Source organism: Malaclemys terrapin, chromosome 7 (genome assembly GCF_027887155.1).
Source record: "Malaclemys terrapin pileata isolate rMalTer1 chromosome 7, rMalTer1.hap1, whole genome shotgun sequence".
In the NCBI taxonomy this organism is placed as follows: Eukaryota; Metazoa; Chordata; order Testudines; family Emydidae; genus Malaclemys; species Malaclemys terrapin.
In genome coordinates this window covers 73,796,645-73,868,733 of record NC_071511.1, presented here as the reverse complement: position 1 = coordinate 73,868,733, position 72,089 = coordinate 73,796,645, and the positions used below count along the sequence as shown (strand labels likewise).

General features: G+C 41.9%; 1 protein-coding gene across 2 annotated transcripts; it reads right to left on the bottom strand.

Annotated features, from left to right (window-relative positions):
* Positions 1-28,251: 28,251 nt before the first annotated feature.
* Positions 28,252-54,829, bottom strand: RGR (retinal G protein coupled receptor). Of its 2 annotated transcripts, none has more exons than XM_054035090.1 (7): positions 54,682-54,829; positions 49,306-49,462; positions 45,942-46,063; positions 32,869-33,022; positions 31,639-31,756; positions 30,049-30,162; positions 28,252-28,831 (listed from the first exon to the last, which is right to left on the bottom strand). In XM_054035090.1, exons 1-7 carry the CDS (start codon positions 54,758-54,760, stop codon positions 28,688-28,690), a joined length of 888 nt encoding a protein of 295 aa, XP_053891065.1. In that variant the 5' UTR covers positions 54,761-54,829; the 3' UTR covers positions 28,252-28,687. The 2 variants fall into 2 exon arrangements, with proteins under 2 accessions (XP_053891065.1, XP_053891066.1); XM_054035091.1 differs by lacking the exon at positions 54,682-54,829 and adding an exon at positions 50,775-50,980.
* Positions 54,830-72,089: the final 17,260 nt, after the last annotated feature.

Sequence of the window (72,089 nt, the reverse complement as noted above, 5' to 3'; positions counted from 1 at the left end):
CTGGACTGGGCCTAAAGAACACTTCAATGTCACACGTTCATTTACAATCTCTAGTAATTGATTCTTGGCTAGGACTTTGTAATGATAGTTTTTGGATTATGTGTCCTAGGGCCACCAGTTGCAAAGTTGGGGAAATAAAGGGAAAGCATTTGAAAGTGCTATTTGGGCATTATTGGCCAAGAGCAGGCTACTGGATGCAGCCTGGTGAGGCTTGCTTCCTGCAGTGAGTACTATCATTACAATAAAGAGTGTGAAACGGGCAGACTGGCTGTCAGAGTCCATGTCATATCTATGTTTAAATGCCCTTTGAAGGTACAAGTCTATACATATGTATCAATGCCATTCATAGCAGTGATACGCCATGATAGGTCTTGTATTGCTGAGAGATTATTGCACTTCTCAGGTGATTTATTTCTTGGTATCTCTGAGGTGGGTGATAATCACCTAGAAGTCCATTGCCTGTTTTATGTCAAAGTGTTTAAATGGATCATAGCATTTTCTTTACTAATTTTGAAAGTTGCAAATATGTGGTCAGGCTCTGGCATGCCATCAAAATGGTGCATTTCAAAATGCTGAGAATGGCATTGGTGTTCTAAGGGGTAGTATGCTCCTGCTTTGGGACTAGTTGTGGTCCCTGATGGGTGAGTCCAGCTTTCATAACGAGTCAGACCTCCCCTATCATGAGCAATCCATTTCCTCCTTCTCCTCAAATTGACATTGTCTGTCAGGCTGAGCGAAAATGATTATTTCCAGGATGAGATTATCCAAAGGTGGTTTGTTTTTACCCTGTTGTGACAGGACGATGACAGCTGACATTTCACTCAGAGTCACACCAACTGTGTCTTTCAACAAAAACGAAAGGCAACTATTATTATGAATGATGTAGTTAATTTTAATTGATTCCATCCTGTCCTATTTTTAATGTATTTATGTTTTGGGTCACTAATTGGCTGCTTAGAGAATACTAATTTTAATGGTATTTACATATTTTATTGATTATATTTTAAAATCAATAACAATGCCCAAAATAGGGATCATGAATGAACTGTGAGGTACGTATTGTAGATACATAGGATCATGCGTTCCCTTCTTTTTCATTGGATGGAGGAAAAGCAGAGATGCAGGTTTTGGCCAAAAGGGTCTAGGAAATCCATTAGAAGGTTAATACTGTAACATGCATTGGTTAATATCCACTAAATCCAGTGGTTACTGTTAGGATTTTCTTAGTTTTTTCCTTTTAACTCAGCTTTTTTGGTAATGCTCTAGCACAATGTGGGCTGAGTGAATATGTCAGGGGGTGATACTGTAGCTTGCTACCTTTCTTCTTTGTGTGACATCTCAGACCCTTCCATGCAGGAGAAGTATGATATGGCCCTCAGAAAGGGAATACATGTTAACATGTGGGCATATATGTATTACTCCTTCTACTATTTACCTATAAGAATCAATTGATATCAAAGTGCTTTATAAAGAAGGTAAGCATTGTTATCCCTATTTTACAGATGGGGAAACTGAGGTGCAAAGGGAGCTCTGCTATGTAATTAGAGAGAATATAAAAGCAGTGAGGCCTATAGCTATACAATAATTTATGATTAGATCCAGGCTTAGCATTTTTGGATTGGCTTTGGAAACTGTTTTTCAGTGTCCAGACTCCACCTGCCCAGCATTATTCTATTTCACTGTGATCATACCACTACACAAAAATCATGGGGGAATTAGCTATATTGCTGTGTTTTCCTGTAATTAAACATATCCCTTTCTCCCCCATGAACAGAGGTCAGTTGGAGAATTCATTTGAGGACCTGTATTTTCTGGTTCGGTCAATCAAACAAATTTTGTAAAATGCTAAGTATTCAGGAGTTGTCTGAGATATCTGGTCACAAAGCATGTGTACACTGCTATTCAGGTGGCCTGTAGAAAAGCTCAATTGTTGGTGCAGTTTTTAAACACTAATGAATGTGCCAGGAATCCATCTGTCACTGTAGAGACTTTTACGTATTGTGGCTAGGACACATAGTTTGGATTCCCTTTCACTGGAGTTTTTGCCACAGTTCACTGTATAATTTTCTTCAGAATGTCCTTCCACAAACTAAAGCTAGATTAAAAATCACATAAGCTGCTTTAGTGGACATTGGTTTTAATACACAGTTTAGATTAAACATTCATATCCCAAAACAATTTCAATAAATGGAGATAGGCAGCTGTCCGTTAGATGGAGCTATGAATTGTCAGGACAAAGGAGTTCTGTCCTGTCAGCAAGGAATTTAGTAATCTTTCTCACAGCACTGCTCAGCATTTGCTAGCCAGAATTTTGCAGATGAAAGAGCCCAAGGAATAGGGAGAAATGACTTCACTCCTGGTGGAAAAGAAGACAATCCCTAGGGGATTTTGTACATATAAATGAACATTTTAGACAACTCGAGACAGAAGGGCAGTTGCAAGGACTTGTTTTCTCTGGGCTAGGTGTGGTTAGATAAAACGCCAATGCTGGATGTTTTCCTCTCATTGTTACAGGTGACTGCAGTGTTGTTGTAGTTGTGTTGGTTCTGGGATATTAGCGAGACAAGTTAATATCTTTTATTGGACCAACTTCTGCTGGTGAAAGAGACAAGCTTTCCAGCTACACAGAGCTCTGTCTCAGGTCTAGGAAACTTATTCAGAATGTCACAACTAAAAACAAGGTGGAACAGATTGTTTAGTATAAGTAGTTAACACATTCTACGAGACACTTCAAGGTGAAGTGGCCCGTTGACACTTCTTCAGTCATAGGAATAAAAAAGTGGGGAAGTTAGTGAGTTACAGATTGTTGTAATAAGCCACAAATCCAGTACTTTTATTAAATCCATGATTTTTAGTGTTTAACAAAGTTATGAATATAACTTTAATATGAATATAATATATTATATAATGATATGATATACTTTAATTAATATAATCTATTATAATATAATATAAATTGTCGTTTGACGGTGTGCAAGTTCCTTTAAGGATGAGGACTGAGAGGTCAGATATGGAGTGATTGTTTTGTGAAAAGGATTTGGTCATTTATCATTTTTGTGTGTGTGTGAGTTTATTCGAGAGTGTAGTGATTGTCTATCTGGTTTTACCCACATATTTGCTATTGGGGCATTTAGTGCACTGGATGAGGTACACAACATATTGTGATTGGCATGTGTAGATCTTGAAAGGTGTGTTGAAGGGGTATTGATCATCATAACAGTGGAATTATGTCTGCAGTTTTGTTGTTTTGGCAGTTTCTGGTGCCACTTTGAGTTGGTGTGTTCTGATTTGTGGGAGCTTGCTTCCGATGATGAACTAGGGGAGGTTGGGAAATTGTTTGAAGGCCAGAAGAGGTGGCTTAAGAAAGATTTCTTTCAGGGTCTGGTCTACATTGAATATGGGTTGTAATTGTTGAATGATTCCCTGTATGCATTCCAGTGTGGGGTAGTAGATTAGGGTTATGAAGACTGACACAGTCTTCTAGTGGTTGCTTTCCAGAGCATTAAATAAGCGCTGAGGGAACTTGGGTGTCTGCACATGTGTGACTTCCTTTCTTTACTTTAAATCATTGAGTGAATTTATCTGCTGGAATTAGGAGCAACCTTTAGAAACAACAGCAACCAAAAAAATGCTGATCACAGCTCTCCCTCAGCAGCTCCAATATTTGGCACAGTGGTGAAGGTAAAGGGTTCTCGTTCTTTTGGCACATGTGGTTAACGGTGCTCAGCAAGTTGTGCTTAATAAAATGATGACACCAGTGGAAGTAGAATGTGGAAACATGTGCATGCACTTCCTATGGAGAGAGCATATAATAATATTTCTGCAGTACCTTACATACATGGGTCTCAGATGCTTTACAAATATTGAGTTAAACCTCATAACACCTGTGAGAGGTAATGGTGTTGTGCAGCTGTTTCCAGATAGGGAAAATGAAGCACAGAGAAGTTCAATTACTTCCTCAAAATCACACACCAAGACAGTGCATAGCTGGCAATAGGGCTGGATCCATCTCCCAGACTTGTGCATTAATCATTAGACTCTGCACCCCATTCTAATTTAGTAAGATAAAAAGCTCTTGGTGGGTCCTTTATTCAGGGGTGAATTTCACTCTTTATGAATAGGTTGGAGTCAGTCGTGTCCCTTGTAATTCACACACAGAGCATCGTGTTAAAATGTGCACTTTCTTCCCTGAGTAGCAAGGATGGGAACACTCCACGTTGCCCTTGAGACAGTTCCTTCTAGTATATGATGTTGATGTTCTCTGACCAAAGGGAAGGAATCTGGGCTGTGGTGCTTTTGGGGAAGGAGAGGAAATGGTGGGACCTGCATTTCAAAGCATGGTATTGCTGCTGGTCTGGTTGTAGTGTTCAGCCCAACCAGATCTGGGTCCTATGCCTAGTCCTGACCTCTTGCTGACAGGGGCTGAGGTGAAGCACAAGGTAGAATGCTTAGGCCCTCCAGTGGGCTCAGTTTCTAGATAGAAATTATTTTGTCAATTATGTTTTCCTTTAACACTTAAGAACAATTGTTTGTTTTAAAATATTTTTGTTAAAAAAACCCAATATGTGATTTCATTTCAGCCCCTCTTCCTGGTTTGGGAAGGGATGGGAGAAAGCTGGTGAAAAAATTGCTTCTCTCATAACATTTCAGTTTTAAAAGAAGCAGCTGGGATCATCTTACTCTAGTTATTTCCAGGTCTCCTGTATATGAGACTCAAGACACAGCACATCTTTGCTTCACTTAGGGAAATGAGAATATTAGCTTTATCAGTGGGAAATGTTTGTGTCATTGGCTTGAGGGAGGGAGAGGCTTAGAATTTTGAAACAGGATGCGAGGTAAAGCTGCAGGCCTTTATATCCTCACATGGCAGCTCAATCCTTCCAGCTAAAGAGGACTGGGTGAGAATTCCTTTAGAGCCCATAAAGGCTACTCCTTAGTTGATGGGAGAGGTCATTGCTACTATATCAGATACATGCTATCTGTGGAGTTTTGCAATTCCTGTGTATAAAAGCCTAGAGGTAGTGTGTGGTTTATTGACACAAGGGATTCACTTTCCCAGGCCACTTTCCTCCGTTTTGCCTCTGCAGTGAAGATATGGTCTGAATTTGTGATGTGATATAGCCATGTTTGTGCAACTGGTTGGCTGTTGTGATTTCACTGCGGGATCAAGCAGAACGAGAATTTGGGTTGCAAGGGAGAAAAGCTTTTAATTGCACACAACTTGTTATTAGTTTGGATTATTTATATTGCTCCTTAAGTGTTTGTGGTGATAGGTGAATTATGCAAAACCAATAACAATTCCTTTCCCCAAAGAGTTTACAATTTAAAATCACCAGGGAATATAATATAATGCAAATACAGAATGAATTGTGCTATTAGAACTCCAGGGAATAGGCAGGCTTATAGGTGATTTTGAAAGTGGAGAGGGAGGCAGTTTAATGTACATTATTTCGGTGGGTGTTCCAAGTATAGACAATACCAGCAGGAACATTGGCAGAAAGGAATGTAAAGTTGGGAATGGGCAAAGGAGAACAAAGAAGTGCTCAGGAGTGAACCTTGGTCAGACCATAGCTAAGAGGTGTAAAAGGGGAAAAGGCCAGAGATAGGCTGGGTAAGAGTCATAGAGAAATTTTAACTTAATGCAGAAGAAGAGAGCAGCTAGTGCAGAGATGCAAGAAGAGAGAAGACCTGGCCAGATTGGTGGGAAAGGAAGAACATTAGCTAAAATCCCAGTAAATTATTGCAAAGGAAATTAAGTCACATACATTTTTTTGGTGGTGGAAACTCAGAAAGGTACTACACATTACTCTTTATTTCTCTATTTAGAGCTGCACATGGTAAGCATGTAATATATAGAGTGTGTGTGTCTTATATATATAATACACACACACACACACACACACACACACACACACACACACACACACAGAGAGCATGAACTTTGCAGGTTTATAAAGGTCTCACAGCAGCTGAAAGACTGTTAGCCTTATTGAGAGTGTCCCTAAGCACATAATAAAATTAGGCTATTTCCTGGGATTAGTCCAAGGTTTTTTTGTTTTTTCTTGTCTTAGATGAAGTGTCCCCTGATGTCATGGATGCAACTTATAGAAACTTGAACTTTAGGATCAAAATACACAAGGTTAGTCTTCAAAATTTAGAGCAAAATTTCTGAACCTCTTGAACCTGTTTAGAATCAGGTGGTATTTAAAACTGTAGCCAGACCCTATAGCGTCACTGAAGAGTATAAGAAGATTAAACTAACCTGTATTTCCTGAGGAAATTGGAGCATAGCTGCTTAACTGGCTAATCTCTTGAAAAGGATCAATAAATATGGTTTAAAAAGAATATTAAGAAATTCTACAGAATGAAAGTAAATGTAAGAACCAGGTGTCTCTGGAATACACTGAATGAAACCTAGATTATTACATTTTCTAAAATGCCCGTTTTAACATTGTTTGCTACTTATAAGAGATTTAGTATGAGACAGCTGATGCTCCAGGGTTTTTGAGCAACAAGACAAGTATTTCAGGGAACAATGTCCAGTCATTTGCTTTCAAGAAATACCACACAGTGAACAGAAAATTGTAATAATACAGGTGATTCTGACCATTTATAAATGATAGCACTGGAATACATTCCCCATTGAACATGGTATTTTTTCACTGTCTATCACAATGGCTCACAATATATTTTAGAACATGCTATAAGCCATAATGTATAATAAGGAGACTAAGCAATGATGACATTGATAAAGTTGCTCTGCATTGCGTATTTGAGAATCCCATAGCTGTAGACCCCTATACTAAATGGATATAGTTATTGATTAAACATAGCAGCACTTTTGGAACAGCCATTAAATAGGAGAGTTAGAAGTCTGATCCTGTTCCCATTGAAGTAAAGTGGAGTTTTGATGTTGGTTTTAAAATTGAGGGTGGGATTAGACCCTTAAGGTTTGATTCATTGCCCATTGAAATCACTGGAAGGATTCTGTCTTTACTCATTTTGTGAAGTGTCCAGTACATCTTTGGATGCTCAGAATAAATTAATAAATAAATGGACTTGGAGATTCTTCCTGATCTTTGCTCTCTCAGTCATTTTCTTACCTCCTTTTCGGTATCTTGCCACGGTCAAAATGTTTTCTTCATGTTCCTCCCATGCTCCTTATTCAGGAAACTTGAAAGAAGTTTATTATCAGATCAATTAAGTTCTAGAAGCAGCCTGAGAGGCTATTGATACCTACCCCTGGAAATGTCTATTACATGCATCCGACAAAGTAGGCATTCACCCACGAAAGCTTATGCTCCAATACATCTGTTAGTCTTAAAGGTGCCACAGGACCCTCTGTTGCTTTTTACAGATCCAGACTAACACAGCTACTCCTCTGATACTGTGTACATCATGAGGAGCTGAGCTTTTTGGTTTACTTGTATAACCAACCTAATTCTACTGATAATTTGGAACTGCAGTTCTAGTGTTTTATTTGTTCATTTATTTATTTTACAAGGACTTTGTGGCTGAAATATCTAGACTGGGGTTCTCAAAAGATTTCAGCTGTATGTATGATAATCTTAATAGAGAGGTTTTCTGATGCATATCCTCACCCAGCCCTAGTTCCCCTCCCATTCACAATTGCATAACATCTCTGTGGCAACTCTCAGAATGGCTTACATGGAAACATAATACTAGGAATGTATTTTAATATAGTTATAGCAGTCTTCAGTGTGATAAGTGCAATATGTTTCTGTGGACTTACACTTCATCTGTGTAGTAAAGAGCAGTAAAAGGAACTTCTCTGGTTGAGAAGCTAATTCTCAATTATTTATAATCTTTATGATTTATATGTTCCAAATGGTAAGACAGAAGTAGAATACTGTTTGCTCAGTGCTCAGTTAACCTGGTTTAAAATGAACTGAATCTGAAGGTCTTCATAAATCAGCACTTGGGAAATATGTCATTAAGCAAAGAGGTGACACAAAGATATGTTCCAGTTTGAGCTGTTGCAGTGTTCATTCTAGTGAAGCCAGTGGGGTTACTCCCAATTCATACCAGTGTAAGTAAAATCTAGCTTGTTGTGAAAGAAATCCACTTGGTACCTTCTTTGTTTTGTTTTATTATGGAGGTGCCTAGAGGCTAACTGAGAACAGGGTCCCATTGTGCTAGGCATTGTAAAAACAAATAAGAGACAATCCCTGCCTCAAAGAGCTAACAATCTAAATAGACAAGACCAAAACAGGGTGGAGGAAAATAGCTATAGATGGAGTATCTGCTTCGTTTGCTCCCTGAAGGGCTTGGAATTAAATACAGAAAAAGGCAAACAGGATCATAGGGCACCAAGACCTTGAAATAAATGGGATTATTCACATGCATCAAGGCCATAGTGAAGAGTTATCCATTACAAATGATAATTTCCTTTGATTAATAAAGCCTGCAGCATGAGAATTAAGCGAATCCTGCAAACATCTGTCTGTGAATATTTGTTTGACTTTTGAAACAAGTGCTACATTTGCCTTCTTGTATTTGTGTTCCACTAATGTTCTAGTGAATTAGTTTACTGGCAAAAATGTTTGTGGAAACAGCAAGTTTTAAAGCAGTTTTTATAGGTGAATTTCAAATTCTTCTTTACACGGGTAGTCCAATATTTAACAGTCTTGCTCATCCAATCAGGGAACTGAAACAGATACTGTAACTTATGTGTCTAATGCAAATGGGTCAAATTCCCAGTATTGAAAATTTGGAAGAAACTCCTTGTGACTGAGTGACACGCTAAGAATTACTATCAGAAATTATTTAGCAAATGGTTTTGTTTGAATAATTAATATATTCGAGACTACAGTCATCAGTGAACTGACAGTTATCAGATTTGTTACTCATTTTTTGCCCAGCCTTAGACAGCAGTAGAATTGTTCCCAACAAGCTGAAATAAAATGGGCAGGCAAACACAATCAAATGTACTTTAATTTGCAGTCTTTGCACAATCTCCTTTCTCTTCCCATTTCTGGGCAAGTGTTTGGAGGTAATCCTCTCTGTGGGGTATAAAAGCTAGGTTTGTCAAGGATAGCTTATTTATGTCTACACAATGCCTACAAAAAGCAAAATAAGATGCAGCCGAACTTGCAGCCTTGTAAGTTCAGTACTAAGCATTCAAGACAAACCTATACATTTCATGAATGTTGCTCCTGATTTTTATTTACATAATTCTGAGTCAAATTCTTTGAGTCCCTTTGTTGTTGTCCCCTCAGAACAGGCACAAAAATGCTGAAAACTCATATTCCAGTTGGTCAGGATGTCTGGATAATTGACTGCACAGCTGTTGGTGCAACAGCAGAGAACACAGGAAAGAGTGCACGTGGATTGAGGTATAGTTGAAACACACAGACTTAATAACACTGGAATGCATCCTCAGTTGCAAATCTGACTGAATACCATGGATTTTGGAGAAATGGGGCAAGATTAATCTCTTGAGTATGGTTATGCTCAGTTCAAGGCCTGAGTTTTAACACTGATTTGCTAATTCATAGGTATCTTTGTGCTCAGACAATCCTTCCATGACTCTAGTATTTTAATGTTGGAAACGTAAGTTTCCCTTGAAGTGATAGTCAAGTACGGAATTTAATTTCAGTTTCTTCACTAAAGTAATTTCTGTGTTTGAAATTTGTCTCTGCAGTGTAGTTACTCTTAATGACCTAGTGATGTTATTTCTGTAGTTTGTCAGTGGTTCTCAGCCTTTTCAGACTACTGTACCCCTTTCAGGAGGCTGATGTGTCTTGCGTACTCCAAGTTTTACCTCACTTAACTACTTGCTTACAAAATCAGACATAAAAATACAAAAGTGTTATAGCACACTATTACTGAAAAATTGCCTTCTCATTGTTACCATATAATTATAAAATAAATCACAGGTTGAGAAACACTGATATAGTATATAGAGCTGTATAAACAAGATATGTCTGTATGAAATTTTAGTTTGTACAGACTTCGCTAGTGCTTTTTATGTAGCCTGTTGTAAAACTAGGCAAATATCTAGATGAGTTGATGTACCCCCGGAAGACCTCTATGTATCCTGAGAGGTATGTGTATCCCTGGTTGAGAACCATTGGTTTAAGTGGTGTGTCAGCCTTCCTTGTAAAGGAATCAAGGAGCATACAAAGAGCTGCCCTGACTAAGCTAGTGGGAGTTCAATTCATACAGAGACTTTGATATGTGTTACATGTTCAATTTTGTATTCATTTACTAGTGCAGAAAATATAAAGAAACAGGATGACCAATCCCAATTTGTTACAGCAGTTTGATCAGGATATGCAAGTGAATAAGGACAGACATGGGAATGGATTAAAGCAGCAGGCCACAACTTTATCCAACGGCGCACCCCAGTGTTATCTTCACTGCACCATACCAGGCATTTAAGTGGGTCCACTGTGGGGTTTATAGGGCTCTCAGCATACTGCCCATAACTCAGGGTAGACTTTCCACTGTCTACCCTCAAATTCAGCTTGCTCTGCTGAATCCTCTTACCCTCCCCTGTGTGAAGGGGACAGAAGATACCAAAGAGGGACCTCAGTCTACAGATGTGCCCTTTCCCCACAGTCTCGAGGTCCACCAGCAAAATCCCAGGTCTCTTTTATTTCTGGGTGCAGGCCCCTTTGGACCACTGGATGCTGGCCACAAGTTGCGATGCACTAACATTTACACAAATTCCAAATATTAAATGTCTAAGTCCTATTCCTATTTAACCTACCTGTGTCTCCATGATGCTTTGAGGAAGGTGAAAAAAACTACCAGGCTGCAGCCAGTTTGGCCCCAAGGGTAAAGATCCCTAAACCAGGTGATTGGTCAGACCCACAGCATGCCTAAAAAAAAAGTTTCTATACTATATAACTTGGGGGGGAGGGTTCAGCTGAAATGGAGCAAGAAGGTCAAAAAAACCCAGGCAATTATAAAAATTAATGCTGATGGTAAACAAAGAGTGAATTAGTTCCCATTTCTCCCTGGCTGACTCAGGGCCAGCTCCAACATTTCTGCCACCCCAAGCAAAAAAAAAAAAAAAAATCGTGATCGGTGGCGGCAATTGGAAAAAAAAAAAAAGCCGCGATCGGCGGCGGCGGCAGTTCAGCGGCAGGTCCTTTGCTCTTAGAGGGAATGAGGGACCTGCCGCCCCCGAATTGCCACAGGTGCCGCCCCAAGCACCTGCTTGTTAAACTGGTGCCTGGAGCCGGCCTTGGGCTGACTAGCGGGCAACAAAGTGCCCAAAGGGAGAAGGGTCCTAACTCTGCATACACTCCCCATTTTATTCTTAAGCCGATCTTTCACCCATTCAACCAAGGGGGTGACATTCTGTTAAGGTTATTTTATAGTGTGACTATTGTAATGGATTTGCTAGTGTCTGTCCCAATACACGGTCCCTTCCACATGGAATCGTCAAGGTTATGTGTGTCATGGGCCCCAAATTGCTAACATATAATGGAGACTTTGATCACAGCTCAAATGGTAGGGGCTTGTCCTGTTTGAGCAGGAAGCTTTGATTTCTCTCCCCACTGTCACAAGAAGATCCAGGTCTCTATAGTGTGCCACATAATAACAGCTAGGAAGTCCTAGGGGGCCCATAAAGTTCTTAAAATATTCAGCACTGCCTGCTGGAGCCTGTTTGTTCATTAAACGAAACAATATAAATGCCATTTTTCCAAATAAAAAGTCTGGAAATCACTTGTGGTTTTCTTAAATGATTATTATGACTGTTCCAACACAGTTAACAAGAGTCACTTGGGTGTTAACATTATATTTAAACTGCACAGTATATTTAGCATTTATGGTGCTAGAAGGATTATATGAAAACAAATACTACATAAGTGGCCATAATCAGATCACTGTTTAGCAAGACCTGAGTGACAGAGAATGGGGTGCCAATCTGAGATTAACATTCTAATTTTAGGGTGCTAACAAGAGAGTCACGCTGCAGCCACCAGGTAATTACCTAGATTTCTCAGACATAGTGTCTCATGTTGTCTCCGGCCCACTCAAAACTTTAGGGTCAAATTGTAGATTATATATTGCCTTGAAATAGTGAATTAAAAAATCTAACTGGAGACTTTGTGTTATGTCTCTAATGTTTCAAGAAGTCAGTTCTTTCTGCTTAAAGGCTACCAAAAGTTGAAGTTTAACAAGCAGGCTACATGACCACTTTGGGTCTATTTTATGATTGCTAGTGGCAGTTCTTCACCAATTATAGCCCTGTTCCTATAAGATAGCAAACATGCTTACAGCAAAAAGAGGTAAAGCTAGAGGTGCTGCTGGCTAACACAAACTTTAGGTTGCCCTTTCCGTGGGTCCTGTGCCCGTCTTAGATTGTTGTAGGGTAACCCTCTCCAAAAAGGACCCTCCAACTTATTTCCTCTTTACCAACTTAAAAAAATTAAGCATATTAACATCAAAGGCTCTCATGAATCACAGTCTTCCCAGTCTGGCAGGAGGCAGGATGACTTCTAAAATAAGGTACAATCAGTTTCTAAACTGGTCAAATCCTCTTGCTGCATTACCAAGTTACTAGCTGCCTCAAATAAACAGGTCAATGTTATTGAATAGGGGTTGGTATATGAAACATAAGGGAATGCTCTGCAGTCTTGATTCCCCACTGCATTACATTTTTGTAGGGTCATTTGCACCTGTGCCAAGGGGGTATAAAATGCACACATTTGGCCCAGGTGCAAATGACTATACAAGGTGCTAGGCAGTGGAGAATCAAGCCATGCAAGGATATTCTATTACTTAGAACAATGGATATTTTTTGGGGAGCAAAAAGGGGCAAAAAACAAAAAGCAAAAGACAGGGAAGTGCTGTGAATGCAACAGTAACCTTGCAAAGGGCCAGTACATGCCGCTGGATCTCCAGAGTTCACTTACAAATGCAGTAGCTGTACCCATTACTGTAGCTTACTTGAGTCTTACTTAATAGCAGGCAATGCTCTTGCATTTCTTATATAACCAAAACTTTTATTGAGCTGGAAGAATGTAAGAAGTCTTCTTAGTCTCCAGAAGAGAAGAATGAGGGGGGATTTGATAGCAGCCTTCAACTACCTGAAGGGGGGTTCCAAAGAGGATGGAGCTCAGCTGTTCTCAGTGGTGGCAGATGACAGAACAAGGAGCAATGGTTTCAAGTTGCAGTGGGGGAGGTCCAGGTTGGATATTAGGAAAAACTATTTCACTAGAAGGCTGGTGAAACACTGGAATGCGTTACCTAGGGAGGTGGTGGAGTCTCCTTCCTTGGAGGTTTTTAAGGCCCGGCTTGACAAAGCCCTGGCTGGGATGATTTAGTTGGGAATTGGCCCTGCTTTGAGCAGGGGGTTGGACTAGATGACCTCTTGAGGTCCCTTCCAACCCTGATATTTTATGATAAGACTGGGCCCAAATGCAAAATGGGCATTTGGAGAATACCTGAAATAAGCCCCTTTTTATTCCTGTTTGACTGTAAGTTTTTAATGAGACTTTAAAATAACAATAAAACCCTCTTAATAGGATATGTATACCCATGTCACGACCCATTTCATCCTAAAATGAATCTTTCAGTTCTGTCACTTGTCTCAGTTTACAGATACTTTTTCCAACAGGAAAAACAAAATGCATCATTTGAAACAGATATGTGAGCACTTGCAGCAGAATGTCATCTTCACATGGGATTATACTTTACCTAGTTCCCAAGGGTGTAACAATGGAAAGTTGATGTAATTTACTCATTTCTTGTTTGGGGGGCATTGGGCCCCTGAGTTGTTGTGAGAAGTATTTAATATAGTGCTTGAAGCCGAAAAGCACTATATGAATACTGAATATTATTAGGTAACAGCATTTTAAATTGCTTTCAGACCATTACAAAAAATCTTTATTTTGTTTACAACACTATTACTCACCCTTGCTCATGAAAACTCTTAAAAAGCAACTGAAAAAAGGAAAAAAAAACTAGTTTTTTCTATTTAGTAAATGTTAGTGTAAGACAGGCTGAATTATTGCTTGTAGTGCTGCTGTTGGTAAACTTTCAATTTCCTGATTGATTTTTTTACTTGTTGATTATTTTTGAGTTAGAAAATGTATACCCAATGCCTATTTATTAAAAAAAAGTGTGGCTAAATATTTATCAATAGCTTGAGAGACAACAATAATTCTTTCTACTGTTGAGAAGTCAAAGGAAAAGGGAGACAACTCCCAACTCCTAAAGCTTTGATATTTCTAGATCTGGCTAAACCAGGAGGCAGAAATACTGGAAATCTCATGAAAAATGTTTTTCTCATGAGATTTCCAGTTACATTTTGTAGACTAAAATAGCAAAATTGCTTTAAATAAACATCCTAAGGTTTGGGTACTTATCTGAGGCAAATCAAATTTCCAAATCTATTGAAATTAAGCCAGTGCTAGTCATACAGGTCTGTGCACTGACAGAGCAGAGCACTGGAGCTGGAAGTGTAATTTCCAGCTTGGTTAGACATACATCACTAGCTTTGATCAAGCTAGCATGCTAAAAATGGCAGCGTAGCCCTGGCAGTGTGGGCTAGCTCCCCGAGTACAATCCTGTCAGAGACCCTAGGTACATACTTCACTTTCAAAAGATTCTATAGAATTAAGGATTCTAATTTAAATAGCTGACTAGCTTTTAATCTTGGAATCGAGAACCATGAGTTTTTTTCTGTATAGTTTCAGGACTAAAATCACAGCTGCTTAATGTGTTGTATTTAGCTGTATAACTTCTATACGCCTTTGATTTTTGTGTATGTCATTTTTAGATCTGTAAGGACACTGCAGTTTGCAAACATAGGAAGACAGACTGAGAGGCAGAGTTACTGCTGACTATTTAGAGGAGACACACACACATACTGTGCTCTCTCATAGAGACGTTACTTTTATTCATTCTCATTATATTGTTTTCTTTGAGTTATATAGATGCTATTCAGACTGAAAAGACAGCTTTGCTCTTTGAAGATGTAAAAATGTTACATCTCTATTAAACTCCTCTAATGTATATGTTAATCCTTCCAGTATCTTTCTGGAAAGTTACAGTTCATTGTTGATCCTTAAACTCCCTTGGGATTCAGACAATTTGTGGCTAAATTCTGTTTTCACGTTACACAACAATTCTGAATCTGTAGAAATGAAAATGTTTAATTTCTCCCCAGCTCCAAAGGAACTCAAAGTCTGTTCAGACGATATAGACCTAGTTATAGTAATAAATCCAGACAGGTATGATCCTTCCTATAACCATACTGGAAAATATACATAACTTACTTGAATGTAAACAATGTAAATCAGAGATGGGTAGGAAGAAGATTCAAGTTACTTGCTGCAGAAACTTAGCATTGTCAACATTGAAGATACTTTGGCACCGATTTAATTTCAGTTTTTCATAGTCGGTTTGTCTCTGCTTCCTCAACAAAGGAGTTGTGGAAAAACATGTCACTCCTTTATTAAACTGTTAAAACTTGAGATGGCCTTTAAGCCCAATTTTCAGCTCCACTGTGGATTCAAACTTTTCCAGAGTTTTAGTGTGTTCAGATTGGGGTTTTGTTTATAAGATAGTTACCAGCTATCAGATTTGTATCAGGTATAGATTTTGTTTATAGCAGATTCTATGGTCAAGAATTTTTTAAAAATTAGGAGCCTAAATTTTGGTCTTCTAAGTAAATGGGTTTATCTTCAAAAGTGCCTAACACCTAGCAACTCCCATTTAGAAGCCAAACTTTTTTTTAAATCTTGGTCCAGTTTGATACCAGCTGTCATCAAAAGCTTAATCCACCAAACCTAGGGTTACTAATGGCCATGCTGCTGGTGCATTTGCTCTCCAGTCCACTAGTAGAGGATTACATTCTATCAAATGAGTGCCTCCAAAGACATAGCATAATGTCAGTGCTGGATACCTTTCTAGAAAGGTAAATCAGAGAGGGTAATGAAGCAGGAATTCATAGAAAAGTAATCATACTGTATTCAGCAATACATAGGGCCAAATTCTGATCTCACTTACACTGCTATAACCTAGGAGTAATAGCATTCATTTAGATAGAATTACTTCCAGTTTACATCAAGTTAACTGAGGTCTGGCTCCCAGAATGCAACTTGTTCCACCTATTGCTCCTGCTCCACTGAACTGTGAAAAGAATCAACTGTGGTGTCTAGAAGATAGCGAGACAGAGAGAACTTGGAGCAGGTGTTGTTAAAAAGTATTAACGGCCACGGCTCCTAGACACAGACCAGACCCTGTGATCTGAGTAATCAGCATCTGAGAAAGTAGAAGAGGAAAACTTGAGCTAGGCACAAGACTTGAGTGCAATCTGTCCTCCCTGAATTTTTGTGCAGGTAGTAGATATCTTCTTTTTTTTTGAATTTTTAAACAAATTTCAGCTGTCCTAAAAGGTGTCATATCAACATCACTGGAAATCCACAGCACAAATAAAGCATGGACAGCAATACTGCAGACTTTGAGCTTTTCTCATGCTGTCCCATCAATGTGACTCAACCCTGGATGACAGGGATCACCTCTGAAGGTAAGTTCTTGGCATCCCAGTAGCTAAACACTGTCATTCTGATCTGGTTCCATTTGCTGCCAATCTGCAATTACTTTACACATATGTAAATGACTGTACAAGATACAAGGGGGTGGAGAATCAGGCCCCACATTTCCAGTTCTATTATTAAGTATTACTGCCTAAGAAATCTTGAACAAAATTCTGTGTAACTAAAAGTTAATCTTTAGGGCCATGATCTACCTGAGTAATTAAGCGGCATGCTTAACTTCCGTTGGCTTCGATCAAACTGCTCATGTACATGAAATTAAATAAACGATTAAATGCTTTGCTTGGATCAGAGTCTAGGTCTCTAAGAACTTAATCTCCAGTGCAACCCACCGGCTAGTATATTTGATATGAAGGCAAATCCAGATCCCAGCCCAGTGCTAGGTGAGTCCTTGGTCTATTATCCACTATAATGTGATGTTGCCTTCTTAATAACAAAGTTCCATATGTACATGGAGTAATTTAATATACTGCCCATTAGAGAAAGCAAGCACCCATAATACTCTCTGTGGCTATCTAAGGGGCTTAAAGTATAGAAAAGATAAAGAAGATGGTATTTGATATTAATCTTTGTGCATGCAGTTTTAATTCTATTTAAGTTTATACTCAACTTCCATCAGTTTTGGGGATTTCTTACACATTTGTGCTTTTAATTTCAGGTGTTCATAGACTTCTGGTTTTCCAATAAACTTTTGTGTGGAAATTCAGTCATGTGAGATAATACACAACTTTAGTATGTGTATGCACACGCATGGTCACCATATATATATATTTTAATTAAAATGCACTTCATTCTGTTTAGAGAGGGAAATGCACATTTTCACAGCAAGCTATACCTCATATTTACCAGGCTACACATATTGGCTTATGTAGAACATAGAATGTTTCTTATGATATATATTCTCTCTAGCTGTGAATTTATATACTCTGTATATATGAATTCCAACATTCATTTTTGCATTGTAATGTCAAAATGCAAGTTTACTATAGAATAGACAAAGGTGTGCATTTTCAGTCAACCATCTTCATAGGTAACACAACATAATAGATGTAAGTGGGATACTATTGACAATAAGATATGAATTTGTGACTAATACCAATGATTTTAAACTAAAATGTTTTTTATAATCCAGGTGGTTGAACCAAACTCATAATTAGATTAAGAGATTATTCATAGATTATAAAGACAAAGGAACCACTGTGATTTTCTAGTCTAACCTCCTGTATAACACAGGCCAATGAATTTCCCTGAATTAATTCCTGTTTGAATTAGAGTATCTGTTACAAAAACATCCAAGCTTGAGTCAAAAATTTCCAGTGACGGTGAATTTACTAAAACCCTTGCAAAATTGTTCCAATGGTTAATTACTCTCACTGTTAAAAATTCCACAGAATGCCTTTTGTTCTCAGGGACATTTCAGAAGGTAGCAAATGATCTAACCCAAGTTTTGAGAACAGAAGACACTCTCATGTACTTACATGACTTCCTCCCATGTTTTATGGAAACAAATGAACATCTGGTAGAAGTGGAAGAATTTTCTTTTTAAGGAGACAGGGTTTAGACTTGCACGAAATAAATGTCAATATGCGAGGAGTCACATTACCTTCCTAGGATGTGTAATCAGTGAGAATGGGTTGGAGTCTCAACCCCAGAAACTTGAATGTTATAAAGGATTGGAAGGTTCCTACAAATCTGGAGGAGGTACAGCAGTTTGCAGATCTCTGTGGATTCTATTGGAGATTTGTAACTAACTAAGAGCAACTTTGTCTGGATGGTAAAACACCAGAGCATTTGAGTCACTGAAGGAAGGACTTCTAAACCATGCCGTGCTTAAATTCCCAGCTGTATCCTGTCCATTCATGGTAACCTGTGATGCATCAAAGGTGTCTGTTGGATTTGCACTTGAGCAAATAGATGAGCTCAGTAGGTGCTGCTGCATGGCTTTTGGAGGTCACAAGTTAAATGAGAGGGAAACCAAGTATTCAGTTACACAGCTGGAGTGTCTGGCTATTGTGGAGGCCTTCAAGGCCTATCATCCCTATTTATTAGGTATGGAATTCACAGTGTACACAGACTACAGTGCCCAGCAGTGGTTCCTTACAAAGCACAACGCAGAAAGACACCTGTGGAGATGGATTCAGAAACTGTCTAAATATACATTCATGGTTCACCATAAACCTGGAAAGCAAAATCTGTTGGCTGCTGCTTTCAGCAGGGGTAAGGGCTATGAGAATAGACTCAGCATGGTCTTGTGAAAACATCTGCAAGTACCATCTAAGGCCTCTAAGTTGTGTTTGGTGTGCCAATAGACCCTACTGAAGGAGACCTAGACTGGGGAAGTTCAATGCAGTTCAGGAATGTTTATCCATTGATCTGGTTATCAGTTTGGTGATATATAATGGTAACAGGTCCATTGTCTTACAGATTTTGGTAGTGGAGCTTACAGATAATGGTACTGGAATGACTTCCTGATAAGGAAGTGACAGGTACCTGGGATGCAAAAAGATACAGAACTATGTATCCAACAGATTTTTTTGGCTGGGCATGGCTGTTGCAGATGTTAAGGACTGGGTGCTTTCCTGTCTTGGAAATGCCAGCAAGAAGAGGCAGAACTGCCACAATCTAGTAAACCTTGGGAGTTCATACAGATTGGCTTGAAATGCCCACTCCAGACACACCAGGTGGAAATCGGTATTTGCTGGCACTGTATGACCTCTTCTCTGAATAGATGTTGTCATACAACCACTGAAGGATAAAATGACTGAGATGGTTATGGATGTATTGATGAAACATGTAATGTTGCAGTTTGGCCCACCAAAGTGCATCTGTAGTGATCAGAGGAAGGAATTTGAATCACAGTTGTTACATAAGGCATGCTGACCACTCCAGATAACCAATGTGAGGACTACTCTGTGAGTAATGGGAGAGTGGGGAGAATAATCCACACTATTGGTTCTATATTTAGAGTCAGTGAAGATAAATGAGACTGGGATACGAAGTTGCCTTTTGTCATCTTTGCATATAACATCAGCAGGCACTTAATTACCTATTACTCTCTTTATTGGATTATTTTTGGACTCTGCAAACCTGTGCTTGCCTGTGACTTGCCAGTTCTTGCTGCCTGAACATCAAGATTTAGAGTTGCCAATCCTCCAGGAATTAAAGATTAATCTTTAAAGATTGTCATGTGATAAAACTTTCAGGAATATGTCCAACCAAAATTGGCAACCTTATCAAGACCCTGCGCACCTAAACAGATGGATGATGGAGCAAAGTCTTTCATCTGTTCCTCCACCTTCTGGAATGCTATCCTTGCGTCACTGATAAGTCAGATGGTGAGTGCCAGGAAAAAGGAAAATAATATACCCGTCCAAGAAAGAAGGTGTGGCCACACAACTGGAAAAAGCAGCCTGGAAAAAATCCCAAACTTAACACTGTTTTGGAGGGGACCTCACATAGGCCTGGTCTCCACTAACCCCCCACTTCGGACTAAGGTACGCAAATTCAGCTACGTTACTAACGTAGCTGAATTCGAAGTACCTTAGTCCGAACTTACCGTGGGTCCAGATGCGGCAAGGAGGCTCCCCCGTCGATGCCGCGTACTCCTCTCGCCGAGCTGGAGTACCAGCGTCGACGGCGAGCACTTCTGGGATCGATCCGGGATTGATTTTTCGTGTCTAAACCAGACGCGTTAAATCGATCCCAGAACATCGATTGCCTGCCGCTGGACCCTCCGGTAAGTGTAGACATACCCTTAGTGAGTAAGAAACTAAACAACTTATCATTGCTGATACAAAAAGCAAGAGCTCGCCCCTTTGTAATGCATTGAGAACTGGTGCACAGATTCATTGATAGAATGGAGAGGGTAAATACTGAGGATGCTCAACAACTATCCCAAGGGATGCAGAAGTGCATTTGGAGGTACCCCAGCAGGTTCCTGTGGCTCATAACAGATCAGTTGTGTTGGAGGAATTGCCAGGATGTTCTCAGGGCTACAACATAGTGCTGTCTTCAACAGACAATCTGTCCGCAACAGATAGAACTGACCTAGAGGACATGAACCCTGCACTCACTGATCATCTGGATCCAACTATGAGTGAGGTATTCATGACTGAATATAGGACTTGAGTGGGCAGATGCCCATGGACAAAGGGGTCGACTTACCTTCTGCCCAGTGGGTGCTCGACCTGTTCCACCCCTATTCCACCCCTTCCCCAAAGTCCCCGCCCCACCCCACCTTTTCCTACCTCAGCCCTGTCCCCTTCCTGCCCCCATTCTACCCCCTTCCCCAAAGTCCCCGCCCCACCCCACCTTTTCCCACCTCAGCCCCGCCCAAGAGCGCTGCCAGCTTTTTTGCCACCCCAGGCGGCAGAAGGTCCTACCCCCGAAATGCCGCTCCCGACAGAGGCGGCGGAAGGTCCCGCCCCCGAAATACCGGTGCGGCCGAAGATCCGGCCGCCGCCCCCCAAATGTTAGTGCCCTAGGCGATCGCCTAGGTCGCCTAATGGGTTGTGCTGGCCCTGGCCCCGCCCCCTTCCTGCCCCCATTCTACCCCTTTCCCCAAGTCCCCACCCCTGCCCTGCCTCTTCTCAGCCTCCTCCCCTGAGCGCACCATGTTCCCACTCCTCCCCACCCCCAGAAAGTCCTAAGTGCCACCAAACAGCTGTTAGGTGGCGGAGGGGAGGGAAGTACTGGGAGGGAGGGGGTAGAGCGGGGACATGGCACACTCGGGGCAGGGAGAAGGAGGGGGAAGATTGGCTGCCGGTGGGTGCGGAGCACCCACTAATTTTTCCCCATGGGTGCTCCTGCCCGAGCATCCACGGACTTGGTGCCTATGTCCACAGAAACCTGTGTGGATGGCAGACTACCTTGATTCTTAGGCGCTACTGTTCAACTTCTTATTTATTTGTTTGTGTATGTGTGTGGGAAGGTTGTGATATTTAGTATATAGACAGCACCTCCATCAGTAAATGATGCTATATCCTTATTTTAGTGTTAAATTGTCTTGTACGTTATGCTGTTGATTTAAGCTAGGGAGCTAGTGGGAAGTTTAGTTCTGCCTGTGTGTACTAGAGTGGGTACTTGCAGTAAATCCCAGTAAATCTCTGATGCTATGAGTATTACAGTATGTACAGACTGTGATCATGTCACCCCGTAACTTTCTCATTGTTAAGCTAAACAGATTGAGCCCTTTGAGTCTGTCACTATAAAGCACTATTAGGACTAACCTTCTTGGCCTTTTTCAGGTCCATATTTACTGAATCCATACCAACCTCTTTCTCCTTTTGGGTGGTGGCACAACCAGGTCACTTATATGTTGCACTGGAGGTGCAGTGTAATATAATGGTGGACAAGAGGATACTGCTAATTCTTTGCCTGACCCTTATCCAGTTCCTAAGTCAGTCTTCCATGTCGTGAGAAAAAATCCTGTATTTCCTAGGGAAAAATGCATAAAGACAAGAGCAATGAAGAAAAACCTTAGAAAATCTGAATCTCTTTTTATCAAAGTGTCAGTTTTTTTGTAGATATAGGTAATGCTGAAAGACGATGTTAGCAAGAGCTTGATTTTCAGACTTCAGTTGGAGTTGTGGATGGTCGGCACTTCTGAAAATCAGAGTGCAAGAGATTAAGTGTTAGAAGTTCATCTGCTGGTAGAAAACCTGAGGAAATTATGTTGTTTTTATCTAGGGATAAGGAGAAGAATTTCCCTCCTTTCTTTCTTTGGAAGTCTATTTTTCATCAACGCATCAGAGAATTATAAAGGTAAATCCCACTGACACTAATGGGAATAATGAGCATAAATACCCTGAGCATTAACAGGGTATCTCTTATTGTTGGCAGAGTTAGAATACTGCATATTCTAAAACATTAATAGAATTATCGGGTGCTGAATCAAGCAATTTAACCTGGAGGAGCTGAACATTTTTCCTTATGTTATGTTAATTCAAGGACAATTGCCAAGCAGTACCCAGCTGAGGGCTGCAACAGGAAATTTACAAGTAGTCCAAGTATTACACCTAATTTGTAAAAATAGAGCAGATTGTAGCCACTCTTTATTAAATCTTTATTAAAGAGGTGCAGAGCAATGAGGCTGCAGTTCCCAGTATCCATTACTCCACTTTAAGCGGAGTGGTCCTGGAACCGCAAATATCCATGGGTTGCACCTCTTTTTTTAAAGACCTGAGTGGATATGGGCTGCACTGTAAAAATGTGTGAGCCCAATTTGGCTCTCAGGCTTCACTTTGTAAGAATATTATAAAAAACTTGTTTCCAGATAACTCCATTTAAATCCATATTGTGTCCTTCAGACTCTACAGTGCATGGAAGCATGTTTTTGCACTCTTGAGTATACTCTACATGAAGTGTATGAGTCTTAGTCTGAAATGATTTATCCACAGAGTAAGAGACAGGTTTTATAATGGAAACATTGCCAGAACCATGACAGTCAGGTCTGATGTAATGCTGTATTAGTGAAGGCATATTGTACTAAGGGTAAATATGGGAACAGTGGTGCAGGCTAGCTTCTTGATACTACACACCTCCATACCTTTTGCTAAGAGGGGAAAAATGAAATATGGTTGTTAATGGATATCAGCAGTCCCTGTTTTATACAATTAGGATGCTATTGGAAAAGGCTGTATCAATTGCAAGGGAACTTTATATTTCAGTGTCAAGTTCCCAGATGTTTTCTGTATGTTTGTCTTGCTTTTTTTCCTTAAAAAAAAAAAAAAAAAGGGGGGGGGGGGGGGGAGAGAATCCAATTTTCTACACCCTGGTAAATTCAAATCTCTCCAGAAGTCACAAGCTGGCTGATTTACTGCTTTCTTCACTAGCAAGTTATCAGCCAATGTGTGATGAAATGGAAAAGTTAGTGAGGACACTCTTCAGTCCAAACAACTAATTTAAATAGACTGTATCAGTTTAAGGTGTGCAAGATGAAAGAGAACAACAACAGGAAAAAATAAATGTTTGATAGAGAAAATCTACAATTTTTTATAGACTTTTCTTTTGTAGGGATATTAAAGAAGGTACTAACAGTGATTCCCCCAAGTGACAGTGACCCCCTCATAATTTGGCCCCCACACTTTAAAATCCAACAGTTTCACCAAGTACAAAAATCTCTTGGGTCTTCTGTTAAAACTTGTAAGCTACTGTCTGTAGAAACCATTAATTATATCTATCCTGTGAAAGATATTTTACTACTATGTAAAACTTACAAACAAGTTAACTGACCTTGTTCTTAAAGTAATTAATACAATGTAAACAAACACTATAAGCTGTTAAGTAACTTTCACTTCATTCAATGGCTCCTAGGACAGACCCCCACCCTTTGTAATTAAAGGGCCGGGAGTCTCAAATAAATTAGCACACACTCTGAAAGTGGTGGAGACAGTAAATTAAAATATGGTTAAGGGATGGAATGTATGCTGATAAATGCTTGATATACATGGATGGTTAGGAAGGTGCCAGCCTAAAAAAGAAGTATCCATCGGCCAAAGAATGTGTCAAGTGAATGACCAGAAACCCCCGGAGGGTAAACTGGGACCCACCCCATCACCTGGAAGGATGAGAAACACAAACTTTGGACAGTGTGAAGCCACCAGGAATGTGCCACTTTGGAAAGGAATGTGCCATCTGCTGACTGAGTCAGCAACAGCAGAATAAAACAGCTCCCATAAACTAACATAGGAACTAATTCCTATAAGAATGGACTCTAAAGACTGATGACTTTGAGTCTCTGGTTCTGCTGCCAGCCTCCAGGAGCATCAGGTGTACCTGACACAGACTCGGCTCCATCCTCATGACCAAGATATCTGGCCAGTAACTTGGCATGAGCAACTTCTAGGCTGGTAACTATAACACCTATACAAAACTTAAATAAATAATTGTGTAAATCTCTCTCTCTCTCTCTCTCTCTCTCTCTCTCTGTATGTGTGTATGTATAAAAAATAAGTAGTCAAACAACGTTGTTTACTTTTATCTTTTGCTTTATCAGTATATTTACAATAAATGTGGCATCTTTGCCTTATCCCTCTTAATAAGATCCTGCTGGTTTTTATTCTATTGGTATAACATTTTGGTGGAGAATTGCGAAAGGGGGAATATTGGTAAAATGCCTCAGTTATTGTGAACATTGGTGTGCACACAGCTGGCTCTATAGAAAGTGGTTCTATTTTTGGTTAACCAAAGCCTACTGACCTCCGGTGGGTAAAGGCTTCATAAAAGAGCTCATAAAAACTTTAAGCTACAATTAATCTTATCCAAAGTGTTCACTGAAAAATCAGGGGTAACAAGAGCCTATAGGGCAAGGTAAAGCTGCTCGCTGAACAAAATCAGGGGTAGCAGGATAAGATAATTTAGGCTGTGTCACTCGCTGCAAGGGTTCAGGGGTGACAAAGAAAACTATACACGTGTTAAAAATGTTTAAGAAAAAACAAGGGAGAACAGTCTCAGAGACAGGAATGGAGTTTGAAGGAGCTCCAACCTCACCTTTTGTAAAAGAAATAACACCCTTTAAACAAATCCTTCAGAGATATGGGCACAGTCCTTGGACTGAACAAGCCCTTGCAGATGCTTGCTCTATTTCAAACCTGGAGGATAGATTGGCCCACTATATCCTCATATGTAAACCCCCAAATGCAGCAAAAAGAGACGCTGCAGGGATCTGGCTGCTGTGGGAGGCTTGTAATAACAGCTACCTCCGCCTAACAGCCTGTACAGAGGAAAACTTACTGTTTCTCGCTCTGATCCTGGGAAGGATTTTTATATTTGGTGGATGAACCCTCGGTGGTAAAAGCCCGAGCAATACAGAGGGAAGCTTAGCGTCTCTCCCTCTGGCCCAAAGTGGGTTAAAATCATAAGATACAAATCTTGTTCTGTTAAACCAAACTCTGAAAAATATAGGAGTTTGGGCAGTGTAGTGTGGTTTATGTTTGTTTGTTTGTTTTGCTTTGTTTTGTTTTTCTTGTGAGTGATATTGTGGTCATTTCACAATATTGAAATAAATGTTTAAAAAAAGGAACCAGGAAGGGTGGGGGCTGGTTAAAAAGCCCACCCTCCTTGCTAAATTGGTAGTGAAACCTAGCTTGTGCCCATGAAAAGAAAAGGTTCATTGGAAAAAGCAGGATCAGGCCCAGACAAGCAGGCAAGCAACAGATAAAGAAATTGGTTGAAAGCCTTAAGGGCATAGTGGCAGGAGTAAGAAAGCAATAAGTGCAAGCATGAATCCCTGGAACAATACTTAAAATGGTAAAATCTAATTGATAAAGGTGTCATTTTGGAAGATAAACAGTAATTTAAGGAAAGACCCTAAAAAGTTAACTCTACAGAGGCTAAACAGAATTAAGCAGTTAAACTTTGTAAAAATGCTAAAAAGTACTATGTTAAAGAGAAAAGAAATTCTTGGTTCCTTTGCAGCCATTCTGAAGGAAAAATGGGCCCTTTTCCAAAGGAATGTCTGTAAATAATCCAGGTATTTGAAATAATTTGACTATAAACAATTTAGTCAAATTTGTTAAAAACATAAGGGAATTCTATTAAAACTTAACTGACCCAAATGTATAAAGAAAATATAATCTATGTACAGCTATGTAAAAACAGCAATGTAAAAAAAATGTTAAAAAAAATGTGTATATATCTATTTGTCTGTAAAAATATGTAAGGTTCTAAGAACCTAAACCAACACATCTGGTAACACTTTGGCTTTTCCCTTCGACTATATAAATATTCAAATCTGCTGGGCAGTTTTTGATTTATAGTCTGCTTTCTTATTGTGACATCTGTGCATGAGGTGAGAGCTTAGGGATAGAGCTTAGATCTGTGTAAAGTGAAATTTTCCCTAGCATGAGTAAAACTTTCCTATGTAAAATTTGTTCAGGTGTAATGGAAAATGTCCAGGTTTGAGGCTCCTAGACATAGTCTTGCTATTTGGCTAGGAGTTGAGAATCTTGAAACACAATAACTTCTGATTTTTCTTGACTCGTGCCTTTTTAGTCAGCATTACAAAAATTATTGATTTCCTCACTCACAAACATTATTAATAACCAATCCCTTTATGACTGGTGTATGTCTCCTCAGCTGTAATGGCACATTGAGGAGAGGAATCCTTGGTTTTTTAGTAGGCCAACCTGCCTTTGAAAAAAGACAACCCTTTCTTTTGCCCATTCCTAGAAATGAATCCACACTAACTTAACATTGACTTATCCAGTCTGTGGAATTTTGAGGAAGTTTACATCTAAATCCAGAACTGGATCAGAATTTATAAGAATGAACAGAATCCTAAATCAGAACAACCATGTGCTTTGCAAAGGTTCAGGTTCACCTCTCAATTTAGGTCTGAATTTTAGGTCTTGGGCCCTTCTGTAATGTGAAAGGTTTGAGTATCTTTATCTGTAGTGCTCCCTCTCCTTTTTGTAAAATGGCCTCTGTATTTTCAGCTGCTAGCTTGGACCAAACTGGAAAGTGCTGAGATATCATGAAAGAGACTTGTGTTTTTCACACTCTTTCTGGCCTGATGTGAAGTTTCATGAATGAAACTGTTCTTGGGAGATTTCAAATCAAATTTTGTAGACTCATGCAGATAATTTGCACAAGCACTCAAAGGTTTGTATTTGTACCCAGCCCTGCATTTACCTAAACTAACTCCAAACCTTTTGAGATTCCACATTACCTCATGCTTTTTCAGATATGGTGTGTGACTCTTAGATTGTTAGCTGCTCAGAGCAGTGATAGCATTTTTCTAGAGGCTTATAGAGCGTTGGTCAACCTTGCACACAATAAATAACAATATTAAGGTTCACCCATCAGAGTTTTCAACAAATACTAAAAAAGGATACATAAAAACTAAACAGAGAGAGGTATAGGTACTGCTGAAACTTGTAACCATGCAGGGAGGTAAAGAACACAAGATGAGTTCTGCCACTTGTTGAATGCCACCCCGCCCCTAAAAGATTATTACAATACACAATATTACTTTTAAAATGCACGGAGAGTCAAATTATGAGGTCTTTACTGAGCCAAGTTCCTTCTGAAGCCAGTGTGAATTTGCCTGAGTATGGGCTAATTAAATGCTGGGTAGACCTTAGAATCTGTCCCTAAGAAAATAAAATAAATCTTTGTTCCAGGATGGAAATACATGTTTCCAAAGAACAAACTCTTGAGGAAAATATACAGCTTTGGCTAATGTTTTATTCTCTAGTAGTGCACCATTCTACCTTTGTGTATTCCACTACTCAACACTCTCTCCCCTCTATTAAATTATGTGTTGGAAATGGCAATTGTGACTGATAAGACTTTTCCTTCCTTAGATTCAAAAACTCTGTTACTTTCAATGTTTGGAAACTAACTATGATTTCTCTCTAAGAATCAATTGGATTTGGGTCTTTATATACACACTATCTCTTTCATTCTAATGTGTCATGAAACCTATTTTTGTAACTAGATCATTCAGAGACACATCTTGTGATAACAAGCACCATCCAACTGCCAGTTCGCAGTTATACAGGCATCATGAACAACATGATGAAATACAGAAGTCTTAAATACACACTACTGATCATTCACTTTAATATGAGCCAGTGTCTGCTCTCAGTATTATAGTGTCTGCTCTCAGTTATATAAGGATGGTAGATTCAGGCCCTAAATTTGCAAACTTCTGTTTTATGTGAAATTAAAAAATGCAGGTGAACAAGTCACTGACACAAACATATGGTATAATTCTGGATATTGCTTTAATCTTTTGGTTACCCAGACATACCATGTGGATAAATAGAGCACAAATTAATACTGGTAGGCCTCACTGGATAACCTAATATCCACAGTTCATTTTCTAAACTTTGATCTTAGTCCAGCAGGAAAAAAATGTTTCACAGCACACAGTTTATTTGCAATGACATATAAAATAAGACTGACAACAACCAAGACAGGTTTAAGGCATCTTGTTTGACAAGCAGCTCATGACAGATTGAAAGAGAAACTCAACAGTTATCCACATGACTTTCTTTCAGTATTTCATTGCTTTTAGACCAGGCAGAACCTTTCCAATGTGGAACCACCTTTAATTAAAGTTAGCGTACGTACATGGTTTCCTCAGCTGGTTTTGCTTTCAGTTATGTGTCTGCATTAATTTAGCTTAAAGCCATACTGTGTTACTTAGTTTTGTTATCGACCTCTGCTTTCTCAATCTTCTGTCCTGTGAGGAACTGCCATATTCCTCCTCTATAGTTTTCATTCCCCAGGGCATAGACAAAAGCATCCACTGTTGGCACTGTCTTGGCAATAATGGCAGGTATCTGTTATAAGATATATACAGACAGAGAACAATTTTAATTTCATGTAAAAAATGTAAGTTTCAGCAGAAGTTGAAGTGATGCTACACAAGCCCATTAGATCCTCACTGCAGTCTAGCTCTGAAGAAATGGTTGGTTTGCCCCTTACCAAACAAGTTCCTGCTGAATTATTTTTTAAAAATGAATTTGCTGCTTGTGATGAGTTTTGAGTCAACTGAAGATAAGTCCTTTACCCACATGACAGGTACAAGACAGACGATGAAACTTCTTCAAATTGCCCAGCCACTCTTCCCTGACTAGGAGGGGACCACCTCCAAAGTGAGAAATCAGTTCAGTGTCTGTACTCTTGGGATTTTTCAGTTGAGACTGAAAACAAATGCACAATTTGTGGTAGTGAATTTTGTGATGTAGGCTATCCAAGGTGAAGTCAACTGAGATCACAAACTCATTTTAGGTGGGATACTGAACAATATATGGGATACTGAACTAATATATGGTAGTAACTTTTAGCTACCTGCAACTTTGGATGGATTTTAACCAGTGAGCTACAGATGAAAGGCTTCATATGTTATTACTGAACCCCTGAGCCAGTCAGTTCCCCAAGATAAATTATTTTGATTTTGAAATAGAATGGTAAAATACTTCATGCACATATGCTAAACTCCCATCCTTTTTATATGCCATTTTAGCATCCCCTTCTCGTTTCCTACAAATGTAGAACAGAGAGAATCTAGAGAAAAGGTTCATTTCCTCCAATTCCAGAACAAGTTTTATTCAGAGAGGAGTCCTCTGGGAAAAGTAAGCATTTTAAGAGTGGTTTTACTAATTAAAGATTCACTTAAGAAATGAATGTTCCACACTGGAAAACAATGGAGCCAAAACCAGCTCTTTAGAGTAATACCACTTGAACTTAGATGAAAACCTGACCAACCGAATAATACTCAGGCTACAGATCCAGATCCAAAATCAACTATTGAAGCAACAAGTGAAGCTTATTAAATTGTTTTCAGTATCTTGTGGCGATCTCACTAATATCATTTTAATTATTGTCATTACTATACTTAGCTGCTTTTCTTTAAAGATAGTAGATGAATAATAAACTATGTAGAAACCATTTACTTATTTATATATCCTGTGTCAAGCTATTGATTGGTGAAATGATATGCTGTAGGAGTAAGTCAGAAAAAAGCAAGGACAATGTGAGGGCTTTTTCAACATACCATTCGGAGTTTTGGAGAGATGAAAGTCACATTTTCAACTGCAGCATAGAAGCATAAAAGGGAGTAGGGGCCCCAGCAAATGACCAGTGTCTTCACTGGTAAACTTGTATTAAACTGAAAAAACAAAACCACACACTCATCTATTACATAGTAATATGAGGCATTAAACAGACAGGACAGACGCAGTAACCTAATATTCTTTGCTCAAAATCAGTGAAGGATTTTTAGATAGAAGACACACATGTTAGAGACTGTCCTCCTTCTGCTCTCAGCTCTTCCATTGATGTTATTTGGATGAAATTGTGTGGAATTGGCTCCCAATGTTTTGGGCTCCCCCTGCTGGGACAGTAGTAGCTATTTGCCTGTGAGTGCTATTCCTAGAGAGCTGATATAGATCATGGGGTGACATAACAAGGTGAAATGTGAAGTGTCCCTTGAAAGCAGCAGGGAAGTTAATTAAGCAGCCATGTTAATTTCATTTCTACAGAAAAGGACAGGGTGTAGGGGGCAACAGGAAACTTGCAAAATGGACAAATCGGTGATGGGATGGGATTTTGTAAGCATCTAAGAGGGTATTACAAATGGGATGAAGCAAATATAACAAATAATACAAAAAATTAAATGAGATCATTGATATCAAGCCAAAACATATAGTGTTGCCATTGTGTCTATATTTTGTAGACTTTTCTGTGGTTCTCATGACCATAGTATTTGAGTACCTCACTATTAATGTGTATGTGTACACATTGAACTGTAGTTTTAATGCCTATACATTTCCTGCGGATTACATAATACCATACACTATTGTACACCATCCTATAATAGGCAAAGACATAAGTTGTCAGACTCTTCCATAAACTCACTGAAAAAAATGTTGATCATTGTTAAAGTAATATATTGCTTGTGTACATACCTTCTATCCTACACACTAGTCTGCTAGGGTAAATCTTTGCCTCAAATTTTAACTCTGTTTCTTTTTTTTTTAAGGATGCCATGAGAATGAATTTGATAACTGAGGGAGCTCTGTGTGTGAATTAGCCAGTCAAGTGTAAAGCTCACTGACTGTACAGTATGTGCCTAAAAAAACAAGTTACATAATCGCCACATTACATCATCATAAACCTAGTGCTCCAGAACATTTCTGAAAAAACAATTCCTTTGTTTCCACCTCATAAAGATTTCTGATTTACCCTAGCCAAGTGTAAACAAGTTACATTTATAAAACCAACCTCCCCTCCTGCCCCCACTTAGAAACTGAGTCCTCCTCATAATGTTTCCTTTGCAGTGTTGTTGGTCTCAGAGAGCTTTGATGTGCTAAGACTTAGTTAAGTAAGTAAGAATGAGCGTTCATGAGCAAAGCTACTCTGGATGATTATCTATATCAAATCAACAAAAACTCCCTCTATTCTGTTTTACCATGCACTTATTTTAGTGTATAATCTGGGAAGGATTCTGTAGGGAGGGGAGGTGAGGGGTTGTTTCAAAATCTTGGTCAATGATACTGAGGCCAGGAGGGAGAGTGTGTTTTCAGGACTTTATATCTCACATAGGTGATCTTGTTTTGGGGGGAACTCGAGGAAGCTTCCTTACCTTGAACTGTCCACTTTTCTTGAATTTCTGCTCTATAGATTGGTACGCTGTCAGCATGATGAAGATAGGGATCACAAAATTGAAAATGGCCATAGCAAAAAGGAATGTGACGAAATTTCTGGTGGGTAGAGGAAAAAGCCCCCATTAATCCTTTTCTGATGTGTTGTTTGTTGTTTATAAAATGCACTAATCAGAGTGTGCTCCAGCACACATGCAATATTTGAAATACTAATTAACAACCATTCTGTATATTACCTTTCTATCAATAAAAGACTGCATAGAAAAGGAAATTTAGACCTCTTGTAATCTTTTCTCAGGCAAAAGCTTCTAAGTATTTATATATTTATATTTGTAAAAATGCAAAGGAAGGATAGATGCTTTAGATGCAGCAGACAGGCTGTGGGGCATGTGCTGAAGCTCAATACAGTTGCACTCTGATAGACCAGGAGTGGAAGTGGATTCTGGTAAGAAGAGCTACTTAGGGAAAACACCCCACCCCCTATTTCCTCCTAGTTTAGCTGTAGGGCCTGTTGGCTCAAGAGTTTCAGCTGATATCAGCAAACAGATGGTATTATATAAAGATAATGGTAAGAATGATAATGTAATTAATTAATTAATATTGTGATAGTGCCTAGAGTCCCCAGTCAAAGATCAGGACTTGTGCTAGGTAGTACACGTGAGTAAAACAAAAAAGTCCCAGTCAGAGTGTTCAGAATCAAAGATCATGACACAATGTATTAGGTGGATAAACAGGAGAGCATGAGGGACATTGTAACACTAGTGGTAGCACAGTCAGTATTTGGCATAGATCACACAGCAGTAGCAGCTGCCTAGGGTGTCGATTTTTGAGGGACGCCTCTGACCCAGCTGCCCTCACACCTGTGAGCTGTACCAATACAGCTTTGGATTCAGCTCTTTTAAAGGTGCCAGAGCCTTTGTGACAGCAGCAGTGAGAGGGATTTGCCATACTAGTGGGTCTCTGGCCCAGCTGCTTCCAGCAGAGGTTTGCTGAGATACTTCACACAGCTGTAACCATGGCTGGGGGCTGAGAGCAACCACACCAGCACATTTCCACCCAATTGCTCTGTCCCAGAAAGATGGGGCATCTAGGGCAGCCGGATGTCTAGTGTCAGCTCTGAAAGATAAGCGTTTGCTATAAAATTCAGCTACTGCTGGTCTTGTCACCCATTTCACAGAAAGCTGAGGGAATAATCTAATGGGCCTCCTCACCTGTCTCCTTTGGTGTAGTCCAATGTGCAGCAAGTTCTTAGTGGCTCATAGTCATATTCACCCCATCCTAACAGTGGCATTGCAGACCAAAATGCAGAGAACACCCACACAAATATCACCATTGAGATAGTTGTGCTCCATTGTAGCTTACTTCCTGCAAAGTATAGAAAAACAGAATCTTAAAGCATGAAAAAGGACTTGTAATTTTCCCTTTTCAGGGATAGATCACATAGCAGCTGACTTGGCAGAAATAAGAAATGTTTTTTCCCATTGAATGCAACTATCCAGCCTTTGCTCTCATTTCTATGAAATTATTGCACCTCCAATGGTTGAACCGCTCAACCTTTGGCCTCTTGCCTAAGGGCTAAATCCAGTCCCTATGCCAAGCTTAAGTACCCAGGCTTGGCAAAAGGCAGATCCAGTGGTGTTGCTGTAAGGAATCCCTCCAGGGCATAGAGGGGCATTGGAACTACTCTGGCTATTACAGTAGTCCTGCAGTAGCTTATTTCACTCCTTCCCCTTCACTTGGCCCACACCTCCAAGACTTGCTGTGCAATGACATGCAAATGGGGTGCAGTACCCCCCTAAAGGATGCTCAAGTTCTATCCCTCTGCTGTGGAGGGATGAGATTTGACCCTCAGAACAGCACTTGATGGGTTAGGTACTGTCTTCAAGTTATGGATACATGAATGTCCCAAAAGCTGTGGCCAGAAGGAAAATTACAAGGTGCAATTTGTTGTGCCTCTGTCCTGGCTCTTGCGAAAATTGTAGATCTTACAATCTCTACTTAGCCCCTTCATGGGTCATTTGCACATTGTGACATGAAAGGTCATAGTGGGTCAAGGACATGGTCTGCTCCAGATGATCTATTCTTGCTTGCCATCAACCTGTCTTTGCCAAGATTACTTTTGTTCCTGGTGTCTGTGTGAGGTTGTGTAGAGCCAGGGTTGTCTAGAATCTGGGTACAAAATCAAAGAAACTCAGGATATGATCCAAGGTGAGTAGTAATTGGTTTCTGCCATATTTTATTGCCTGAAGCATAAGTGTAGGGACATCAGGCTGATTTCAGTGGAATTACACTGTCATAAAACTGGAATATCACAGTGATGCATCGGTTCAGGACTTCGGGAAACCAGGAAACTACTCTCCTTTTTGGCATGGTCTTATCAGATATCTAGTATGTCACTGCTCAACTTTATACAAAACAGGAGGTACATGTGGTCTTGTAGTTGAAATGTTCTTCCTTTTTTTTAAAGAGCTTTTTATGTTTTTTTAAAACAATTTTTAAGAATTTGGTTAGGCTAGATAACTGAAGGAAATAAAGAAGATCCCATACAAATAGAGGGGTCAGGAAGATGAAATGGGATTCAAAAAATGAGTGTTCACCACAAAGTGTTGTTCTGTTCAGAAATGTGACTCAGTAAACAAGTAGCCCAAAAAGTTATTTATAGTGGGTCAATGATTCTAGAGCAAATTTGCTCACTTTACAAATTATATTGTTTTCTAATTGCAGACATAACCTGAAGTCATGGGGGTTTTTTTGGTTTGTGCATCATCGCCTATAATAAAGGTTTCACCAGATAAATTATTCTGCCCTCAGAAAGTATAATTGTTCAGCCAGGACTAGAGATGAGTCATGGGAAAATTGATAGAGGCACTTGCCCTTCATAATTTTATAGTAAAAACTGATTAGTCATGCCTTTATACCCAGTCCCATAAAAATAAGAGGAATAGATTAATAAATTAAATTAATGGTTGGTAAATTTAGACCACTATATAGGAAATATTTCTTCAGAGAAGGCAGGCAGGCTATGGAATTTGCTGCAGTGCAGGTCACTGAGTCAAATACTGTGACTGCATTTAAAAAGGGCTGGATAATTTTCTTACCAAGATTACCATTTATAGTTATACTCATGCTGAGATAAGGATAATCAAATCTCATGCTACAGGGCATAAACTAATCTTTACTGAGACTGGGAAGCAATCTTCTTCTCCCCCTTGAATGAGTAGTGTACAGTTGGCCAGGAACATTATGGGATATTTGCCCCTTTGTTTGAAGAATCAGGAATTGAACACTGCCAAAGGCCTATTACTGGACTTATTATCTCATTTGGTATGGTTAATCTTGAGTTCCTATGTTTTTGTGACACATAGCATTTTGGGAGTGTAAACTGGAGATTGGGGACATTATTAAGAAAAAATATCACAGTAACTTCCAGCAATGCCCCCCAAACCCCACCGTTAGTGCTTTGAACCATTTCTGTAGCATACTGTAGTACTTTATTTCTATCCCTTCTTCTTTTTTTTTTAAAGACATGTATTGGGCAGGAAGCATTAAAACAGAAGTGAGCAAACTATGGCCCGCAGGCTGGATCTGGACCACGAGCCGTTTTAAGCCGGCCCATGAGCTTCCGCTGGGGAGCAGGATCTGGGACTTGCCCCTCTCTGGCGCTCCAGCTGGGGAGCAGCGTTGGGGTCACTCCATGTGGCTCCTAGAAGCTGCAGCATGGCCCCGCTCTGGCTCCTACACATTCCAATGGCCCTAGGGTGACAAGATGTGCTGATTTTATAGGGACAGTCCTGATTTTTGGGTCTTTTTCTTATATAGGCTCCTATTACCCCCGAGAGCCGCCTGGTTGCGCTTCCGTATAGGAGCCGGAGAAGGGACATGCCGCTGCTTCTGGGAGCCGCTTGAGGTAAGCGCCGCTGGGAGCCTGCACCCCTGCACCTCTCCCCATGCCCCAACCCCCCACCCCAGCCCTGATCCCCTTCCCGCTCTGCAAACCCCTCGATCCCAGCCCAGAGCACCCTCCTGCACCCCAAACCTCTCATCCTCAGCCCCACCTCAGAGCCCGCACCCCCAGCCAGAGCCTGCACCCCTTCCCACATCCCAAACCTCTCATCCCCAACCCCATCCCAGAGCCTGCACCCCTAGCCAGAGTCTGTATCCCTTCCCGCACCCCTGCCCCAGCCCTGATCTCCCTTCCACCCTCCCCTTGGTCACAGCCCGGAGCACCCTCCTATACCCCAAACTCCTCATCCCCAGCCCCACCCCAGAGCCCTCACCCCCAGCCAGAGACCTCACCCCCTTGCACCCCATTCCCCACCCCAGCCTGGAGCCCCCTCCCGCACCCTGAACTCCTCATTTCTGGCCCCACCCTGGAGCCCTCACCCCCTCCCATACCCCAACCCCAATTTTGTGAGCTTTCATGGCCCGCCATACAATTTCCATTCCCAGATGTGGCATTTGGGCCAAAAAGTTTGCCCACCTCTGCATTAAAAGGAAGGGAAAAGTGACCTTCAAACCAGTGAAAGTCTGAAGATAGACAACAATTGCTAACAACTCCCAGGCTAGTTTTTGAGGAGCTGTTTAGGATTAGGATTAGGATTAGGATCAGGATCAGTGTGCTAGCTGATTAGTGCAAAGAAAGGTCCCCAGTCATATAAGTGATGTCTTACTTATGTTAAAAAGGGTATCCCACATAATTTTCTTAGCCTTTGACAAATTTAACACACCAGAAGTGCATGTGTTTGCAAATGGGAGATATATGGGACAGGACAATCTTTTCATTTGTTTTTCTCTGTGAGCAAAATTGCTTCTGCATAACCATAATCAATGGAAACAAGATTATCATTTGGCAAGCAAATTCCCACTAATTGTATTTGATGGTAACATGTTTACTGAAAAATGTATTGAATATATAATTTTTTGTGCAAGTGATAAATATGAAGTGAGTGTGAGTGAAGACCTTGTGTGGAAAAGCTGAGCAATTCTCTCTGGATATTAAAAAAAACCCCTAAAAAAACCTATCTGCTCCACTCCAGAGGCAATACATTTGCTGTCCAGAAATACTTTTATGAATAATCTTCATTATTCCTTCATCCCAAGGAATAATCTTCTCAGGGGTAAATTCCATCCGAGAGGAGATAGCTCCCTCAGAGACAGGAATACCATTCCAACTTTTTCTTTAGGTTGGTGCTAGAAATGAAAAAGAGTTTAGCAGCTGTTCCCATGACCCCTCCTCACCATTACACCAAGATAGCATTTGAGGTACAAAATGGATACTTTGAGGTACAGAGCGCCTTCAGTAGGAATTGAGAAAGTGCAGCACCTCTCAGATGGGTCAAAGAGCTTTGCAGGATTGGGGCCTACGTGAGAGAGACAACAAAAAGGAAGAGCTTTCTATCAGAGAAACTCAGAACTGGAGGATACTGTTGAAAACTTTGGCTCTAAAGTCTTTTTGCCTCAATTTCCTCATTTGCAAGACAGAATAACCATATTACCGTATGTTACAACAGTATGTTTAATGTTTGTAAAGCACTTAGAGATACTTGGCACTGAATTGGAGCCAAGTGTGGTTCTGTTTTATTATTAAAATAAACGGCACCAGTGAAGTCTCAGCAGATAGGCTAACAACTGAATTGACATAGAGCTACCTTTTTTTTGGAGGAGGTCACTTCAGAACAGAGATGCCACAATAGCAGGGCAATGTAAATAAAGCTTGCACAGCCACTGCTTGTGCTGTACCTGTTCAGGGCTTAGAGAATTTGGATAGACCTGAAGAATATGATTGACATCTTATCAGAGCATTAAATTCACTTCAGTGATGGTGGTAATTAAAGAAAACAAATTCAATATCAGTCAAGTTCCCTGGATCTGGTAATGCATTGAGAAAATGAATAAAACTAATTTCAGTGAAAGAATAGACAAAACCACGCTCTCATATCACACTGAAACAATATTATTTCAGGTTTTGGAGATCATATGACAGCGTTGGTACAAAACACTAACTGTTCAATACAATGTAGATCAGATTATGGCTTTATGCAAAACTTCTTGTCTAGTCTCTTACAATTGCCCAAAGTAGGAATAAAGGCCCTGATTGTGGAAAACAATCACATACCTAAAGGTCAGGATGTGCTCAAGTGTTGTGTGAATAGAGATGCTTTCCTGAATCAGGGCCAAAATACTACCACATCAAAAGGGTAAGTGGTAGTACTTGGACAAAGTGCAAGACAGTAGCGATTCAGACCTACTGAGAGTAATCAAATCTTGTGCTCTGGCTTTAACTACTTTGAGGGTCAGAAAGGATATTCTCCCTGTGATGTACAGTTAGGGTTACCATATTTTGAGCCTCCAAAAGGAGGACACTCCACAGGGCCAGGGCCCCGGCCCCGCCCCCCGCCCCAACACCGCCCCTTCCCCAAAGTCCCCGCCCCAACTCCGCCCCCTCCCCTGCTTCCCGCGAACATTTGATTCGCGGGAAGCCTGAAGCAGGTAAGGGGGGTGTGGAGGGAGCAGGCACGGCCCAGTCTGGCCCCCCCGGCGTCTCCAGCCTGGGTCGGCTCGGGCCCTGGGGTGCTGGCCCCGGGCCTGAGCACCCCTGGCCCGGCCCCTGGGCCCCCGGTCGAGCACCCCCGGCCCGCCCAGCACTGCCGGTCCCCGGCCAGGCCCCCGGCCCCCCGGCAGAGCACCCCCGGCCCCCGGCCCGGCCCCCGGGCCCCCGGCACTCGGCACCCCCAGCACCGCCAGCGCTCAGCGCCCTCGGCCCCGCTGGCCCCCGGCGCTCGGCACCCTCGGCGCCCCCGGTGCCCGGCTCCGCCGGCGCTCGGCCCCCCTGGCCCCGTCAGCCCCCGGCGCTCAGCACCCCCGGCACCGCCAGCGCTCAGCGCCCCTGGCGCTCGGCACCCCCAGCCCCGCCGGCGCTCGGTGCCCTCGGCCCCGCCGGCCCCCAGCGCTCGGCACCCCCGGCGCTCGGTGCCCCCGGCCCCCGGCACCACCGGCCGCTGGTGCTCAGCGCCCGGCCCCGCCGGCCCCCGGTGCTCGGCACCCCCGGCACCGCCGGCGCTTGGCTCCCCCGGCCCTCGGCCCCACCGGCCCCCGGCGCTCAGCACCCCTGGCACCGCCAACCCCCCTGGCACTCGGCGCCCCCGGCGCTTGGCACCACCGGCCCCTGGCGCTCGGTACCGCCGGCGCTCGGCCCCCCCGGCCCCGCTGGCCCCCGGCGCTCGGCACCACCGGCGCTCGGCGCCACTGGCCGCCGGCACTCGGCAAAGCCGGCCCCGGTGCCCCTGGCCCCCGGCACCGCCGGCTCCCGGCCCAGCACCGCTGGCCCGCGGCCCAGCCCCGCCAGTCCCGATTTTCCCAGACATGTCCGGCTTTTTGGGATTTCCCCCCGGATGGGGATTTGGAGCCCAAAAAGCTGGACATGTCCGGGAAAATCTGGACGTATGGTAACCCTAGTACAGTAGGACATTGGTATGGGCAGTATGGGGAATTTTTACCATTTGTTTTAGGAATGCTCTATAAAAGAGGGTTGTCTATATGTGTTACACAGAAAACTGTGTTAACAGGACATTAAAGTTGTAAAGTGAAGCACTGAAATGTTAGGAATGCCAGATTTAAGGTGCAATCTTAATTCATGCCCTTGTGCATTAGGATAGTCTTTAATTACATGATCACGTGTGACTTTTTTCCCCACTGTTCTATTGAATTCTTGGAAATTTTAATAACTAAATTCTAAAGAGTACCTACTGAGCATCTGGGAACTGAAATTTTTTCAAACTATTATAACTTGCTCAAATTTGGGCGGATTCTAACAGAAACCACAAAAGGGACAACCCTGGCTCAAAGACCACCCACCTGCAAATTTTGAGTCCCTGCTCCAAAGTATGAAAGAGCTGCAGCTTCTCAAAGAAAAGGTCACCAGAATATTTTAACAAAGGAACTGTTGAAATGGCTGAACTGTTGTGGCTTATATTTTCCAAAACAATTCAGCTTGAGGCAGATACTGCACATGAAAAATTTCAACCAAAATGATTAAAGATTGCCAACGTTATAAGCAACTGAAAATGGGGTCTTTATAATGGGAAATATCAGGCAACCCTAATAATATGTGGTGCCTATAGTTAGAGTGCCAGTAGATGATGCTCAAAAATATGTAGTAATGTTACTGGGTTTTGTAGGAACAATAAGACTTCTTGTTGTGCACTGCAAAATGCCTTCTTTACATGTAGCTGTTAACAAAGTGTCCTAGGTAAAAGGTTTTTACTCCTTTGATTCTTGTTATGACTATTGAGGGCCCCAAGTCACTTTGGCAAATGGCTGTGAGTAACCTTTCACTGCCTGTTGCAATACAAATGCATGGGGATTTATGTGGAAACTAGAACTTTTTCAGGGCTTCATAGAGAAACAATGAAATAGCTGCAAGTCTAGACAAAGGGAGAATGACAGAGCAGCTAAACTGAATACAATAAGTTGGTAAGGACGGCTTTGGAATTGTTCAACACTTGCAGTTAGCAGATGAAGACACTGTCTAATAATTGAATATTGATGTAAAAATCTCATATTTGCCTCTTTTTCCTCTGATTGTTGAAGAGCAATGTAAAATTCGCTCCAATTTTATCCTTTTTTCAAAATCCCTTCTGATTTTGACCCTTTTTCCTCTCTAACAAATATTGATAGAAAATCTTTGCAGATTTTGTCTTTTTTCTCTCTAATTCTCAAGTACTGATATAAAATTCTCTCAGGGTTTGTCTTTCCGCCTCGCTTTTCAAACTGAAATCACATATGGTTTTGAAGAAGAAAACAGTTGGCCTCAATCACTGATTTGGTGTGCTCCTCCCCACAACACTGATCAACTTTCCTAATATCTGAGAATTAAAGTGTTTTTTCCCTTTTCAGTCATTTGACATATTCCAGTGCGACAGTTGCCTGGAGTTAATTAGAGTAACTCGTCTCATATTTAATATTCATCAGTGATTCAAGCTCCAGATGGAGCTACCCATTCAGATGTCCACCTGAACTCCATTTCTCACTTGCCAACTTTTTCTTCATCCCCAGGCAATACCCATTCCCACCGACAACAGAATCTTCTGGAACCTCCTCATTCCAACCTTCCCTCTCATCTCATGCTACAACTCCATCACCAGGGCTTCCTTTTTGAATGGCAAGAGAGTGGGAAATAACTTTCTTTATCACTGCTGAATTTTGATATAGAAATCTCATATTTTACCCCATTTCTTGCTAATTATTGAATATTGATGGGATGTCCCCTCAGAATTTGCCCCTTTTTTCTCTAGTTGTCAAATATACAGATCCAATTTCCTCATGTTTTATCCTTCTTTTGCTAATTTTCAAATATCTATATAAATCCCCTTTGTTTCTCTTCTTTGTGCCTAATTTTAAAAAGTGATATCAAGTCCCCTCATATTTTCTCCCTGTTTTCTCTAATTATTGAATACTGATATACAACCCCACTCAGATTTTGCATTCCCCCATTTTCCCCTTTTCTTAAACAGCAGCCACTTCTGGTTTTGGAGGGAAAACAGTTGGCCTGAGTCAATATCTTAGGATGGGGCTGAAGTTATTAAACATCTCAGACCCTCCCCAATGGTAAGCTTTCTCCTCATGAATAAGAATAATGTTATTCCTCTTTCAGTCAATAAAAACTGACATGTTTGCAGAGTTTCACCATAGTTAAATTAATCAAGGATAGAAGCTTTCACCCCCCCTGAGCTGGTAATGTACCCAAATGAAACTGCCCACGTCTAGATGCCTAGTTGAACTCCAGTTCCTCCCACTGCTGCCCACTGCCACAGAATCTTCTTGAACTTACTGGTTCCAGTCTCTCCTCCCTTTTCCTATTAAAGGCATCATCATCAAGCAGGGGCATCTGCTGCCTGTTTGAAAGGCATGCAAATAGGAAATAACTTTATCTGTAATCAAAATCAAATTATTTGGAATCTCTTCCAGTTTTACCCATTTTATCCCTAACTGTCAAGGTAAAATTCCCTTAGGTTTGCCTTTTTTTTTTTTTTTTTAAATTCCTTCTTAAACTGCAGTCATTTCTCTTGGGTTTTGAGAGAAAACAGTTGCTCTGAGTTGTTACTTTGCGGGGATAGAGGAAGGTGTTAAATTCCTCAAATGTCAACATTCCTCTTACATATGACAATCAAACTGTTTCCTCATTAAGTCATTAAAAATCAACATTTGCTGATTAAAGTTCCTTAATTTATACATAAAAGCTTAGAGCCCTCCTCACATATTGGGGAAAATGGTGATTTGCCACTTCCAGTATGACAGTTGCCTGGATCCTAATTGATCATTTTGTTCCAGAGGAGGCAGGATGAAGAGGAGTTCGGGGTTCAACTCTAAGGGTAACCCTGTTACTCTTACATCAGTTGAAAACAGGGCCGGCTCTGGCTTTTTTGCCACCCCAAGCAAAAAAAAAAAAAAACCTGTGGGGGAGGGGCTGGGGCAGCGAAGCAAAAAAAACCCACCTTCAGGGCGGCCAGAGCAGCAAGGCACACACACACACACACACACACACACACACACACACACACACACACACACACAAAAAGCACCTGCGGGGTGGCCAGAGGAGCAAAGCACCTGCGGGGTGACCAGAGCAGCAAAGCACACACACACACACACACACAAAAAACACCTGCGGGGTGACCAGAGCAGCAAAGCACACACACACACACACACACACACAAAAAACACCTGCGGGGTGGCCAGAGCGGCAAAGCAGAAAAAAAAAAAAACCTGCAGGGCGGCCGGAGCGTCAAAGCAAAGCAAAAAAAAAAAAAAAACCCGGCAGGGCGGCCGGAGCCAGGGTGCAGGGGGACTCCCTGTACTGCAGATATGCAGCGGACTGTGCGCCCGGTCTAGCGGGGGGGAGAGGGAAAAGGGGGGCGGCCAGGGCTTCAGCGGGGCGCGTGCCATGTGGCCCCTCCTGCCGTGCCGCCTGCCGGGAGAGCTCTGCGCCGCTCCGGTCGGCTGGGAGGGAAGGACGCGGTTTGCCCTGCCAAGTTTGCTGCAGGGTGCTCCCCTCCTCTGCGCCGCCGCCCCCTACAGTGGGGCCGGAGTGGCAAACCAAAAAGAAAAAGAAAAAAAAAGGGTGGCCGGAATGCTGCCCCTTGGAATCTGCCGCCCCAAGCACGAGCTTGCTCGGCTGGTGCCTGGAGCTGGCCCTGGTTGAAAAGCCCAACTGCATATAACAATCAGATTAATTCAGTTCTATTGCCCTTTTCACCCTAAACTTTAGTGTCCCAAAAGCAGATGATAAATGGTGTGGAATGAAACCCAGTCCCTTAATATCAAGTTTAGCATTTCCATGACAATCACTGTGACAAAGCATGATGAGAGATGTGATTGAATCTGGGCAGCCTGTAGCTCAGGCCATATTCTTTCTGGTGAGCCAAAGATGAAACTGACCACTAACTAGCCTCTAATATACCTTTGTTTATAGGCTAAAAGTAACTTTGCACCCAGGGCCGGCTGCAGTGTTTTTGCAACCCCAAGCGGCAGGAAAAAAAGAAAAGAAAAAAGAGGCGCGATCGGCACTTCGTTCTTCGGCAGCAATTCGGTGACAGGTCCTTCCCTCCAAGAGGGACTGAGGGACCCACAGCAGAATTGCCGCCGAAGACCCCGGACATGCCGCACCTTTCTGTTGACCGCCCCAAGCACCTGCTTGCTGTGCTGGTGCCTGGAGCCGGCCTTGTTCGCACCCTTAGTGCAGGCATACAATGCACATAGATATCAATGGGAGTTGAAAGAACGGGAATACTTGTGTCACCTTAGAGACTATCAAATTTATTTGATGCATCCGATGAAGTGGGATGTAGACCACGAAAGCTTATGCTCAAATAAATTTGTTAGTCTCTAAGGTGCCACAAGTACTCCTGTTCTTTTTGCGGATACAGGCTAACACAGCTACTACTCTGAAACCTGTCATTATGAATGGGAGTTGAGTGTATGGATTAATGGCAGGTTGTGATCTGGAGTTTTGATGTATCAGATTTATAGAGATCAGGAACTGTGAATTACTTTTCCTCACAATCAGCATGTGACATAGTCTTGGATCACTGACTTTTAAAACTACTCTGTTCTTCTTTTCCTTTTAATTTGAAATCTTCAGTAAGAGCATTGCTGTTTGGTTATCAGTAAGTAACAATTCAAGCAAAATAAAGGAGTTTATTTGTGCCCTAAGGGTCCATCTGCCTTAGCTTTTAAGATAATGCTGCACTGAATGGGTGGGGGGAAAAAGCTTGTGTAACACACTCCACAAAAGAATTAGCCAATACTGCAGAGTGTAAAATGTCTTTCCAAAGCTATACTTATTTTCAGTCCAGCTCTCTTATCAGGTAGGGATGCCGCTGTTCTGCTTCCAAACATATTTCAGTGTCCGAAGGATATTAGTATGCATGCTGCTTATGGCCTGCGCTATCCCAGGGCCTTTGTTTAGGTCTGAAAGGAAAACTTTTCATAGCCTGAGCTGAATTCTTGACAAAAGCTTCAGAACAAAATGATAGCAAACCCTTTTGCAGCTAATGTAGTGGAGTTGTCATAACAAATAGCTCATTGAAAGCTCCACATTTAGTTTTAATATTTGCTGTTTTAATCACAGAAATGCTGCATCGTCAAGGCTTTGTGAATACTAAGATAGCATCTGGCATTGGGAGTGGGGAGTAGAGTGTTAGTGATTTCCCAGTTAACTAGCAGTTCACTTTTTGAAGACATTTATTTACTAAAGGATCTCTGAAAATAGATGTGCTCAGATAATACTGTGCTATGCTTTAGCACAACAAATAAAGGGCTTGATTCACCCACCAACATAACCAGGGATGCAAGGACCCTGATCACAAAATATCTTTGCGAGGGGTGTTGTGGCAGCAGAAGATGCCAGTCGTCTCCAGTCTCTGGGGGGACTCATAGCAAGTTTTTTGCAATCCCAAAATGGAAAGTGCTGACTAAGTACTGTATGTGGTGTTGCAAAGTAACATGGGAGAAGCATTGATTCAGCATATCCCATGGGCAGGTTTGGCTTCCCCAGCTACGGACATTCTACAGAGCAACCTCCTGTATGCTTAAGGGGTACAGGTCAGTGTTAGGGTTAGGTGGCTAGCCAAATAGTTCAGATTATGGAATTTCCACAGGAATTTCCATTTGCAATTTCTTGCTAGCCAAAAGAACTTTGAAGTCTGGGAAATGAAGATCCATATTTTCATGGGTTTTTCCCCTAGCTTTTTTATTTTTAAAGGAAAACAGGGCTTCACCTCTTCTTGAGCGCCACTCAGTGCAGAATATGAAGGTAGCTTTATCTTTGCACCCCTCTCCATTCAATAAAGGGGCTGTCTGGAAGGCAGTTTGGCTCCCAGCACAAATTATATCAACCTCTGGGTAGCTCTGTCTCCTCTGAGACCATATTACACAAGTCTGTACACATTAAAACTGAAATCTTATGCATGCACGCACAAATTTAATGGGATCCTGGGAGATGGTCTAATTCAATGGAAATTTCCACTCATTTTACATATGCACACGAGCCCAGTGCCCATAGAACACTGGTAGATAGTTTTATAATTAAAGCTAGGTCACATCCCGTTATCTTAGCCAATTCAGAACCAATTTTTACAAGACCACAAAAAGGTATTTCTGTGCTCAGAAGTATTTTGTCTCCTAATGTTCATTGATATCTCTGCCAAATTTTATGTTTCCATCATTTCCAACTAAGGTTCTAGAACTAGTATAAAAAAAAAAGTTGCAACATTTTTTTTTTAGCAGGAAAACAGCATTTCCTCCACTCTGTCAATTCTTAAAAATGATACAACAATTTTTGTTGAAGCTCTTGGGAAAACTTTGTTCCCTGACTGAGAGAAAATGTATTACATGTCAGTAAAAAAGGGGAAACTTGAGAAAGCTGCAAGAAAATAACTCTTTAGAACATAAGCGCTTGGGCCACCTTAATATAGGTGTCATATTCTGCATATAATACATTCTACCTATTTTTGATATGGGCCCAGATCCTGCAATTGTATGTGTGCAGAGCCTAATTGCAATCAGTGGGGCACCACCCAGGCATCATACAGATTGATATTTTATTTATGCCACATCTTAGACACATTTTAAAAGAAGTTTTAAATAGTTTTAAACATTTATTGGTGTATATTTATATTTTTGTAATGTTTTCATACTATTGCAGTTAGAGATTATTGCATCTAAACTAGTCCTATTTTAAAATGAAAAATCAAAACAATGGCGCTATGTAAATTGTAGAACTTACTGGTACAATAATGGTGATATCGGTCCCAGGCAACTGCAGCAGAGGAGCTAATGCTTGCCAGTGCTGTCACAAAGCCCTGAAATCCATGAATCTGACAACCATCAGAGCCATAGGGCCAGTACCTGCAAACAAATAAGGAAACCATTCAAAATGTAATAGAAGTAGGTGAAGACATCTTTGGTAATTGAAATAATTCAGAAAAAAAATACAATATATAATTGTTTTCCTGTTTTGAAATGTGTAAATGCTATTACAGTGTGGTCATCATTATACAGTCTATATTTGCCAGTAGTTACCACACAGTTGTGTCTGATATAATACATTTTGTCTCTGTATTGAAAATGGAAACCACCCATTGTTCGTATATTGGTGAATGCTGATTTCGTAAGCAAACAATCTACATACCATTCAATTATACAACTTTAAAATATATTTGCACTGAGTGTGGATAACTTGTCAATATATTAATTTAAGCCCATTTAGTAAAGTTTATACAAAAATAAATGGAAACCAGTTACAAAAGCTTTGTCATGAAGTGAAAGGAAATGCAGTAGAGCCTCATTAAATGGTAATTTGTTAATTTGTACACAAAGCATAATGGTCCACCTCACAAAGATTTTTTAGGGCTACATTTTAATCTCAGTGTTCACTGACAATGCTGTGTTTTTGTGGGTGTAAAACTGTAGGCAGAGTTGAAGTCACCTGGTGATGTCCCTTTCTATGTACTTGTATGACCCCTAACACCATAGAATGAGACTGTGGTACTAAATATGTTTCTAAATCCATGTTTGAGTACTCAAATAGGAGTGACCTGACTTTCTGAGATATTAAACAACTCAGGTCCCATTTAAATTAATGACAGGTTTCAGAGTAGCAGCCGTGTTAGTCTGTATCCGCAAAAAGAAGAACAGGAGTACTTGTGGCACCTTAGAGACTAACAAATTTATTAGAGCATAAGCTTTCGTGGACTACAGCCCACTTCTTCGGATGCATATAAAGAAGTGGGCTGTAGTCCACGAAAGCTTATGCTCGAATAAATTTGTTAGTCTCTAAGGTGCCACAAGTACTCCTATTTAAATTAATGCGAACTGTAAATGCTCAGCAGCTTTGCAAAGAGGCTCTTTCTATTTAGGTGCATAAATATGGATTTAAGAGCCTGACTTTAGGTACCCCAGTTGGGAATCAAGCACTCAACTGACCATCCAAGTGGCAGCAATTGAAGGCACAAAATTGTGTCTGCAATTATTTGTGCTCACAATTTGTGGATGCAAAAAGGATTGTCGGCTTTTGCAACTATAGTTTTTAATATGGGAGTTTTAATATTGGGGATGCAAACCTTGTACCAGTTAGGAAAGGGTTAAGCAGCTGCGCTGGGCCCAGGCAGCTTCATCCCACCACACTTGCAAAGCAGTTCTAAAGGGGAGCAGGCCAGCTCAGTAAAGCAGCAGTCTATAGAGATGAGCTGACCTACACTCTGAGCTCCTGGGAAGGAGCTCCACAGGAACTTCTGTGCCCCGAGGCCTGACTGTAGCGTGGCCAAATGCAAAGGGAAGAGGCTTGAGATTTATAGAAGATCTGAAAATATATTTGATTTCCACTTATTTGATGTCTTTACCCATTGGAAAAGAGGGAATGGGTAGGAAGTAATCCAGGGAGGCAGCAGTATGGCACTTTGGTAGTGCAGGATGTAGCTGTCTACACTGGGCCCTGGATTGGAACCTGGTGGGGAGAATGAGCCTGGGTTCCTCTACCAACCCTTAAGGGGTGTCAAAGGCAGAAGTGGACCCAGTACGGGGAGTCTTGGGTAGAGAAGGGACTGAAGGACAAGACCCCAAGATCTCAACCCGGGGGAGGCCCAGAGACAATCACCTAACCCAGAAGGCTACCCTGTTGTTGGGGTCATTGTATACCCTGAAAGGGATGGACGTGAAACATGTGACCTGGCCAGAGGACCTGCAGTTTTTTAAAGAAATGAACCATGTACATTTTTTGATACTGTCTTTTAGTTTTAGGCTCAAATTCCAATTCTATTGATTTCAATGGGATTCAAGTACATACTTAAAATTAAATATGTGCTTAAGAACTGCTTGCAATAGGGATGGATTTAAAAACATATTTAAGTGCTTTCCTGAACTGTGGACCTTATTGGGCCTGTTCATTTACTTGGTTAGTTTGCAAAATTCAGTTACTCACATTAATAGAGAGGGGTAAATTATAACTAGGGATCCTGTTTTCTGTGATTAAACCCCCAAATTCTCAGATTAAAAAAGCCCCATAAAAATCTACATTTTTCTGTGATTAAAATGAAATGCTGAACTGCAGTTTCCTTAGCCACAATATATGTAGGTATCAGTTGCACACAATGTTTTACTGATATATGGTAGAACCCCATTTATCTGAGCCGACATTATCCGGCTCTCCATACTAACTGAACCTGGGGCTGGGGCTGACAGAGGCCGGGCCTCTGGCTGTCAGCCCCGGGTGGCCAGGGCTGTCTGTCCCAGGCAGCTGGTGGTTTGGATAATACGGAAAGCTGGAGAATGGAGGCTCGGATAAACGGGGTTCTACTGTATATATTTTTATTTTTTCACAAAATGTATAAACTAACGATTCTTTGTAAAAACCCAAATTCTGTGTTTTTCCATGGCAAACAGATTTCTAGGATCTCTTATTATAACATATTTATTTGAAGAATTTAGTTCTTTTCTATTTGATTTGTTTATTGTTCATGCTTTTAAAATATGCTCATGAAATTATTTAATAGATGTTTTATGTGAACATATCTGAGAATCTGGATTGCCTGTGAGTTAGTTGCTGTGACTAGTCATTTGCTGTGTAATTGATCACCTATAGTTGCATAGTATTCTGTTCCCTGATTGAATTACTGACACTTATGTAAAAGAGAGAGGCTTAACAGGTCATAACTGGTTTGAACCTCCATGAAAACAGATTTTTTTTACCAACTTTTTTGAAACAAAAACGCCCTTGTGCAAGTGTTTAGGGAAACCTCATAGACAAGGTCACAAATAACTTTGGAGCAAATTTGGTTATCGGTGATCTGACTGGCAGTGCTAAGAGCTACTCTTTAATTTGCATGGAGAAAACACTAAGGCCCAGATCCACAAAGGTACTTAGGCTCCTAACTTCAGTGAGCGTTAGGATCCTAAATAACTTTGTGAATCTTGGCCTAAGTACTGAATCTAATTTCATAGTTTTTAAGATACACAAAGATGGTTAGATAGTGCAGTAGAAATGGGTTCATTAGATTAAGCTATTAGGTTTAGAATTATTTGTTTTTAATGTAGTCCTCTTGAGTTAAAAAAAAAAGAAAATTACATAAGAAGAAAGTGTAAGATGTAGATACCTCAGGAAGCTGGAAAAAGCAGCAATGAATGCATTGATGCAGATCCCACAATCAGCCAACGCAAGATTGAGAACCAGGAAGTTACTGGGAGTTCGGAGTTCTTTGATTTTGCGAAAAGAAATGATTGTCAAGCCATTCAGACAGAACCCAAGCAGAGCTGAAAAACATCATCATTTTGGCTAGAATCAACTGAAATGGGAAACACAATGAACACCATTGTTTTCTGTAATGAGACAGAAGTAATTACTATGAAAACGTATACACAATAAACAACTGGTGACCCATAAATATCGTATTGGTCAACACAAATAAGCAACAAAAGGATTTTCAAGGGGAGAAGACATGGATGACAACTGAAGCCATGTCTCTAGCTGCACAATGGTGTCACGGGTGTGATTGCTCATATGAAGCACAAATTATTTTCGTACATAGTTCTGTATTTTACTCTTCCCTCTCTAGGCAGAACTTTTTTACCAGGTTCCATATAGCGATCCACGAGCCAGAACAACGGAGGTCAAAGGGACAGTTTTAGGGGGACCAGCCCTCGACATACATCTTTGGGCTTATCTACAGTGACTGCCATACTTCTCTGGGCTTGTCTTTACTAAAAAATAGGTCATGTTTAACATCAGTTTTTCTCCCATAACAACTATAACATGCCTTGTATCTAAACACAAAAGTTCCTCAATTGTGTCTCAGTCAGCCTGACTATATTGGACTTCTCCCAAAGATTAACCTTGACAGAGCCTGAATTGTCAGCTCAATCTTGTTGTTGTCCTTCCTCAATGGATTATATATGGCAAGTAATAATCTAATTATAAAAAAAAATCACTGGTGGATGTCAAAACCAAGTTATTCTGTTTCCTAAGACAGTAGCTTCTGGACAAACAAGACAGAGCCCTTAATCAGGTAATCTTTGAAATCAATTCCCCACAAAGTTTAAAATCAGAAGCTGGCTGCAGTTTACTGCCCTCTCCAATTAGCCTGAATTTTTTTAACAATGATATAATTGTTTCCTTACTTGGCACCACTCATATTAAAATTTCAAATGCCTGATGCCACCAGATCTAACTCATATAATACATAGCACATCTTTCTTTTTTTCTAAAGAGAAATGGAACAACACTTAAAAAAATCTGTATGGAATAACACTTAAAAATCCTTATCACCTGATTCCTTAAAATAGTAAACTTACTTGCACCAACTGTCTCGATAGTGCCATTATACAGACTAGACAGTTCTGCATTGTAAGCAATCCTTGTCCTAATTTAATTGTCCTAATCAATGGTGGCATAATCTTACTAACAATAACCCTGAAATCTATATTCTATTGCAAAAAATAGATACCAGAAATATTTCAAAAAAGAAATATACCCAATGCTCTTTTTTTTTGCTTGATCTGTAGCAATAGCCAGGGGGAGAGGATTTGATTTCTCCTGCATCCCTCAGTTTTCCCCTCAGCAGCTTACCTTCCACCAGTAGGGCAGTGCCAATACCAACCATCTCTAGTTCAGTGAAGCCTTCGGGGAAAGGGTTTGAAGTAACCATATTTGCAATAATAAAACTAATTAGCCCAAACTTTACGTCTTGCTAGCAAACACTCGTCAGCCTTTTTCATGGATTCCCTGTACCAGAAGCCCAAAGCAGCTTTCTTCTTAAAGGGCTAGTTCTTGTGCTCACTTACATTATGTTAAAAAAAAAAAAAAAAAGCTTTGAGTTTTCAGTTCAAACACTGCAATCCTGTCCAATTAGTGATGTGAATGAAAACAGACACGTTCTCCATCCTGCCTGCTAACTGAATTAGCAAACCACAGAGGGGATGGGGGGGAAAGGAAAGGAAAGCCTTCATTGCACTTACAACAACGTCTTTGTAAAGATATTAACCCTTTCTTATTTAAAATTATTTAGTTTTATAATTGATTCTACACATTTAATTTTTGTCCAGGAAGACAATAACTATAAAGTAGTACTCCAATGTACTTTAGTGACCTGCAAAACAACCAAGAATGCTGTCTAAAACAGTGTATAAAAATATTGAGCTGTCACAACTTCATAGAATCATAGGACTGGAAGGGACGGCGAGAGGTCATCTAGTCCAGTCTCCTGCACTCATGGCAGGACTAAGTATTATCTCGACCATCCCTGACAGGTGTTTGTCTAACCTGCTCTTAAAAATATCCAATGATGGAGATTCCACATCCTCCCTGGGCAATTTATTCCAGTGCTTAATCACCCTGACAGTAAGTTTTTCTTAATGTCCAACCTAAACTGCCCATGCTGAAATTTAAGTCATTAAATTAGGACAATTGCTTCTTGTCCTATTCTCAGAGGTTAAAGAAAACAACTTTTCTCCCTCCTCCTTGTAACAACCTTTTATGTACTTGAAAACTGTTAGCATGTTGCCTCTCAGTCTTCTCTTCTCCAGACTAAACAAACCCATTTTTTTCAATCTTCCCTCATAGATCACGTTTTCTAGACCATTAATTATTTTTGTTGCTCTTCTCTGAACTTTCTCCAATTTGCCCACTCTTTCCTGAAATGTGGTGCCCAGAACTGGACATAATAATCCAGTTGAGGCCTAATCAGTTCGGAGTAGAGCGGAAGAATTACTTCTTGTGTCTTGCTTACAATACTCCTGCTAATACAGCCTAGAACAATGTTTGCTTTTTTTTTGCGAAAGTGTTACACTGTTAATTCGTATTTAGCTTGTGATCCATTATAACCCCCAGATCCCTTTCTGCAGTCTCCCCTTTTCAGTTGTGTTTACTCAAATAAATTTAATCAAATTAGATCATAATTTTTTAAAACCCTAGCATGCGTGAAGGTCTGTTTTCATGAAATTCGGATTTTATTTTGGTTTTGGTCACCAAATGTTTGTCTCTGTGGATTGCATGGAGTAATACACGTATACGCTCTTTAGGTATGTGTGTTTTATCACAGATATACGACAAGGTTGCTAAAATGAATTTGCATTGCAATGGAGAGCTCTGACTCCTTTGCAGCATCTACCATGATAAAAGTGATTGTTATAAAAATTCTTAGTGGTACATAGGCCAAAAGTGAAACCTAGATCTGAACCCGCAGAGTTCAGATCCAACTTTAGGTAATTACCTATTACTGTTAAATACATATGCTTCTGAACACTCATTGAGATGCCAGTGGTTTAACAGTTAAAGCTACTGACTGGTTAATTTAGCAACCACCATAAGAGAATTAAGACATTAGACTAGAATTGAAAAAAAATACATATAATAAATAGGGACAAGCAGGCATAGATAAAAATAAGAGCCAACCCAAGTCTTTTCTCAGAACTTGAACCAAACATTTTTGAGGTCATAAAATATTTCTTATTTTTGTATATTGCTTCACTTTTTGGTTCAAAGCAGACTTCAAGACCCAGTCTCTGAGTGTAAGCCAAAAAGACAGAGGCTACGTCTACACTACCCGCCTGAATCGGCGGGTAGAAATCAATCTCTCGGAGATCGAATTATCGCGTCTCGTTGGGACGAGATGCTTGTATTCCACCAGCGGAGGTAGGAGTAAGCACCGTTGACGGGGGAGCCGCGGAGGTCGATTTGCTGCCGTCCTCACAGCGGGGTAAGTCGGCTCCGATACGTTGAATTCAGCTACGCTATTTGCGTATCTTAAATCAATCCTCCCCCCCACCCCACCCCGTAGTGAGGATGTAGCCAGAGAGTGCTGGCCAGAAGAGTCTTGTCCTCTGAAGTGTGATCAGAAAGCAAAGGCTACTGTAGCCAGAAGTAAAAGACCTGCACTCTGTTCCCCATACCAGATTACAAGAAGCAGGAAGAAGCCAGTCACATGAAGGGACATGGTGCTTAGGCAAGTAACAGCCAGAGACTGGAGCTAAGAGGGGTAAATATGGACTGCAGGCAGATGATTTAGAGGAAAAGAGCACAGAATGTCGAAGTGGGGGAGACTGGAAGGCCAGTCGGCAGGTAGTTGGGGAAAGGCGTTTTCAGCTTGAATAGAAGGTGTTGAACAGTCATCTCCTGTGACAAGTGATTCTATACCCCCAGTTGCAAGTGTCCTTACCTTACACCTACTTCTTGGTTTTCCAGTTGTGAAGAATTCATTCATGCAGTGTCCCACAAAACCTAAGGTCAGCCTTAGCATGGGCCTCTGGCTACTGGTGGCCCTAAACCCTCTGTCTCTTCAGTCCATGTTGCAGAGATGGACTCTTAAACCCTCAGTCCTTTTTCTTCTAGCAGTGGAAGCTCTCTTTACTCCCTGTGCTCTGAGATAGGCTCCTAAAGTATGAAACTCTTCTGGCCAGCGTGTGTGGGTGGATATATTTCGGATTCAATGTCAGGGGGGCCTGGCAGGTGTGACTGTTCTCTCTTTGCTGGCACTGGGCCCTGTCAGTCCAGAGAATTGCATCTGGAATATTGGGGGTTTTTTTTCTTCCCATATTCCTGAGGATGAGCTGTAGAACAAAAGCTTTTTCCTTCTTGATGGCACTTATGGCGGGTCTCCTTGAATGCTGCCAGGACCTCAGACCCAGTGCATGGTTCTAGGAGGGAGATGAGAGTGGGACCCAAAAGTGAGAAGCCTGCACAGCTGCATACTTTGCATGGGTTAGAGCTGGCCCTGAACAAGGTTCAGCAGTCAGCATTTGGGGATGACTACATGAATAGACTTTGATAGATCCCAAAATACATATAAATTAACAATTTAATTATGGTCAGAAGAAGATGTGTATGTTCTCACAAGAGCAGCCTGTGGATCAACAGACCATCTTGGCTAAGTTGAGTCTGTTCTACCTGGAGCCCAATTCTTAATAGTGTTCAAGCTTTTGAGTCTCATGCAGCTATATTTCTGTTCCCTAGATTTACCAAAAAGCTATTAATGAAAACTACACCAAATCAGTCTGAATGTATTGAAAATTATAAGACTAAATTTGACTTCTCTGATTATAAAATGTTCACCACATCAAACAAAATATGAATGCTAAATATTAGCTTGGTATCCTGAATCTGTTCAGCATCCCTTCCCTAAGGAAAATATAACAACACTTAAAAAATCAATAACAAAATTTGCATCCCCTTTGCCCACAGTCAATTTCTTTCTAAAAAAGGCAAAATACAAGCACTGGCTCTCTCAATGATGTAGTTACATAAACAAAAGAGTTCTAGGTTGCAAGCAACCTCTACCCCTATCGTCTTATTTTAATTATCAAAACTACTGATAATGTAGCCATAGAAACAACAGCAACCCTGAAGTCTATGTTGCTGTATTGCAAATGCTTCTCTTTGCTCAGATTTTGAATTGTATTTCGCAAACCCCATTTTTGCTAGATTTTCAAGAATAACAATGGAGAAAGGATCTGATTTCTTAACATTCCCCCCAGCTTACCTTCTACCAGCAGAGCAGTGCCAATGCCAAACACCTCTAATTCAGTGAAGCCTTCAGGCAAAGGATATGAAGTGACCATACTTGCAATAATAATGCCACCTAGTTTGGGCTCCGTACCCCACCACCTAACAGTTTATCAGCCTCTTCCCCAGATTCCCCTTTTCCAGTAGCCCAAGGCAGCTTCCTTCTTAAAGAGCCAGTTCACGTGCAGACACATGCAAGTTATTATGTAAAAGCTTTGGGGTTTTAGTTCAACACTGCAATCTCTACAAGAATGCCATTAATGATGTGCATAAAGCACCCCCGCTCTGCAAATCGTATTTGCAGACCATAGCAAAAGGAAAGCATTCATTGCATTTACAACAAGGTCTTTGTAGAGACAGGATTAAGTACACTGTCCAGTTAATTCTGCAACACTGAAAAAGAATTAAAGGGTCTGGAATGGAAAAAAAAAACATGTAATATATAATTGGGAAGTGAATTGAAAAACAAAGGAACAGTTATTGAATTTCTAATTAGGGAAAAAAGAGTGTACAGGGAATTTCTGGGATGTATAGTTTCCCCATCAAGTATTATTAAGAAATATGAAGTATGTATTTTTTTGACAGCAGTGGCTCTGAATCTAATCCTCCCTCATCCTCTTCCCCCTTATAACATGTTTTTAAATTCTATAGGATTAAATTAAGATACTTTTTCCAGCATAGATGTGTATCTCATTGGCACAGTCCAACCTGAGGACACGCACATGCTAAAAAGGCAATTAATCCTTATAAACTAGGGACCCAGTCCTGCAAACACTTACACATATGAGTGGTAATGGGTCTAATCACATGTTTAACTTTATGCATGTATGTAAGTGTTTGCTAGAGCAGAGTCTTGGTATGATGAACTGAGCTTTGTGGAATTTGTTAAGAGATTACCTAATTCCAATAAATGCAATTGTAGGGACTGTGCCACTGTCGCCAGTTCTGTCCTTTTTATTTCCTACCTGGTACAGTTAACTGATTAATATATTGCTTTGGGATGTTGTGACATATCAAAGTGCAGTCAGCCACTTTGATTATTCAAGTGACACATATAATAAGCATTTTGCGACTCTAACATGCCAATATTTGCCTTTAGTTCATGACATTTTTAGTGCTTCACAAACACATATGGAGGTCACCATTAAAAAGTCAGTGATTTTACCATGTTATATGAAACACTGTCATTTTGCTTTATATTTAGGCTAAGAAATAACCGATACTTGTTGAGGAATGTTGATTTTTTAAAAATAGTGATCACTTTAAATGTCTTTGCATTTCTGTTCCCCCCTTTTCTTATGTCATTTCTCTCTTTCTCTTCTCCTTTTCTTTTCCTTTTCTTCTGCCCTGGGTAAACTCAGCTATTCCAGTGACCTTCTATCAGTGGTGAGTTGGAGTCGGTTCCCACCGGTTCGCGGGAACTGGTTGTTAAATTTAGAAGCCCTTTTAGAACAGGTTGTCCCAGTTCTAAAAGGGCTTTTAAATTTAACAAAAGTTCCAGCAGCTCCCTGCCCTGCCCCCAGCCCCAGTTCACCTGGCTACAGCTCCGCCTCTGCCTCCTCTACTGAAGGCTCCCCTTCCCGGCTTCTCGCGAATCAGCTGTTAGCGCGGGAAGCCTGGGAGGGCTGAGAAGGAAGCAGCAGCTTCCTGCAGGTGAGCTGGGGCAAGGGGGCGAGGAGGGCTCCAGGCGCCGCGCAGCTCCAGGTAGCCCTGGCCCTGACTCTGACTCTGGACGGGCGGGCGGCACAGCTCCGGGCCAGCCCCCGGCCCCAAGTCTGGGCTGGTCCCCGACTTCGGCCTAGCCAGCAGGCCCAGCCCTGACTCCAGCCCGGCCCCAACTTCGGGCTGGCCAGCAGCTCCGGGCCGGTCCCCAACTTCGGCCCGGCCAGTGGCTCCGGCCCAGCCCTAACTCCGGGCCGGCTCTGGCCTGATCCCCAGCTCTGGGCTGGCCCCCGGCCCCAGTTTTGGGCTGGCCAGCGTCTCTGGCCCGGCCCGCGGCTCGGGCCCTGACTTTGGGACAGCCCGCGGCTCCGGCCTGGCCCCCAATTCCGGCCTGGCCCCCGACTCTGGCCTGGCGCCCGCGGCTCCCAGCCCCAACTCTGGGTGGCGCAGCCCCCATCTCCAGGCAGCGCAGTAAGGGGGGCAGGGAGCAGGGCGGGGGTGCTGGATAGAGGGCGGGGGAGTGGATTAGAGTCGGTCAGAGGGCAGGGAACAGGGGAATTGAATGGGGGCAAGGGTCCTGGGGGGCAGTCAGGAATGAGCAGGGGTGTTGGATGGGGCGTTGGGGGGCAGTCAGGGGCAGGAGTTCCAGGGGCAGTCAGGACAGAGAGAAGGGATGGTTGGATGGGGCAGGGGTCCCGGGGGGCCATCAGGAATGAGAGGAGGGGTTGGATGGGGCGGCAGGGGGCAGTTAGGGGACAGGAAAGCGGGGTGGATGGGGCAGGGGTCCCAGGGGTGGGGTGTCAAGGAACGTGGGGGGTTAGATGGGGCAGGAGTCCTGGGGGGTAGGGGAGGGGCATGATCCTCTCATGGGGTGAGGAGGAGGGAAATGGTTGTTAATATTTGGCAGCTCATCACTGCCTTCTGTCTGTCTTAGATATTTACATAGCCTCAATTACCATAATATCTTGACACCTAACAATCTTTATCTTTATAACATCCCCTTGTTATAGGGAAGTACTATATCCCCCATGGTACAGATGGGTATCTGAGGCAAAGAGACACTAAGGGTGAATTGCTTTACTTTCATTTAATGTAATTATATCCCACAACTAAGCATCATGAATTCTCAATGATCTTCTAACATTCGTCATTTAAAAATACTTCACGAGTTTACCAATCTGTGTAGACTGTTGTAAGGAACATAGAGAAAACAGATTAGAGATGCTCCTTTTGCCAGATTTCCTTGTGGTCTTCATAGGACAAAATGTGTTTGCCAAGTTGGTACATCAACATTAATAAAATAGGTATAGCTACAAACACAGTGAAAAACGTGCGGTGCAATGATAATAGAACACTCAAATACAGTCATGACTTTTCTCTAAACAATCAAAGCTAGTTGATGTGTATTTTTATATTCATGGAAAACCTTAGTTAAATTGATATATTATTATTTAGCTGCCTTTCTATCCTTTCCTCTGATTCAGTTCAGCCAACTGTCTTTGATTCATTGTACTGAAAACACTTATTAAATGCCAAACTGCAACATTTTACGAGAGACCATCTCAGAATACAAGCCTATTGGAAGTTAGTTCGCTCACACAGATGAGCGTAGCTTTGGCTCTAATTGGAAATGCTCCTAATCAATGGTTAGGAGAGAAAACAAGAAGCACATTGTCTGAAGACATCTGATTTAACTTGGCCAGCTTAGCTGGTTTTGATTTTCAAACAGTGATTGGGGAAATGTTTTAGACAGCCTGTAGGCATGTGATCTCTGCAGTGGGAGCAAAGACGTAGAAGATGATACTGCAGTGCAGACTGTATTAAAGTTAACAGTGTCAACCCTTTGAACATGTTTGCAGCCTCTTAATAGTCACTCCACTCAAAATAACAAGATCCTGAATGTGTGTGTCTAATCTAATTCCCCCCGGCCTCCGTCAAGACTTGTTTGGAGAAAGAAATAATAGTGAACACAAGAACTTCATGGTCTAATAGCAGAAGCTGAGGTGAATGAAGCCTTTGGAATGTAGTTGCAGTTGGGAAGAACAGTAAACAGTCTTGCTGTTAAGGTGGAGTTGGAGAGCTCTCTCTCTCTGGGGGAATCGTAATGGGGAGAACAGCAATGGTGACCATCCATGAGTAAAAATGAAGAGGATGGGGTATGAAGGACTAACGGAGCCTGTCATAGCAATTCAAAGGTGCAAAAATCTTAGGTTAGCTCTCCCCACCATTTTATGGATGTGGAGCCTTTGGACCAGGGCCATGCACAGCTGGTTGGTTGCTCATTAGCCTTAAAACATATCTGCTTGCACATACGTGAACTCACGTGCTATAGAAGCAAACAGTATGCTAGAATTCACAGTTCCTAATACCTCTCTTCTCCCATGTGTAGCCATCTTAGGCATGGAGTGGACAAAGTGGTGTGAGTAATATAAGAAGCTATGTGACTGAAACATGCATCCATCTTGAGCACCAAGCTCAAAGGAAATGTATGCTGAAGCTCTGAAATGCTCAGATTTTTCTTTTCATTTTTATACATTTATAGATTACCAAGATCTCTTAGGAACTAGACATGCAGAAATGGCCAGAGAGAGATTTTTCTCAGGACTCTAGCTGAGACAAGAAGTGGAAGTACCGCAAATCTTGCGAGGAAGCCCATTATACAGAATCAAATGTTTTAGATAGTTCAGATCAAAATGTTGAATAGTTTGGATCAAAATGTTTGGATGTTTTTCTGCACTGAATTTGAACTCTAAAACTTCTAGAGGTTTGCTCTACACTAATGCAAGCAGCATGGTCACTATTTTCAGAGGCCCTAGGCCTGACAAAAATAGACAAATCCTGCCATCAGAAAAAACTCCATGCAAGGAAAACAATTACCAAGTACCAGGCTGGATTAAGGCATAAGCAAGTACCTACATCCCCAACTCCTGGAATCATGTGTTGACTTCAGAACAGCAGCTTTAATTAAAAACAATGTTTCTAGTCCATCTGGTTACAAAGAGAACCTTAACACTGTGGTGTGCATATTAGCAGTGCAGCGATGTTTGCTTGAGCTGCAGACAGCCTGAAACAATAGCTCTTGAGAGGTCTGAAAGGCTCCATTACATTCTATTTGTCAACACTGAAACCCACTGCTCTGTGCTTCCATCACAAGCACCAACACTACTTTTGCAGAAGACTCTAGGAGGTCCTCACTGCAGCCACCCTATCATAGCTTTGATGATATGTTGGAAGGTGCCTCCCCCACTCCGCACTGAACACAGGTCCAGGAAGGGGAAGCACAGTCTGTTTAAAGAGGAACGGTGGTGGATCTCCCAGCTAACTTCCCTTTTCTGGATAGTCCCTACCACTGGCACACCAAGGAGGGGTAGAGCCATGGGGCAGGAGTGTGTGTGTGTGTGTGTGTGTGAGAGAGAGACAGAGGTCATGACATGGGGGCATGGCCATAGTGCAGTAACAGGGCCAAGGAGGAGCCCTATATAGGGGTGTGCCTACTGCCCCAGTTTGCCTTAATCCAGCCCTGGGTAAATCAGAAGAAAAAGGGATTGATACCCATCTACATGCAGGAAGTTTAGAACAATGGGATGACACAGTGGTGCAAAAAGATGCTTAGTTTTACTGGGCAGAAGTCAAGCCCAGTAAAATTAGGTGGAAAATATAGGGATGTGGCCAGATTCAAAGTTATAGAGGAAAATGATTAGGCAGAAGCAAGATGTTAGTAAAGCACCCCAAAAAGGTACTCACCTGCTTCCTCCCGAAAGCTAGTGCATTTACTTGGGCCAAAATAACTTTGTGATCAGGTGCACAAGCAAGTAGAAGTGCCTTAGCATTGCCAGGCATGTACAGTAATCCACTCACATCCAGGTCGTCCATGACCTAGTCCCCACACTCCAAATTGGTTTATAGAGTGGGCATAATGGTGCAGATAGTTCACTCTCTGTACACACTAGGCTGCTTGGGGAAAAAATGAAGAAAATGGCTATGGAATTTAGAAGGGATATAATTCTGTGTTGCATTTCATAGGTTTTTGAGTGGTTCCTATAGAGCCATGTAGATTTCAGTCCTGTTAAATTCAATAGGGTATTTCCATAAGGGATGTGAATAGTATGTCCATATAATCTGAAAAATATTAATTATGTAATGCATAGATATAATATTTCAGTCACATCTATTATTAGTCATTGCTGAGTAACTGATGTAATCATTATCAAATGTATATTTTGTTTGTTTAAATAACTCTATATGATGAACACATTTTAGATATATATAAATGATAGCTTTCTTACATCAGATTTATATATGTCTCATACAATAATTAAATATATTGTCACCTCTGCACAGAACAATAGTAGAATTCAGGGCATTGCAGTACAGCTTTCTATTGGAGAAGAAATCAGTAATGTGGAGTCTGGGTATATTCTTATATTCTTTACACTATAGACGAGTCCTTGGACAGAGGTGGTCACAAACAGCACACAAGCAAGCCCCTTTTTCAGGAATTTGAGTCACAACATCAATGACCAGTTCCCAGGGAGCAACTCTGCCCCAAGAGTGTCAGAGATTAAGGCAGAGACAGCTGTTTTCTACAGCTCACCTGAAGACATTGCATAACAAAACGAACATACAGAATTTCTTCAAAGACTGTATTGATTACAGGTTAAGAAAAAGAACTTTTAAGACTATGTTTGAACAATGTCACTTGGTGACTCCTGCCATAATGATATTTTACAAAATATCTGTCCTACTGGCCCATGCATTCCATGCATACTTGTCTCTCTAGTGATCCCCCACATTTTATGTTGATAGTAGGCACTTTTCTTGGCCACAACCTTGAGTCCCAATTATCCCATCATAGGATCTGTATCACTCCCCTTCAATGAAAGATATGCTTGTAATTTAGTGTCAGGAGAATAGAACCATTGGTAACTTGGATTATTTTGGTATCCCTCTTCTCTAAAGTGATAAGGGCACTTCAGTTCCTCCAACCTACTTTCTGTCTGTGAGCTCTTTTCTCCTCCTGCAAACTATGAGTAACTCCCATTGAAGTCAGTGGAAGTTACATATATTCTGCTGGAGTATCAGGCCCATATTATGGAACCTTAGTTGCATTTGTTAGTTTGTTGGGAGGATTTGATAGAATTTATTTTATAAACTGTAAAGTATCTTTGTGTTTCCATTTCAGGTATCTAATGTTACAGCCTTTTTAAGGTTGCCTGATTTCTAGCCAACATAGCTACCGCTGCTCGCTGGGGCTGGGGTAATTAAGCCAACAGGAGAGCTTTCTTTTGTTGTCTTAGAGTGGCTACATTAGAGAGCTTACAGCGGCGTAGCTGCAAGCTCTCTAGTGTAGCCATAGCCTAAGCAAAATGCTCAACCTGAGTTCTTTTTTACAGTAGGGCGTAGTGACACTTGTAAAGACCAGGCTATGTTGTCTCATAAAATTTAATTGATGATGAAAGCAAAGCTTTTGAAAGATCCGTAGTGCTTTTGTTGTCTTCTCCAATGTGAGAAACGCTGATGATGTATTGTCTGTTGTATGGATAGCCAAGTAATAAAAGAGAATTGGAGTTTTTCAATACTTATTGCTGAAAAATGGGATTTTCAATACCTGCTATGCTATTTCCAGCTACTTTTAATATGAGGAAAGATTTTTTTTCCCATTCAGCCAAATATAATCAACTTCGGAACAGTCTTTGCCAGATGGAATCTCACCATAAAATGGAAGTCTTGACTAGGAAATTGCTTTCTGGATAAAGAAAAAATGTGAACCAGATATTTCAGAGGTACCTTAAAGGTAATTTGCCAAATTGGAGCAAAAGAGAATGCCAAAGCATCAAAATGTTCTCTTCATTTATATTCCCTTGGCTAAATGGGGTAAGCCTCAAAACATATTATAAAAGAGATAAAAGCAAACATAAATATATCTTTTTAATACTCTAATGCATGCATTTATGCAATGAGAATGTAGAAATCCCTAGAGTTAAAGGTGGAGAAGTTAAATGCAGGCACTGAGGGAAGAACCGACTCAAAATCAGAAAGAAAACAAAAAGGGAAACTTTATGTTCTACTAACTTTCCACAATATACTGTTAAAAATTCTTGATTTCATATATTCATAGAGGAAGAAATTCACTTCAGTGTACAGAACCTGAACACGGCCCTCTGCACCATTTAATTCCTCCCTAACATTTTTAACAAGGATCCTTTCCCTAGATCAGGGGTTGGCAACCTCTGGCACGCGGCTTGCCAGGGTAAGCACCCTGGTGGGCCGGGCCAGTTTGTTTACCTGCCACGTCAGCAGGTTCGGCCGATTGTGGCTCCCACTGGCTGCAGTTTGCCGTCCCAGGCCAATGGGGGCTACGGGAAGCCGCGGCCAGCACATCCCTCGGCCCGTGCCGTTTCCCGCAGCCCCCATTGGCCTGGGACGGTGAACTGCAACCAGTGGGAGCCACGATTGGCTGAACCTGCCGACATGGCAGGTAAACAAACTGGCCCGGCCTGCCAGGGTGCTTACCCTGGTGAGCCGCATGCCAGAGGTTGCCGACCTCTGCCCTAGATTATGAAATTCATCCTAGGGTAAATTTCACCCAGATGGAATCTTTATATAAAATGAACTCCTAACGTGTTTTAAACATCAGCTTTCTTCTCTGGTGTATAGGAGATGGTGGGACAAATTCATCCCTGGTGTAATTCTGTTGAAGCGAATGTAGTTACTCTAGTGATGAGTGTGACTCAGTATAACTTTATAGCATATTCTAAACTAAGACTAGAATTGCAGGAATGTTGCAAGTCAGCATTAGGGTGCAGTTCCTAATTATCACATGCTTTCATAAGAACATAAGAGCGGCCATACTGAGTCAGACCAACGGTCCATCTAGCCCAATATCCTGTCTTCCGACTGTGGCCAATGCCAGGTGTCCTAGAGGGAATGAACAGAACAGGTAATCATCAAGTGATCCATCCCCTGTCACCCATTCCCAGCTTCTGGCACGATCCCTGCCCATCCTGGCTAATAGCCATTGATGAATCTATCCTCCATGGATTTATCTAGTTCTTTTTTGAACCCTGTTATAGTCTTGGGCTACGTCTTCACTGGGGGGGGTCGATTTAAGATACGCAAATTCAGCTACGCAAATAGCGTAGCTGAATTCGATATATCCGAGCTGACTTACCCCGCTGTGAGGACGGCGGCAAATTGACCTCCGCGGCTCCCCCGTCGATGGCGCTTACTCCTACCTGTGCTGGTGGAGTACAAGCGTCGATTCGGGGATCGATTGTCGCATCCTGACGAGACGCGATACTTTGATCCCCGAGAGATTGATTTCTACCCGCCAATTCAGGCGGGTAGTGAAGACGTAGTCTTGGCCTTCACAACATCCTCTAGCAAAGAGTTCCACAGACTGCGTTGTGTGAAAAAATACTTCCTTTTGTTTGTTTTAAACCTGCAGCCTATTAATTTCATTTGATGACCCTTAGTTCTTGTGTTATAAGAAGGAGTAAATAACACTTCCTTATTTACTCTCTCCACACCAGTCATGATTTTATAGACCTCTATCATATCCCCCCTTAGCTGTCTCTTTTCCAAGCTGAAAAGTCCCAGTCTTATTAATCTCTCCTCATACGGAAGCTGTTCCATACCCCTAATCATTTTTGTTGCCCTTTTCTGAACCCTTTACAATTCCAATATATCTTTTTTGAGATGGGGCGACCACATCTGCACACAGTATTCAAGATGTGGGTGTACCATGTATTTATATAGAGGCAATATGATATTTTTAGTCTTATTATCTAGGCCTTTCTTAATTATTCCCAACATTCTGTTCACTTTTTTGACTGCCGCTGCACATTGAGTAGATGTTTTCAGAGAACTATCCACAATGACTCCAAGATCTCTTTCTTGAGTGGTAATAGCTAATTAAGGCCTGGTCTACACTAGGCGTTTATGTCGAAGTTAGCGCCGTTACATCGAATTAACCCTGCACCCGTCCACACCGCGAAGGTATTTAGTTCGACATAGAGGTCTCTTTAATTCGACTTCTGTACTCCTCCCCGACGAGGGGAGTAGCGCTAAATTCGACATGGCCATGTCGAATTAGGCTAGGTGTGGATGGAAATCGACGCTAATAGCTCCGGGAGCTATCCCACAGTGCACCACTCTGTTGACGCTCTGGACAGCAGTACGAGCTCGGATGCTCTGAACTGCCACACAGGAAAAGCCCCGGGAAAATTTGAATTTGAATTCCTTTTCCTGTCTGGCCAGTTTGAATCTCATTTCCTGTCTGGACATCGTGGCGAGCTCAGCAGCACTGGCAACGATGCAGAGCTCTCCAGCAGTGATGGCCGTGCAATCTCAGAATAGAAAGAGGGCCCCAGCATGGACTGATCGGGAAGTCTTGGATCTCATCGCTGTGTGGGGCGATGAGTCCGTGCTTTCCGAGCTGCGATCCAAAAGACGGAATGCAAAGATCTACGAGAAGATCTCTAAAGACATGGCAGAGAGAGGATACAGCCGGGATGTAACGCAGTGCCGCGTGAAAATCAAGGAGCTGAGACAAGGCTACCAGAAGACCAAAGAGGCAAACGGACGCTCCGGATCCCATCCCCAGACATCCCGTTTCTACGAGGCACTGCATTCCATCCTCGGTGCGGCCGCCACCACTACCCCACCAGTGACCGTGGACTCTGAGGATGGGATAGTGTCCACGGCTGGATCCTCGGACATGTTAGCGGACGGGGAAGATGAGGAAGGAGATGAGGAGGACGAGGCAGTCGACAGCGCTCACAACGCTGATTTCCCCGACAGCCAGGATCTCTTCATCACCCTTACAGAGATCCCCTACCAACCCTCCCCAGCCGTTACCCCGGACACAGAATCTGGGGAAGGATCAGCCAGTAAGTGTTGTAAAAATCTAAACATTTATTTGTAACAGAACAGGAATATTAACAATTTAAAAAATGGGTTTCTCATGATTAGTTTGATTAGCTTAACGGTTCAGTCATGGGCAGTGCAACTATTGAAAAAAAATCTAGCAATGTCCGGTTTTGCATGATTGTCCTGCCCAAGCCGCTCTACTGGTTAGTCACTGCTACAGCAGCTACAGTAAAATGCGGTCTATATGTCCGGGGATGGAGCAGAAATCCTCCTGTGACATCTCGAGGAAGCTCTCCTGGAGGTAATTGGAAATCCGCTGCATTAGGTTCTTGGGGAGAGCGGCCTTATTGGGTCCTCCGTAGTAGGACACGTTGCCACGCCACGAGACTATCAAGTACTCTGGAATCATTGCTCTGCACAGCATGGCGGCATACGGCCCTGGTCTTTGCAGGCTTTCCCGGAGCATTCTCTCTTTCTCGCTGTCAGAGATCCTCATGAGGGTGATGTCGCTCATGATGACCTGCTTTGAATGAGGTAGGGGAATGTTAGTGTTGGGACTGCTTTGCCGTTCCTTTACAGAACTGTAACCGCTGGTTTGCAGCCACGCGGTGGAGGCGGGAGAGGGGCAGCCGAAAGGGATCGTTCCCGGGGACAGCCGCAAGGGTGTGGGACAGGAGCAGACTTCCTGCTTGCCAAATTGCTGGCAGCAGGGACCGACATTGATTTCAATGTGAAATGAGGCCATTGCTAATATTAAAGTTTTAAGCTGCCACAAGTCTACGGCTTACCATGTCTGCCTGCAACAGAAATTCCGTTCTCCTGAGAGGCTTCTCAAATGTGCTGTAGAAGACCCCAGGCACTGAATGCGAAGGCCGAGAATTCGACCTTGTGCTGAGTGCGCATGTGATAGGTGCTGTGCATGGTCTTGTTAACAGAGAAAGACTATGTTCTTTGTTCACAACTACATTTATCTTTCTGAGGAATTCACTCCCTTTTTCCCATTCCCACAGCCCCATCTGCGACTGTCTCACAACCTAGCCTGTCATCACACTCCCAGAGGCTAGCGCGGATTAGGCATAAGAAGAAGAGGACACGGGAGGACATGTTCTCGGAGCTTATAGCCTGCTCCAGAGCCCAGGCAGCACAGCAGACCCAGTGGCGGGAGAACTTGACCCGAATGCACCAAGCCAACATGGATCGGGAGGAGAGGTGGCGTCAGGAAGACCAGCAGGCGACTCAAACCCTGCTTGGACTAATGAGGGAGCAAACGGACACGCTCCGGCGCCTTGTGGATGTTCTGCAGGAACGGAGGCAGGAGGACAGAGCCCCGCTGCAGTCCATCTCTAACCGCCCTCCCCCGCCACCAAGTCCCATACTCCCCTCACCCAAAGTGCACAGAAGGAGAGGCGGCAGAGTCCCTGCTAACTCTCACTCCACCCCTGCAGAGAGCTCGAGCAGCAGAAGGCTCTCATTCCCCAAAATTTGACAAGTTCTTTCCTTCCCGCCTGACACAAGCCCCCGTCCAAGTTTCACTTTCCCAGTTCCATGTTTGGTTGATAATAAAAAATATGTTTCTGTTAACTACTGTTTCCATCATGTTCTTTTGGAGGAGGGGGGGATAGGGGGTTGGTAATTCGACAGGACAGTCACCTTTGGCAGGGTATATAGTCGGGGGCAGGCACAGCAGCAGGGCACATACATAGTGCAGTGATGCAGTGACTAGTTACCCTGGTTAGTCTGGGAGGTTGTTTTCATGTTATGTGGTGGGGGGTGGGTTGCTCTGTGACTTTGTGGCAGGGGAGGGCAGTTACAGATCTTAAGCGGCGGTCCTTAGGCAGGATCACAGAGCCACACAGCAGGGGATCTGTAACCGTCCTCCCCCTGCCACAAAGTCACATAAACCCCCCCATACACACAGTCCCTATCAGGAGGGGTGACAGGCTCCGTTGAAACAACCATCCCACCGCAGCGGAGCCTGTCAATCCTTGAGTTTAGAAGCTGCATTCGCGCCACTACAGTACACCCGCTCCGCACCACAGTCTGCGTCCCAGTTTTAAAAAATTCCCGCGAATACAGTATTAAAGAAAACGGTGTGCTTTAACAACTATTTTTATTTTGAAACGTGTGTTGGAAGTGGGGTGAAGGGGGTATGTAACTGGATAGGATAGTCAACATTAACTGGGCAAAGAAACGGGGGCAGGTTTAGCTTCTCAATACACAAACTTTAAAGTCACAGGTTACCCTGCTCACTCAGGAACTTTGCTTTCAAAGCCTTCCGGATGCACAGCGCTTCCCGCTGGTCTCTTCTAATCGCCCGGCTGTCTGGCTGTGAGTAATCAGCAGCCAGGCTATTTTCCTCAACCTCCCACCCCGCCATAAAGGTCTCCCCCTTGCTCTCACAGAGATTGTGGAGCACACAGCAAGCTGCAATAACAATGGGGATATTGGTTTCGCTGAGATCACAGCGAGTCAGTAAGCTTCTCCATCTCCCCTTGAGACGGCCAAAAGCACACTCCACCACCATTCTGCACTTGCTCAGCCGGTAGTTGAAGAGTTCTTTTTCAGTGTCCAGGGCGCCAGTATAGGGCTTCATGAGCCAGGGCATTAGCGGGTAGGCTGGGTCCCCGAGGATGACTATAGGCATCTCCACATCCCCAAGAGTTATTTTGTGGTCCGGGAAGTAAATACCTTGCTGCAGCCGTCTAAACAGACCAGAGTTCCTGAAAACACGAGCGTCATGAACCTTGCCCGGCCATCCCACGTAGATGTTGGTAAAACGTCCCCTGTGGTCCACCAGTGCTTGCAGCACCATGGAAAAGTAGCCCTTTCTGTTAATGTACTGGCTGGCCTGGTGTTCCGGTGCCAGGATAGGGATGTGAGTTCCATCTATGGCCCCACCGCAGTTTGGGAATCCCATCGCTGCGAAGCCATCTATGATCGCCTCCACGTTTCCCAGGGTGACTACCTTTGGCAGCAGTACATCAACGATTGCCTTGGCTACTTGCATCACAACAACCCCCACGGTAGATTTGCCCACCCCAAACTGGTTCGCGACTGACCGGTAGCTGTCTGGCGTTGCAAGCTTCCACAGGGCTATGGCCACTCGCTTCTGGACAGTCAGGGCTGCTCGCATCCGGGTGTCATTGCGCTTCAGGGCAGGGGACAGCAACTCACAAAGTTCCAGGAAAGTTCCCTTCCGCATGCGAAAGTTTCGCAGCCACTGGGATTCATCCCAGACCTGCAGCACTATGCGGTCCCACCACTCAGTGCTTGTTTCCCGTGCCCAGAATCTCCTTTCGACGGCATCAACATGACCCATTGCCACCGTGATGTTCTCGGCGCTGGGTCCCCTGCTTTCTGAGAGGTCTGTGCTACTCTCAGACTTCAGGCCATCACCGCGTTGACGTAGCCTCCTCGCCTGACTTTTCTGCATCTGCCTCAGGGAAAGGTGTATGATAAGTTGCGAGGCGTTGAGAGCGGCCACAACTGCAGTGATGGTTGCAGCAGGCTCCATGCTCGCAGTGCTGTGGCGTCCGCGCTGTCACTGACTAGAAAAGTGCGCGAACTGATTTCCCGCCGGCGCTTTCAGGGAGGGAGGGCGGGAGTGATGGACGGATGACGACAGTTACCCAAAAGCACCCTGGACACATTTTTTTTACCCAGAAGGCATTTGCGGCTCCACCCAGAATTCCAATGGGCAGCGGGGACTCCGGGAACTGTGGGATAGCTGACCACAGTGCACCACTTCCAATGTCGACGCTTTCCCCATTAGTGTGGACTCACAAAGTCGAATTACTGTCCTTAGTGTGGACACACACGTTCGACTTTGCAATATCGATTCCAAAAATTCGATTTAAGTAAAATCGAACTACTCTCGTAGTGTAGACAAGGCCTTAGACTCCATCATTTTATATGTATAGTTGGGATTATGTCTTCCAATGTGCATTACTTTGCATTTATCAACACTGAATTTCACCTGCCATTTTGTTGCCCAGTCACCCAGTTCTGAGAGATCCTTTTGTAGCTCTTCGCAGTCTGCCTGGGACTTAGCTATCTTGAGTACATGTAGTTTTGTATCATCTGCAAATTTTGCCAGCTCACTGTTTACCCCTTTTTTCTCCTTTTCTCAGATTACTATTGCCTTTACCTCTTTTATTTCTCTGAGGAAAGGACACTTACATATAGGCCAATTATATAACTCTAGAGAAGGAGCAGATCAGTAGGAAAATCACTTACAACCAGATCTGATAGCTTTTTTTATTCTGAGTAGTACCTTACTCTGTGAATAGTCCCATTGGTTTCAGTAGGACTATTCACAGAGTGAGGTAGCACCCAATGTAAGCCAGGGTATCAGAATCTGTCCCTGAGCCATTTGAGTAAATTCTTCGAAATTAAAAAAGTGTAACCACCCAAAACCATCTCTCAAAACCACAGTAACCTTCCAGAAAGGCAGAAATTATACTTGAAAACAAGAGTGCTAATGATATACAAACACTATGGCATTTAGTACAAGGGCAATTGCAGTAATATATTTACATAGAGAATGTATTACCTATGCTGTTCACGTCATTAATATATCCATACATTGTATCACCAAATGTAATAAATACAGAAGAATGCATTACACTGAAAAGCTAACATTTAAAAAATATTGCATGGACAAAATAGCTCAGTGGTTTGAGCATTGGCCTGCTAAACCCAGGATTGTGAGTTCAATCCTTGAGGGGGCCACTTAGGGATCTGGGGCAAAATCAGTACTTGGTCCTGCTGGTGAAGGCAGGGGGCTGGACTTGATGACCTTTTTAAGGTCTCTTCCAGTTCCAGAAGATAGAATATCTCCATTAATTTATTTTTTTACCTTTTATTACCCTCTCTCTTTTTTCCAATTTTCCTGAGTTCCCAATGTATAAGACTTGATTGTAATTTCCAAGAGGTTAATGAAAATTGCCACAAAGCCATGCATATGGCCTATAAAACCTTGAAAAGAGTGTAGTGAGGTTAGTCAGAATATGAAAGCTGATGATTATCAGACTGGGATATGGAGGAGGGGTCTCTTCTACAGAACTCAATATGTTCCACCTGCACTTGGAAGCAAAGTAAACCATGCCGAGGGTTTAATTTTTCCAGTGTGCCTGACAACGAAGATGATGATGCAGAACAAGCACTGTTTCTTAAGCTGAGGTGACCCTGCTGAGCTTAGAGTAATACTATTAGGGTTCAAATCAGAAAAGACTGTTGCAAGTCTATAATATTGTCACATGACCTTCTCTGCCATGCAGCCTAGGATGCTAGGTCCAGTTTTAACATTTTTTTTTAAATGTAAAAACCTGAGTGGATTTTTTTTAGGGGAGAAATTAAATCTAAAAATGGTGATATATCCTAAATGTGTATCAAATACATAGATCATTGTGCCTTTTGTTCTTTATGCAACAACAATATGACAGATCCCAGGGGCACAATTCAGCCCCAAATAATCATGTTTACTAACTATACAGAAACAGGCAAGGTCTAGCTAGATATATATTGCTGCCCTAAATCATTTCTGGTGGCTTCTAAAACAGAACAGAGTGAGTACCACCTGAAGGCTTTTAAAGGGATGCTACCTTATTTCTATACACTGAAAGGATTAAACTAGAAATCCATAAATTCCAATACAAACTTATTCTCATCCATTTTAATTTGCTATCCTTTCCTCTCTCAAATCCTTCCTTAAGACACACTTCTGCTGCAATTGCTATAAGAAATCAGCCAGTTAATGATAGGTTGAGGCTAAATGGAGATAGTTAACACTTGTTCTATTTATAATAATTTAAAAAGAGCAAATTATATATATATTGTGGATTTGATCATAGCCCTCCCCTTCCCCAACCTCTGTGTGACGCCTGTCTTAGCTTGTATGCTCTTTTGGGCAGTGGTTGTGCCTTGATTTATCTTTCTATAGTGCCTACACAAAGGGGCCCCTCATCCTAGTTGGGGCCACTGGGCACTATTGCAATATAGATATTAAATAGTAAATATGTTACAGATCATTAACTGGACTCCATGTACTCCTGGAAGTATCTAGTGTATTATTGTTGAATGATATCACCTTTCAAATGCAAGTGTCATAAGTACAGAATGCACCCAGTCATCAATATTTAGTTTAGATGCTTTCTCTTCCTCCTCTGTCCCTATCCTCAGGGTCAAACATTGTTGGTTGAAATATAAAGAGAGTGGACATATGGATTATGTCATGTCTGAGTATATCCTTTATGAGTGACACTTAGGTAGATATGTATGTGTCTCTTCATATTCTGAATAAAAGTAATCAGGAACCTCCATATCCTGGCAGAATTCTGAGATGTGTAATTCAATTCTGCCTATCGACATTTTCTTTGTACATTCAATTTGATAAGGTACAATACTCTAATTTTTATAGCCTAAACATCTGTGCACTGTTGCCATCTGCTGTTAGATGCTGCAATTCACCCCACAAGTGGCTGCATTTCATTGGTGAATGAAAGTGAGTCCTGTGTGCAATTTGTGTATCTGTTTAACTTTTGCTTTGTGATGCTTCAGGAAGAAAAGTGCTATGTATGTATAAGACCATGATCATTAATTTACGTGGTTAAAAATATCTGAAGACTTTGCTTGTTCATAAGGAAAACAGATCATCATTTTCCACACTTGTGGATTAGTTATTTAAATTAACAAGGGGCGTGCCTAATTTTTCACCTCTGCTATAGTTTGAACTTAATATTTTCATTGCATAAAATGAATAGTTTATATAGTGTATACAACTGACTGGGTATGTGGTGAATGAATGGTTTGTTGACATCATGAATAGGGAATACATGCAATTTTGCAGAGTAA

What these genes read in the sequence shown, in the direction of transcription:
- RGR (XM_054035090.1), bottom strand. Translation starts at nt 54,760, where the DNA reads ATGGTCACTTCATATCCTTTGCCTGAAGGCTTCACTGAATTAGAGGTG. An exon ending in CACTGCTCTGCTGGTAGAAG is followed by an intron (nt 49,463 to 54,681) that starts GTAAGCTGGGGG and finishes GATGTTTTTCAG; the next exon opens with CTCTGCTTGGGTTCTGTCTG. An exon ending in TCTCTCCAAAACTCCGAATG is followed by an intron (nt 28,832 to 30,048) that starts GTATGTTGAAAA and finishes ATCTTATAACAG; the next exon opens with ATACCTGCCATTATTGCCAA.